The sequence below is a fragment of the Pinus tabuliformis genome, chromosome 3_2 (assembly GCF_031772625.1).
Source record: "Pinus tabuliformis cultivar Carrire ecotype Pingquan chromosome 3_2, CPIR1, whole genome shotgun sequence".
Classification (NCBI taxonomy): Eukaryota; Viridiplantae; Streptophyta; class Pinopsida; order Pinales; family Pinaceae; genus Pinus; species Pinus tabuliformis.
In genome coordinates this window covers 73,919,088-73,991,176 of record NC_142302.1, presented here as the reverse complement: position 1 = coordinate 73,991,176, position 72,089 = coordinate 73,919,088, and the positions used below count along the sequence as shown (strand labels likewise).

Here is a 72,089-nt window from a genome sequence, read left to right as displayed (position 1 = left end):
GGCATGACCAGCCATTCGTACAGCCCTTCATTAGTCTTGAAAGTTGTTTTCCACTCATCTCCTTCCCTAATCCTGATCTGATGATAACCACTCTTCAGATCAATCTTTGTAAAATAAGCTGCTCCACTAAGACAATCCATCATGTCGTCCATCCTGGGTAAGGGAAATCTATATCGAATAGTGATTTTATTAATAGCCCGCGAATCTGTACACATTCGCCATTCCCCACCCTTCTTAGGTGCAAGTACTGTTGGTACTGCACAAGGGCTCAAACTTTCTCTGATCAGTCCCTTATCCAACAACTCCTGCACTTGTTTACGAATTTCTTCATTGTCTTTCAGACTCATCCTATACGTTGCCTTGTTTGGCAATCTTGCTCCAGGTATAAAATCAATATGATGGCTAATACTCCTCTTGGGAGGCAACTTATCTGGTAGATCGTCAACTACAATGTCTTGAAATTCTTTTAACAACTCCTGAATTTCTACAGGCAGTTCTGATTTTTCTGTGTTTAGCAACATCGGTTTTGTCCTCCTTACAATCGCATAATTGACCTCATTTTCCTCAATCTGCTTCACAAACTGTTTTCCTCCAATTAATAGTGCCTTTGTTCCACTTGATTCTGTTGCATCCTCCTCTTTGATGGGTACAAGCGTATGTTTGACCCCATCTTTCACAAATTTATAACAATTTGTCTTCCCATCGTGTGTCACTCTCCGATCATACTGCCACGGTCTCCCTAGCAGTATATGGCACACATCCATTGGCATAATATCGCAGACCACCGTGTCTTGATATTTGCCAATGTGAAATTCAACCTCGCACTGTTCATCAACTAGTAGCTGGTGGCCTTTCTGTAGCCACGACACCTTGTAAGGTGTGGGGTGTTTAAGCTGCTTCAGTCCCAGCTTTTCCACCATTTCGGTGGCAACCAAATTGTCTATACTCCCGTTGTCTATAATCAATTTACAGCACTTCCCATGTGATTTGCAAATTGTTCGAAACAGCGCCTTTCGTTGGGTCTGTTCAGCCATCTCCTTGGCTGGCTTCAACAGTACCTTGTTCAAAATTAATGCTTCCCCTGTTTCTGCCACGTTTTCTATCTCTCGGGGTTGTGCTTCAGCTTCCTCAGGCTGCGCAACAAATGCTCCCCTCTGGCCAGCATGCTCAGCTTCTGGGCATTCAAAGGATCTGTGCCCCCACTTATGGCACCTGTAGCACTGGACATTAGTCCCTCTTCCGCGACCATTTCCTCTTTCCCGCTGATATGGCCGACCTCCTCTAGTGCTTTCTCCCTTCTCTGTTGTCCCTGAAGCTCTGGAACTGCTGCCTTCTTCGCTGTTTGTGGCAGTTCTCCCTCTGCCATAAGACTGTCCTCATCCTCTGCCATTCCCTCTCCCTCTCATGTTGTTTTGCTTCCTGTTAATTTTCTCTTCAGCCTTTACAGCACTCTGAAAGGCTTCTTCAATATTTCAGGGAGAGAGAACACTGATCTCGTCCAATATTTCCAACCTCAAGCCATTTACATACCTCGTTGTTTTTTCTGGAGTATCATCCGTATAACCAGCACGTAAATTTACACGGTAAAACTCTTCTGTGTACTCCTTTACAGTCATACCTTTCTGCCTTAAATTTTGCACTCGTCGATAAAGCTCAACCTGGTAGTCTTTAGGCAAAAATCTACCCTTCAGTTTTGCCACCATCCTTGGCCACTTTCTTATTGGCAACTTGTTCATTCGTCTCCTGTCCGCTTGGACACTATCCCACCATAAGGCGGCGTGCCCTTTTAATTTAGTTGCAGCAAATCTAACTCTTTTGTCCTCACTGATTTCCTCATTTTCAAAATACTTGTCTAATTCACTTACCCAATCCAGCAAGACATCTGCGGACAGACTGCCATCATAGTTAGGGATCTCCGATTTGGGTTTGCTGCTGGCTAACAGTACCGATCGCAACAGTCTTAACTCTGGGGATTCTTCCTCTGACCCATCTGTAACAGTTGTTGCCTCATCTTCACTGTCATCCCCAAGTTCCGGGTCTCTTCGCCTACCTGCCTATACTGCTTCCAAGCGAGCTGTAAGGATTCTCAATTGTTCTCTCAAACCTTCGTCTGTTATTCTGCGTGTACCTCTCCCACATCCTCGTCTTTGTACTTCCATCTTCCTCTACTTCCTCAAAATGCTACTCTGATACCACTTGATGGGGCCAGCCCACGTGGTCCCGCTGTCTAAACGCTGATGTGTTATGTACTCACAATATGTATAACAATGCAATTGATTTTGGATATAAATGTAATTTTATTTTTAATCTGCTTGGGTTACGGTATATGTACCTTGATGGTCTGTCTATTGGACAACTGTCCCTCCTCGGGATTTTGCAAAACCCGCCTTGGGTTGGGGTTTTACACCGTTCGCACTCCTTTGGTTTTCATTGTTCCTCCGGTCTTTGGCTCTCCGAGCTCCTGGTGATTCCTTGCGACTTCTGTATTTTCCGTTGTGAGTTTGTGAGTTCTGTCTGCTTGGTCGACAGAGTGATGTGCTCCTAGTTGCGGTCGTGGTCTCAATCGTTCTAAGTCTCGGCCTGTATGCTATTGTTTTCCCAGCGAAACCTTGGTAAGGTTTGCATTACGGGATTTGTTTACATGTATATTCTCTGTCACTGTGTGTATATATTCGGCCTTAATGTCTGCCTCTGTGTGTTTTGGTCAATTTCTGCCCGTATCTCACAAGGGTTTACAGCTAGTTGAGAGCTGTAAGGTTCATGGTGACATTCGCTTCAGCGTTGGTTCGTTGGCTTCCAAATTCGACAGGTGGTGGTGGCATGCTCTGTTCGTCCCTCCGTCAACTTAACCTAGTAAGCTTCTGTTCTATGCTAGACTTTTCTTTAGCTGTTTTTCTTTAGTCTAATGGCCTGGCTCCTCTTTGAGCAGGGGGTTCGTCCGAGTGAGAAAATACAGCTATGGCTTGCCTGTCAGGTAATGGCACTCGTTTATCTTAGTCAATATCTTCGTCCCAGTTCTCTGTTTTTGTTTTTCTGTGGTTGGAACCTAACCCTTCTTCTGTTTGCCTTTGTGCAGGTGGAGCCATTCATTGGTCTGGATGCCTGGACTTCCGGCTGCCCCGAACAGTATACGGGTAGAATCGTTCTGTTGTTCTAGCTTTGCTTGGCTGGGTTTCCGACTTGTAGGGTCTGTTTGTTTTTCGTTGGCCTTGTGCCACTGTCTGTTGTTGGTTCCTTAGCTATTAGGCTTTGGTGGTAGCTTCAAGAAATGAGTTTAGACTCTATGTTGGTGGCTTTTGTTTGTAGTCGTGTCAGTTCCCACGTCTGCGAACTGGGTTGGTCTTGTAATTGTTTTGAATAGAGAATGTGAATGTTTATATGGACTTTGGATGACTATATGATAACCCTGTGAATTTATGTGGAAATAAATCTTGAACCGCTCTTGTGGTTTGTTTACATACCTGTTATAATTGTATACGCCTGAACGCTATGATTGTGTGGCCTATGCTGGTCGTTGTGGCTCTTCGTTTGATTTAGTTGTCTTTTCGTTCCAGTTCAGAATCTGTAGTGGTAATTTAACAACGTTCACACCCTAAAAGAATTGCACAGCATTGAATTATACAGTATTTGAGGACGCTCGTAGGAATTGTATGTGCACTGAAAAAAGGAATATATTCTTTACTGGTAATTTCTTTTTCACAGTCGAACCCGTATTGGGCTTGTTTTCCTCCTTTTGTATCACTGTTCTCAAACAGTTGGATAACTGTTGTTAGTTTTTTTCATTGTCGGTTATAGTAGTTGTTTCATATTTGAAACTTCTTCATAACTAGCACATTTTCCTTTACATGTATTTACAACAGTAATATAACTGTTCGGAAACGAGTGATTCTAACTAATTACTACTGTTCCTAATTAGAAGTCATTACATTATTCTTAGGCATTTTAAACAGAAAAGTAAAATAAAAAAAACAAATAAAAATAAAGACAGATATGTTGTCCGTCCAGTGAGCTGTGTTCTCTGTCCTTCTCAAAAACCATGTCAACCTTCTTTCCGTCTTCGCCCTGTTAGCCAGATGCTCCTGCGTCATCTTGTAGGGAAACAAAATGGTGGCCAATGGCGAAATCAGATCACATATATGAGGAGAAAGAAGAGAGAGAGTGACAAGAAAAAGATGAGAAGCAATAGGGATAATAGGAGCAATAGAGTAAGAATTGGAAAATGTAGTAAATTTTGGCTTCCCTATTTTGGATACAACTACAATCCTTGGTAATGAATTCAAAATGAAAAATATTCCACCATTAATTCTACCAAAGTTCTATGGAATGGTAATTGAATACCTCTCTCTTTCTCTGATTGATTTAGATGCAGCCAAAACTGTCATGACAATGAAAACTATAGAACATCTAAAAATGTGTAATCTTCAACCAACACCCATACTATTGGAATTAGTTGATAGATACAAAAATTAAACTTCAGGCTATAATAGGTAACATAATTATATCCGTGGACTCTTGGGAATAGATTGTGGACTTCATGATCCTACAACCTAACTCTAATTTTGGAGGACATCCTTTAATCTTAGGGAGATCTTGGTCAATAATAGTTTATGCATTTATTAATTTTCAAACTGGAAACATGACCTTTAAAAATGGTATTGAAGTAAAACAAATCACAATTTACCGCCCTACCAAATCAATACATGAATTACAACATGTACCATGGCTCCTTAGGATAAATTTCAATATTTTTACCATAGGAAATGTTTTAGTATCAATTCTAATTTAGACAAGTCTCAACAAAAATAGTTAATTCATATTTTGCAAAAATATTCCAATGCAATTGCCTAGGATCACATTGATATGCAAGGTGCCCATCTAGATATATGCATTTGTCATATTTATATATAGAAAAGTGCTAAACTTGCTAAGCATCCTCAAAGAAGTATGAACCCAATTTTAAAAGAGATAGTGAAAGAGGAACTTTAGAAATTATTAAAAGTACATTTTATTTACCTCATCTTAGATAGTCAATGGGTTTCACTCTTGGTAATTGTTATTAAGGAGAAAGGAAAATGGCGAGTATGGGTTGATTACTAAGAATTAAACAAAGAAACCTTAAAAGACCATTATCATTTACCATTCATTGAACATGTTCTACCTACATTAGCAAGAAAGAAATATTTTTATTTCCTCGATGGGTTCAATGGTATAATCAAATCTAGATAGCTCTAGAAGATCAATACAAATCGACCTTTACATGTCCTTGAGGAACATATGCTTGCAAGGTATCACCCTTTGGACTATGTAATGCAACTTGGCACATTTCAAAGGGTGATACTAACCATTTTTTATGATTTGATACATGACTACGTAGAGGTATACAAGGATTACTTTTAAATATATGAAAATTATTTTGAGGAAGCCTTAGATAATATGAAAAAAATCCTAAGTAGATGCCAAGAAAATGTATCTTTCACTGAGTAACGAAAAATGTTTTACATTACTAACTTAAGGAATTTTTCTTGGCCACCATGTGTCTCTTGCAAGAATCAAAGTTGACCCAACCAAAATTTAACTGATCGCTAAGTTACTATTTCCTTTACCCAAATGGATGTAAGAAGTTTCTTAGGATATGCAGGATATTATTGATGCTTTATAGAAAAATTTAGTAAAATAGAGTGCCATTATTCTAATTGCTTACAAAAGATGTTGAGCTTTACTAGGATACTAATTGCCATTTTATTTTCGATACACTTAAGGAAAAAAAATATACATCTCCAATATTAATTGGACCCTATCTTTCCATATATCCATTGATGCATCTCATAAAATAGTGGGAGTAGTTTTAGGATAAAAGGAAAAAAATTGAACCTATGTTATTTATTTTTTTGGCTAAAATTTGCCTTGTGTTAAACTTAATTATACCATCATTAAGAAAGAATTTCTCACATATATTCATGTTGTTAATCAATTTTAACACTATATCACTAGCTATGAAATTTTGTTTCCATGATAACCATTCTTCTATCATGTACCTCATGAATAGGACGCTCCTTATGAGAAACAATTAAGGATGTAGTGTAATAAAATAAACGAGGAATATAGGGATATCTTATCCTTTTCTTTGAAAACTAATGAAAATGTAATAGCTTGTAGCAATTGCAAAAACATGTGTTACTCTCCATAGAATTTCATACTTTTGTTGTAAACTTTATAAATAGGTATTGATGGTTGTATTAGAAGCTATGAGAATAAGAAAAAGAATCCAAGAAATTATTCTATAACTTGTCTTTCCATATTGCAAATATAAGGAGTTTTATGCTTCTGGTAGTGTGTTTATAATTTTGTAGTACGATGAGTATTACTACAGTGTGTGTCAAATCTAGAGGGCCCCATTTTCTAGTACATGATTTATCTTCTATGAGTTTTCATTATCATTTACATAATTAGATCACCAATTCTAGTGTAATATGGACTCGTAATATAAGATTAGGATGTCCTATTTTTTGTGGTGTAAATTCATCAACTCCATAGATTGATAGTATGGTTCATCATTGTAACCTATAGGAAACATTCCTTCTTTATCATTATTGAATTAGATAAAGAAGAGCATTATTAGCAGAATAGTTCAATTGATAAGACTTGGATAAAACATTTTACTTGTGTTTCTAACATCACAACCTACTATATTTTCATTGGAGGATTGAATTTAGTTGTTAATCTTATATTGGCTTAGTATTTTAATTAAACTTTGAAAAGAATCATTACATTCATTTCCATTTTTTGATCTTTGAATTGGCATTATTACTATTAGAATAGTGTGTTGAGTTTCATATGAAAGTTTCTTCATTGGATTATAATTCTAATTGATTTAAATAGAGTATATGTTACAAATAATATTTGCACATAAATATTTTTAAACTAAATTTTTACGATCATAAGTCAAAGTGGTAAATGGTCCAAAGATAATTTTCATTGCAAATTAACCTTGAAAATTCTTTAGTTTTTATTTCCAGTTTTGTATTAAGATTACATTGTGTATCTCATAACGGTTTTGAAGTGTTAGATAAACCAAGTCCATGCATATAATGCTTGTATGACATAAGTTTACATAACTTGGTTTATAATTAAAATCCATGGAAATTATGCAAACATATGACCTAACACTAATAAACTCTCGATTACCTTTTAATGCATTTCTTATTTAGGATACTTTTTGTGAGTGATAATTTATTTTGAGGAGATTTTTGTTAGTGGGTGAAAAATCACGGATGCGGGAATCATGGCATGTGAGACATTGCATTCCATGAAGAACAATGAAAATCCAAGCATGATGATGAATTTGAATATTTACAAGGCTTATTATAAACTAAACTAGGACTCTTTCATCAATATAGTGGAATATTTTGGCTTCTCCTTAAAATGGATCAAGTGGACCATGAACATGGTTAGGTATAATTTCTCCATTTTAGTAAATATAAACCTCTCATAGATTTCTACCTCGAGGAGATTCCTGAAACAAGCTAACCCTATATCCCATTCACTTTCATTTTAATGGTGGATGGTTGATGCAGGAGCATTAGAGCTTCCAAGTCATCATGCTTTTTGGACATTCCTTTTTTTCTATGTAAAACTATATCTATTATATTAACAAGGAGATAGTAAATTTACATCATGACCGTAGTCAAGCACTCTGCTCCTGCAGGAGGCAGTTCTATCCAAAACAGGCATATTTGAAAAATGTCTAATTTTGTTTCCCACGCAGGGGAATGATCTCTGAAACATGAGACAAATCAAAAACTCAAAAAAGAACTGAGGGGAATGATCACTGAAACATGAGACAATACCAGAAACCCATAACCGAGTCGCCTTACAACCGTGCCCAGTGGAGAGGGGCATCCTACAAAAAAGAGAAGCATGGATGGCTTTTCTATTCATCAATGGGCTCTTCAGTAATTCGACACCAGCCCATATCAGGTGGTTCCTCTATCTGTGTCACATTCTGAGCTTCAGGACCCAGATCTACCATCATCGCCTCCCGCGCGCTGCCCCTTTGTTCATTTGTTTCCCGCTGAGGGGTGTTCTCCGTAGCCAGCTGAAAAGATGAAGAGGGGTCCGGGATTGCCCTCGAATTTTCTGCCTGAGTCCTTAAATCAACAACTAAACTTTCCTCCTGAAAAACCACTGTAAAATAGGCTGTGATCCTGGGCCTGTTTAGAGCACTGTCAAAGGTGAATATGGCGGAACCAGTGGCAGGGATAGGTCCGGGCCGAGAGTTAGAGGCTCGAGATCTTCCTCTTCTGCTGCGAGAAGAGAGCCCTCTCCTTGGAGGATGATTCAAGTCGCTGGAGGATGAATCCGTTGGGGCTCTTCTCGGCTGCCCCCTGCGACTACCCAATCTAGGTCTCAATCGAGGCATCCTGCAGATGACAGTGGCCCAGATCCAGGAATGTAACTGTGGGGCAATACCCTGGATGCGGCGTTGCCTACTAATTGAGCCTCCTCTGCCAAGTTTGAGCTTATCCTCTAGGTTTGCCAAATCCCTGCGCGTGTGCAATACCCAAAACCAAACACAGATATCAGTTGCCAAGAAATAAGAACGGGAGGGCCAATTTGTGATACCTGAGCGATACTCGGGGAGGAGAATAACCAGCCTCGCAAGGAAGGCCAAGACCATCAGAGCTGGGGTCCAATTCCCCTCCTTCTCCCAGAGTTTCTTTGCATGTGCTAAGGTATGCTGGCGGAGCGACAGAGCCACCGAACTATCCATCTTCCTTGGCCTTTCTCTGGCTTTAAAGTTACCAGCCTTGTCTTGGGAGTCTCCTCCCATTACTGCTCCCTTGATGGCTTGAGCCTTCCACTGCATGCTGGTGCGTGCGAGACTTAATTCCCTCACTGTGAGCCTGGCGTTCCAGCTGATCCGGTGGTATTGCGTATCCTGAATGACGTTCATGCAAATGTGCCGTGCGTCGGGTGTAATGACCATTCCACGATTCCTGTACTGGTTGGGCAAGTGGCGTTCTGCCCCGCCCATCCGTTGTCCTATCAACTTAACTCTCATTGCAATCACCCGCATCCGGGGGTGCTTTTTGGACATTCAACATGGACAAGGAATTTTTATTTTCTTATTGTAAATAATTTTAATTTCTTTATTTCTAAAAGAACTATGGATAGAGATAATATTGAGTAGATAAGATTTTAAATAATAACATATGCCTCTTAAGTCATGAGAGGTTGTAGGATACAAAATCTTGGTAGCAATTAGAAATTTCTTAGAATAGGAAAAATTTTAGAAATCTTAGAAACTATTGGAGTGCTTCTAGGATTTAGAAAAGTTATGGATAGGAAAGATTTTGTGTATAAGGAAAAAGTGAGTTTGCATTGAAAAGCATGAGTGATTTATGGATCTAGGAAAAATTATTTTGTTTGTATATGTTATTTAAAACATTGTAATCCTAATGGGAAAACTAATGGCTAAATGAATGGGAAATCGGGCCATAGAGAGAATGAACGTCTCTAAGTATATGTATGTACAAAGCTAGCTTAATGAATGAGAGTTCATGCCTAATTGTGAATCTAAAATTCTATGTGAAGTGTGATGATTATTTGATTTCAAATCAAGCATGGAAACTTGTTTTGTGATTGACATATCAATCCATTCCAATAAACTTGGTATCATTGAATTAGCACAAAATTGTGGATTATTATTTTTGTGACTGCTGAAAAAATATCATTGTTTTTTATTCTTAAGATTGCAGGTTTGTGGAAGTGAACTATTGTTTCTACTACCACACCCTCCAAAATTTCACTACATTTGAATTTTGGAACCTACTTCATTGTCGTATCAAGTGTCGCCTCATTTGTCAAGTGTCATTTTATGTTTCTCTATATGTTTTAAGTGTTCTTGAATGTTCTCAAGTGTCTTCACATTGATTAGAACATCTCTAGGTGCATTCCATGGTCATAAGATCTTTGTTGTGGTAAGACACCTTTGGGTCGCAGTCGCACACACTTCACTCGTAATACTTGGGGAATGTGTATAAAGTGGTGTTTTGATGTATATTCATTATTGATCAAGATTTTATAAGTTTTCTTAATCAGTTGGTATATGTCTCACATGGTCTTATGTCTAGAACTCATCATATTCACTTCTTCCCCTATCACTCGGACTTAGACAAATTTTGGTTTCAAAGTAAACCCATTAAGGCCAAGAGCGCATGAGCACACCTTGAAGCCTTTTTGGGAAACCCTTCATTGTTTGTAAGTGCACCCTAAGCCCTCTGAGGGCATAGAGCACAATCCTCAAGTTCGATTCCCCTTCCTTGTTCTAAATTGTGCCCTATAAAAATAGCTAAGTCTTCCTTGAGTGCACTCCTTCAACTCAAAGAAGTGCACCCTCCTTGAGCGCATAAGTGCACTCTGAAGGCATGAATCCTTATCCTTCAACCTTCAAGAGTGTTTTTTTCTCCCTTCCTAAGGCCCCTTGAGTGCATGAGCGAACCCTAAAGGCACGAAACCTAAGCCTTCAGCCTTCGGGAGTGCGTCGTACACCCTCGCTCTCTCCCTTGAGTGCACAATGCAATTGGGAAGCCAAGAGCCCTCCCCTTTGTCCTTCAAACTTGCGCCATGTGCTCTGCCTTGATTTTTTTCTTCTTTTGGGTGCATGAGAGAATTTCGAATCCCCGAAGCCTCTCCTCTTCAAACTTTCAGCCCTTTAGCCTTTCAAAGTGTGCCCTTGTGCCCTGTAGCACCTTTGACCCTTTTTTAGCGCATCGAAAAGGACTGAACATAAAATATGCATGGATCATTGTAGAGTAGGATATTTTGAGGCTCATATTTGCTCTTCATGAGTGGTTATAGATATAGGTATTTTAAAAACACCACAGCAAGCACACACGAGGAAGATCAGGCAAGGAGAATAAGCAAAGGAAGCATGGAAAGAACAAAGAACACACTTAAATATTGATGATTGAACCACCCTAAAGACTCCAAGATTGAAGACTCTTTGGAAGGTGAATGTGTGATGATCAGAAGAAAAATAAAGAATGAAGACACAACTAGTATCCATGTTACTGTCGATGAAATTCCATGTCATCAGTCATTATTAGTTCCAGTCATCAAAATAGTGACATGTCAACTCTCATCACATGATGATGTGGAATTGATGATATATTATTGTAATCATTGTAAAGGAAAAATAAGTGGAAGTCCAAGAGTCATGGAAGTACAAAAGACATGTAATATCAAAAATCATAGTAATTCCAAAAGTCATTTGGAATCCCAAAGGTTGTAGAAGTCAAAACTTCACAAGAAGTTAGAAAGTCAAAAGTCGTGAGGATGTGAAAGGTCATTCCTCAAGTTATAAATAGATCCTCATTTCTCATGTAAAGGAATTTTAACCTTGGATTCTCCCACGAGGCATTAGAGAGACAAATTTAGTACTTTTGGAGAGCAAGTAGTGGCTCTAACGCTCCACTATTGGAGCTATTGGTGTTCATTACATTTATGTATCTTGGGAATTTTGCTTAATATTTAAGCCTTCTAGGCCAGAACATTTTCACACATGGATTTTGAATGTTTCTAAGGTTATTATTTGAACATTTATGGTTCATTTTTGTTTTCATTAGTACTGGATTATTTGAACTATTTCGGTTACTCCAGTGCCCCTTGTTGGAAATGTGTTGTTATCTTTATAATGATCGTTGCATCTTTGTGAAATATTTAACTTGATGTTAGATGAGCCTTTCTCTTTCACATGTGTCTCCATAGGGTAGTATTGTTACTTCTCTCTTAGAGTCTCACTTAATTTCCCCCGTGCAATAGAAGAACCTTGATACATTGGCAATTGAACATTTGCAAGGCATACTAGCTTGCTCATTCGAAAGGAAAATTGTGCATATCTCTCATGCTGACATCTAAAGCCAACACATATCTTTAAGATAAAGGCAGTCAAGCCATATTCCAGATGGGACTCCTACACCAAAAGGTGTGAGGTCTAATCAGGACCTTATATCAAGGAGATCCCCTATATGTTGGTGGTATCAAGCACTATCAACATCCTGGAATTAGAACAAGGGATGCCAGTTTTTTATGGCTGACCACTCCACACACCCTCATCATTCTCCTTCCGATCAAGGCAAAAAAAAATTGAGCACTACTTTGATTCATGGAGCAGGAGGAGCTTCTCAGCCTGGCTCGAAACTGACTTGTGAAGTTACAACGAATATATCCAGGCAATTTGACCTATAACCCATCAGTTTGTGAATGTTATCGAATTAATCCCTAGAGCGCATAATATTCCACATTTTCTGAAGAAGAAATGGACAACTAATACTAGTACCTTAGTTTCTACATTATAATATTCAGTATTTACCACTCTTGAGGAGTTGGAAAAACCCACAGATGATATCAAACATCAAGATCAACTTCCACCTCCTAATGAAGGATACGAAGACGATACAGTTGTTCTTTCTAAAAATCTTTTTGACAAATTAGACAGTGAAGACTCCTCATATTTGGACAAGGAGGAATAACGTAGAAACGAAAACATAAGATGCCAGGATTTGGATTGGATGGCCCAAGGGCCTCTTTCTCTTCTAGACAACTTGCACAGGATTTTGAGACATCCGAAGAAGCTACTCTCAAAGTATGATTAGGATAAGAGGACGAAGGTAGAAGATCATATCGATGATTTCTACCTACATTTACAAATGATGGAGGTGAGATATGTTGATGTGGCCTACAGGTTATTCCCTTATACATTAGAAGGTAAAGTGACATCATGGTACCATAGTATTCCCATAAATTTGATCAACACCTGGAGGGGGTTTAAAAAAAAATTCATGAGAAGTTTGCTGACGAAAAAACTCCCCCCATGCTACTCAAAGAGCTCGGAAGTATGAAAATGGGGGAAAAGGAGTAAGTGAAAGATTCTAATCATAGATTAAATTTCATATTGAATAAGTTTCCCCCATACATGCAACCACATGACTCTATTAATATTGATTAGTACGCAGCTGCCTTGCTTGCCAATATTTCCCAGTTCGTAAAGAGAGTTGCAAAGGAAATGTTGGCACTAAACTGTGCAAAAGTATTCATCGTTGAGAAGGACTTGTGTGCAATTGGGGTCATTATGAATGATGAATAATCAAAAGACTCAAAAGAGACTAGTAGGAAGTCACAACGTTCTTCTAGTAAGGCTAAAGAGAAGGAATCATTTAATATCGAAAGCTTTACCAAGATGGTGAAGACGCTCACCTATGAAATTTCAAAACTAAAGAAAATGTCAAATGAGACTTCCACTAGCAATAAGCCTCCCAAGTCCTTCCCTTTTGCTGAGGAATAGTAATAACAATAGCAATCAACCCGCCAAGTATGTACAAAGTTTGAATGTTGTGATGAACATAGAAAGCATTGGCATGAATAATTATTGTTGGTTCCATCATGAATATCATTCAAAAAAAACATGCCCTCAGTGGAATCACAACATGAATGCTCTGGCTACAGATATTGTAGATACTCTATTAGCATATGTGCAAACAAAATAGGCAGAAGGATCACAAGAACTTCCAGCGGCTGAGGAAATCAAAAGTGTTGGACATGCAGTGAATACATATCATTGTATTTACAATGCAGATAAGAAGGATGTTGAAGAACCACCACAGAATGAGCCCCCTCCTCAGAAGAAAAATGGTCAATATAGTCTAAGGAGTAAAGGACACATCTCAGAATAAGAATTACAAGACAGAATTTAAAAGAGCAGTTGCTAAGAAGAATTTCACCACTAGTCAATCCTACTTAGAATACATAGAAAAAATCTAGAGACACAGCCAAGTCCAAGAATGCTTCCTCTAGTAACGAGGGTAAGTCTAGTATTCCAGAAGTGTCAAACAAAGTAAGTCCTCTAGACACTTTAGCATTGTTTGAGATTTGCTAAACAATTGATTATAATATTGTGGAAGATACGAAGAAAACTCAAGCCAAAATTTTCATCTATGAGGTCGCGAAGATTGTAGGCCGGCATGAACTCATCATCCACACTTCTTCACAACCTTCAATAGGTGGTAAAGCTTCCTTCCCTCAAAGGGTGTCAGGGAACTCTTCTGGTCCTCTTAAATCTGTAGTAAATGCTTTAGCGTTAGAAGCCAACAATCTCTTCCCACCGTTTTTGTTAACGTTTAAAATTTTTAATTATAATTGTTGAGCTCTGAAACTACATCTCTCCTACATATCTTCCTAGACTTTTTCCCCTCACCAGTACCTCATAATCTATCAGAGATCATTGCATATTGATTCTAAAAGAGCATTTAAGTGGTTTTCTAACTATGTTTTTATGTTTGCTATTTGAATTAGATTTTTCTCACTAGCTATGGAATGCAGCCACTTTCCGCAGCCATTTTTGTTGATCTCTATATCACAGGTGTCATCAAGCAAAATGAGGCACGTGGGCAGTCCAAGAATGATCTGGACATGGATCAGGTCCTATTGGTTTAGCCGGATTCATGAAGGAAAGCCGTGGTCAAACGGTGGTCAAACAAAGGAGTCCTACGGCAACAGGTCTCTGTTTTTCAACACGTGAAGGGTCTGAGGCCGTTCCTAGATCTCTGGGTTCATTTTGATAGCTATAGACTGCCCCCATGACACAAATCCAATAGCCATCTTTTGATAGATTGAATGATCTCGGCAACCATCATGCTAAACCCACGGATGCTATCTTTTTACGTGTCCTCTATTGAAGGTGTTTCATGAGAAAACTGTTATGTAATTTCCCTTATAAATAACGCGTTTGAAAACGCATGTAGAGTTAGTTTTTGATGTCATTTTGCTATTAGTTGTTGTACTGTGCCGTGAACTGGTCCTGTTGTTGTAACAAGAGGAGTCTTCCTCTGTTTTGCAATATATCAAGACTCTGTTTTATATGACTGTGTGAGCGTAATTCTAGACTGATAACGTGTTGACCAAGGCCGTGCAGAGGGCCCCTGCACGCTGAGGTTTTGTTTTCTTTATTGCTGTACAATTTTATGTATTGTTTCCTTATTTCCATTGTACAAATTTCACAATTCGTTCACTTGTGTATATTTTATAAGATAGTCATGGTGTTAACATTACAATCCTGTACATGATTTTTCAAGTATTATATATTGTTGCTAACATTGATCAGTGTGTGTTTCAGGATAGGCTAGGCCCGGGCATTTTCACACAATTTTTACGATAACTAGTGACATGAGATTAGCCTCTCTGCTAACTTTGCTTTTATTAGCCTTTCAATTTCGGTTATGCTTTGATTTCAGTTTTATTCATTTTCTTTGTCAGTGAGTTTAGATATCAAATTCCTCATATCATTGACATTATCTCCAAAGCCATAGCTTAGACTACTTGGCAAGCTATCAGACTATGAATGATGTGATTTGATTTTAGCTTTATTTTTCTGCAATTAGATATCAAATTCCTCATATCATTGATGTTATCTCCAAAGCCATAGTTTAAACTACTTGGCGAGCTATCAAACTATGAATGATGTGATTTGATTTTAGCTTTATTTTTCTGCAATTAGATATCAAATTCCTCATATCATTGACATTATCTCCAGAGCCATAGCTTAGACTACTTGGCGAGCTATCAGACTATGAATGATGTGATTTGATTTTAACTTTATTTTTCTGCAATTAGATATCAATCCCTCATATTATTGACGATCAACAAAAACGGCTACGGAAAGTTGAATCAGCTGCGAAAAGTGGTTGCATTCCGCAACTAATGAGCAAAATCTAATTCAAATAGCAAACACAAAAACATAGTTAGAAAACCACTTAAATGCTCTTTTAGAATCAATATGCAATGATCTCTGATAGCTTATGAGGTACTGGTGAGGGGAAAAAGTCTAGGAAGATATGGAGGAGAGGTGTAGTTTCAGAGCTCAACATCTCCAGAGCCATAGCTTAGACTACTTGGCGAGCTATCAGACTATAAATGAAGTGAATTGATTTTACTTTTATTAATTTGCAGTCTTTGACTTGTTTGAGTGAAATAGCTTAACTTTTATTTCTGTATTTAGATAAGTAGTAGAGATAGATATTTCATGATTAGTAGTTCATCATTTGTTTGATTCAAGTAGCTGCACATTTACATTCTTGTTCAGGTATTGATTTCATCACTAGTATGTTTTAAGACCTTCTGAAGTGTTAAGTTCTGGAAGTCATCATAAAGGACATAATTGCCTTAAAATCTATACCCAAACCTGCCTTCTAAAGTATTCTTAAAACTTAGGAATAGGATTATCATTTGCATTAGGAGACAAACCGAGATAAAACCCCCAAAAACAAGATAAAATTGATAACAAGTAAGAAAGAGGTTGTCTTGCACATATAGTGCGCCACACTTCATCAGTTTATGACTCCCGGATTGATAATTAATGTAGCAATTTAGGACATACTAAATTGACTAAACATTTTGGCGCCATTGCCGGGAAAGTGTAACTAGGTAGCCGATCTCTCAAAAAAAAAAAAAGGAGAAGGGAAAATTGATAACTTCTTGAAGTATGCTCTCCTCCTGCACCTAGCGTGATCTGGAGGATCAAAAAAGAGAGTTATTAGTTCAATAATTTCTTGATTATGCTCTCTTCTTGAACCTAGTGTGACCTCGAAGATCAAAAAGAGAATTATTAACCTGACTTAAAAAAAAAAAAAAGGATAAAAAATGACATGCATAGAGCAAGAGATTATAGGGGAAGGTTTATAGCTAGGGCCAAAAGTTCGATTTTCACAACTCCAACTACCTCAAGGCATAGACAAGATACACCTCCTTCATCTCAGACTCATGCTCCCAGCCTTAGGATTCCTGGAATTCAAGGGACAGCAGCCGAATTACGAGACTCTCCCACACTATCCATTAAATCTGATCTAGGAGAAGAACCTTTCTTCACTTCTACAGGGGAACATATTGTAATCAAAGAAGTAGAATCACCTGAAGAAGAGGAGGGAGAAACTCTTCCTCGTTCACCATTAATAGAAGAACCAAAGGACTCTGAGGACTCTGAGGAAACTATCATGACAGAGGAAGTAGTAAATGGATTTGGAGGAGGGGGTTGAGGTAGAGGAAGAGGAAACAATGGAGGAGGTAGAGGTAACAATGGGGGAAATAGGGATGGAGATAACTCATTTAGATTCCCTATAGCTGATGAGGAAGCATCTCTTCAAAACCCAATCATTCAAAAAGAAAAAGAAAAAGAGTCAACCCCCACAACTCCTATAGTTGAGCAACCTGCATCTTCATCCACGCCTCCTTTCCCTGAAAGATTACAAATTGACAAAGGGGTGGAAAAACATATCTTGTTGCCTGACTATGATTTTCTAGATGAATTGAAGAATGTCTGTACCAAGATTCCCTTGCTACAAGCCATTAGAGAGATTCCTATTCTAGCAAAAACAATAAAGGAGTTGAGTCTTAAAAGACTAGGAAGGAAACCAAGAGATACAAGAAGAATCCACCTGGTAGGAAAAATTACAGACATCATGATGGGAAAAATTACCATGCAGAAGTATGTAGATCCAGGTAGTCAAATTGTTCGGACACATATAAATGGGATAGAAATTCCAAAAACTTTGATTGACTTAGGGGTTGCTATCAACATTATGAGTAGACAGACTATGGAACAGCTTAAACTTCCTAATCTTCTTTTTACACCCACCTTACTGCAACTTGCTTATAGATCAATAATCAAACCAAATGGTGTACTAGAAGATATTTCAGTCTCCTTAGATTCTTGGGAGTATCCAGTAGATTTCATGATTTTGACTCCCAAGAGTAATCTAGGAGGACATCCACTCATCTTAGGAAGACCTTGGCTAGCCACAGCTGATGCTTTCATTAGTTGTAGATCTGGAGATATGTACATTTCTGATGGTAGTTCAACAAAGAAATTCAATCTGTATCCTCCAGCAAAGGTAATTACAGAAGTAGGAGACAATGAATGGGTCGATGATGAAGATATTATACAACCTATCTTTACTATTTCTGAAATCAATGAAGATAGTCAAATTTTAAACACATTAGAAAAATTTGAAACATCTTCAGAATATGACCACACACAATTTCAGTTAGATTATGATATTGAATATCTATCATCAAGACAAATGTCTCTTTACTCTATGGAAGAGTTTGGTAGCTTTACCATTGAGATTTTTCCAAGAAAAACATTGAATATCAACAAAAATTTGGAAAAGTCACAACAGGAAGAGCTAACCAAAATCTTGCAAAAACATTCTACTGCATTTGCATGGGAGTATACTGATATGAAAGGTATTGATCCTAATAATTGCATCCATCATATCTATATCGAGGAAAACAGTAGACCATTCAGACAACCTCAGAGAAGGATGAATCCAAATCTTAGGGAGATAGTGAAAGAAGAGCTCCAAAAACTACTCAATGTAAATTTCATTTACCCAATTTCAGATAGCCGATGGGTTTCTCCTTTGGTTATAGTACCCAAAAAGAATAGTAAATGGAGGGTATGCATTGATTACAGGGAATTGAACAAAGAAACTTTGAAGGATCACTTTCCCTTGCCCTTTATCGATCAAGTATTAAATACATTAGCAGGCAAAAAGTACTTTTCATTTCTGGATGGTTTTAGTGGTTATAATCAAATTCAGGTAGCACCTGAAGATCAGGATAAGACCATATTTACCTGTCCATGGGGAACTTTTGCTTATCGAGTGCTTCTTTTTGGATTATGTAATGCACCTACAAAATTCCAAAGGGCAGTACTAGGAATTTTTTCTGATCTAATCCATGATTGTATAGAGGTTTATGTGGATGATTTTACAGTTTATGGTGATTCGTTTGAAGAGGCATTAGAAAATTTGGAAAAAGTCCTTATGAGATGTAAAGAAACAAACCTTTCACTAAGCCATGAAATTTTTTTTATGATGTTTACTGAAGGTATTGTTTTGGGACATCATATTTCAGGGGATGGGATTAAAGTTGATAGATCAAAAGTCGAAGTCATCTCTAAGTTGCCTATTCCAAATTGTCAAAAAGATGTTAGAAGTTTTTTGGGATTCACTAGATATTATAGAAGATTTATAGAAAACTTCACTAAAATAGCATCTCCACTCTTCAAACTGCTTACAAAAGACTGTGAATTCAAATGGGATCCTGATTGCCAATCAGCATTTGAAACTTTGAAAACAAGAATATCTGAAGCACCTATCTTGAGAGGACCAAATTGGAAACTCCCTTTCCATATTTCTACAGATGCTTCAGATACAGCTCTAGGGGTTGTATTGGGACAAAAAGATTTAGTTCCTTATGCCATTTACTATACCAGTAAAAATTTAACTCCTACGGAGTTGAACTATACTGTGACTGAAAAAGAGTTCTTAGCTGTTGTTCATGCAATCAATAATTTTAGATATTATATAACAGGCTATGAAACTTTTATTCATACTCATCATTCTGCAATTAGATATCTAATGAACAAACCCATAACTAATGGCAGAGTTACAAGGTGGCTTTTACTTTTACAGAAATTCAATATTACTGTGTTAGATAGACTAGGGAAACAAAACACAGTAGCTGATTTCATATCTAGGATTCAGAATATTAAAGAGGATTCTCTTGTAGAGGACAAGTTTCCTGATGAATATTTATTTGCAGTAACTACTAAAACTCCTTGGTATGCAGATATAGCTAACTATTTGGTTACAGGGAAACTACCTCCACATTTATTTCCTGGTGAAAGAAGAAAGATTATTCAGGAGAGTTCAAAATATTCATGGATTTCTAACGAATTGTTTAAAACAGGGCCAGACTTTGTGATCAGAAGATGTGTTAGGGAAGATGAAATGCCTGATATTCTCAAAGAATTCCATGATGAACCATGCAGCGGACACTTTTCTGACAAAAGGGCAGTCTATAAAATCCTCTCTTTAGGATATTATTGGCCATCCCTCTTCAAAGATGCAAAACAATATGTCAAAAGGTGTAACAGCTGCCAAAGAGTAGGGAAACCTACCCTTTCAAATGAAATGCCATTGCAGCCACAGGTACTCATCAAACCCTTTGAAAAATGGGCTTTAGATTTTATTGGACCTATTAACCCACCATCTAAACAAAGAAAGTATATATTGGTATGTATTGATTATGTCACTAAATGGATAGAAGCCAAAGCATTATTTTTTGCCACTGAGCATGCAGTTGTTAGTTTTCTTTATGAGGATATTTTTACTCGCTTTGGTGTTCCAAGAGAAATTGTGACAGATCAAAGAGGACAATTCACATTCAAACTTGTGGAGAAGCTGATGGAAGAGTACAAGGTCAAGCACAGAAAATCTACTCCTTACCATCCGCAAGCAAATGGTCAAGTGGAGTCTACAAACAAATTTCTTGAAGGCATCATTACCAAGACTGTTCATCTACACACAAGAGATTGGGTAGAAAGGCTTCCTGAAGCCTTATGGGCCTACAAAACTACATGGAGGAATACAACAGGACATTCTCCCTATGAACTTGTTTATGGGAAAGAAGTCCTATTCCCCATTGAGTTCCAAGTCAAAACTTTCAAGATGGCAGTTCAGTTGGGAATGGATCTATCAGAAGCCCAAAAGCATAGAATGGAGCAGTCGAATGAGCTAGATGAGATTAGACAAGAAGCAATCTTAAGAACTGATCTAGTTCAATATCAAAGAGCTAAGTGGCATGACAAATACATCAAGGAGAAAAAGTTTTAAGAAGGAGATTGGGCATTGCTATTTGATTCCAAGTTTAAAGATTTCAAAGGAAAATTTCAGACTCATTGGCTTGGGCCATATGAGATTGACAAAATCTTTAGCAATGGAGGGGTAAGAATCAAAATCATTGATGAACATCAAACTCCTCTTATTGTGAATGGTCACAGATTAAAGATCTATCATAAGCCACTCTCAAAAGAGGAATTTTCCAAAATCTTTCAAGATAGTTCTGCAATAAGGCTGGTGAAGAAGAATCCTTCTTCCCCACCAGCCTAGTCTTTGTTCTTTTCTGTTTTATAAAAAAATAAAAAATAAAAAATGCGTATAAGCCTGAAAACCAATCACTGATTGGCAGTCTTATACAGAAAATACAGGGCGAAAATCAGGAACTCCTGACACCCTATATTTTCCAAAAAAAATCTTTCCTTATTTTATTCATAGTTTCATGTCATTTCACTTCATTTCACTTCACTCCATTTCATTTCATCATCTCATTTTGCCAATAAAATTCCCTTCATAACCAATTTTCATATATCATTCACTCAATCATCATTCATTTCCATCCATCTCTATTCAGTCATATGTTCACTGTGTCAGTTTCCGTAACTGAATTCAATTTCCGTAGCTAGAAACTGATTCCGCAGCCAGTTGATTGATTCCGCAGCTAACACTCTGTTATTCAGCACTGACAGTCAGATGTTAGCCAAATAATGATGAGAACCAAGTGCAGGTATGACAAGGGAAAATATTTTGAAGATACAAAGCACCTAAAGCACCAACAGGAAGCAGCTAATCAAAGGATAATGGACGAAAGTGGCAAAAATTCCAAGGTATGAGCAAGATTTATTTCAAATAGCATTTTTAAAAAGCACATTCTATATAGTTATGAAACCGCAGCTCCATTATATGTAATGATTAGCCTTTGATAGCTTCCATAACTGCTCCATGACCTTTACATGATTTATCCACGAACCTTGCATTAATTTTTAACGGCCTCATGATCCGCCTCCGAATTTAAATCATGTTTATTTGTACGTTGGCATTCCACCTGTTGAACAGGTAATTATGAGGACGTGATCTATTTGATCACGGCTCTATCCCACCGCACATTCTGCAGCCATTCTGAGAACGTACTCACGCTTATTCCACAGCCGTCTATCTCAAAAGCTAAGCTCACTCTATTACCATACTATCTTGTTTGTTATTTCCGGCCTTTTTACACTCCCACGAACTCATTCTCATTACCTGTTTTCTGCTCTTTATTTTACGATTACTGGTTTTTCTCCACAAACCTTTGCCATTCCCCCGCTAACACAGCCATTTCACCTCCGTCAATCCATTATTCACTCAGACGTATTTTAAGGCAGGAGGTAGGAATGGGTCTTTTGTTAAGAGCAGAACCGGAAGGGCCCAAATTCATGGAGGGGTATCCCCAATTGAAAAACATACTAAGGAAGGCACGGTGGCTACGGTTCATCAAAAAATTCAGAGGCTACAACAAAGAAATTACGAAGACTTTTGCGAGGTCTTTTAATGGCATGGAAGTTGAGGTTGGAGAGCTTAAATTTTCAGTCACAAAGGCATCTATCGCTACAGCAACGGAACTCCCACAGGAGGGGGAACGGTGGTTCAAAAATAAAAGCTTTGACGAGAGGGCCCGGAGGGTTATCCTACACAATCCAGGTATGGATATAACCATTTTCAAACGTGGTATCCCTGTCTCTGCTTTAGAATAAAAGTGGTCCAGTCTATTATTGATAATCCAGAAGTTTATTACATGTGAGGGACGGTTCGGGTCCATGTATATGTACAACACCTGGTTGCTAATGAATTTTCTAGAGAATCAAACTATCAATTTGCCTTACTTTTTATTGAATAGTCTGAAAAAGATGTACATAACTGTCCAAAATAATCTAGAGGACATAGAACCCCACCTGTACCATCACGGCCTCGTGAAAATCTTGATAGAAAAACAGTTAAAGGAAAAGAAGGACACCTGGGAACAGTTTTTGGTTAGAAACTTCTTTCAAGATCCACCTGAAACACCCGAGAGCAGCTGAGCAAGGAAAAGTAGGAGAAAGAAAACAGGTGTGAGAATTCAGGACACTCCTACTAACATAGTTAAAGAAACTAGTAAGGGAGAAAAGCTGCCAGAAAGTTGGAAGGAAAGAACTGAGGATAGGAAGCAAAGAAAATTAAAGGGGAAAAGAAACATTGAAGCTGTCTATCAAAACCCAGAACCTTCCTCATAAGAGGACCACCAAATACTTTCTGAAAGACTAGTTTATCTTCAGGAACAATCAGCTGCAGCAAAGAGGAAATGGAAAGAAAAACTGAGTGTGGAGAAAGAATACACTAGCTCACAAAATTTAAGGAGGAGCTCCAGACTTAAAGGAAAACTGAGGAAAGTACAAACTAAAGGGCCCCACTTCATTGATTTAGGAGGGGAAACACCGGAACAACCTCCAGCAATACCTCCTGGCCGTGGCCCACACCTTACTCCTATTCCTCAGCCAGATTTTGAGATTAGTCCTTCTCAGCCAGATTTTGAGATTAGTCCTTCTCAGCCAGATCTTGAGATCAATCCTTCTCAACCAGATTTTGGGGACAGCCCAAGGAAGACTACACCTGAGATAGATCCAACCCAGCAAGAAATGTATGATTACATTGAAATGTTGGAGAAAACTGCCACAGATCAAGACACTTCATCTGCCCAGCCTAATACGGCCCAAAAAGCTCAAATCCAATCACTAAAACAAGAAGTTTTTGAGCTAGAGGTCCTAAATAGATACATCAAAAGAGAAAATGAAACATTGAAAGAACAGGGCAGGTTAGATAAGATTATTCACGACAACACCATGTTGCATCTTGGGCTATGGAAGAAGAAAAATAGAAAATTGAAGAAAAAGAACAGGAGGTTAAGCAGAGCTCTCATCAACCTCAAATTCAAGTGCCTAATGAGGAAGCCAAGGATAATAGTGCTCCCAAGAAAGAAGAAAAGAAGGTTGGATGTGTTGGCAGAGGTCTCAGAACACATGAACTAAAAGGAGGGTGGTCAAAGTTTTGGTTGTATGGGGACATGCAACACCTTCACGGTGGAGGTATGTTGAGCTCTGAAACTACATCTCTCCTACATATCTTCCTAGACTTTTTCCCCTCACCAGTACCTCATAAGCTACCAGAAATCATTGCATATTGATTCTAAGAGAGCATTTAAGTGTTTTTCTAACTATGTTTTTGTGTTTGCTATTTGAATTAGATTTTTCTCATTAGCTACAGAATGCAACCACTTTCCGCAGCTAATTCAACTTTCTGTAGCCGTTTTTGTTGATCTCTGTATCACAGGTGTCATCAAGCAAAACGAGGCATGTGGGAAGTCCAGGAATGATCTAGACATGGATCAGGTCCTATTGGTGTAGCTGAATTCATGAAGGAAAGTCGTGGTCAAACAGTGGTCAAACAAAGGAGTCCTACGGCAACAGGTCTCTGTTTTTCAACACGTGAAGGGTATGAGGCCGTTGCTAGATCTCTGGGTTCATTTTGACAGCTGTAGACTGCCCTCACGACGCAAATCCAATAGCCATCTTTTGATAGATTGAATGATCTCGACAACCATCATGCTAAACCCAGATATGTAATTTCCCTTATAAATAACGCATTTGTAAACGCATGTAGAGTTAATTTTTGATGTCGTTTTGCTGTTAGTCGTTGTACTGTGCCGTGACTAGTCCTGCTGTTGTAATGAGAGGAGTCTTCCTCTGTTTTGCAATATATCAAAACTCTATTTTATATGACTATGTGAGTGTAATTCTAGACTGATAACGTGTTGACCAAGGCCGTGCAGAGGGCCCCTGCATGCTGAGGTTTTGTTTTCTTTATTGTTGTACAGTTTTATGTATTGTTTCCTTATTTCCATTGTACATATTTCATAATTCGTTCACCTGTGTATATTTCATAAGATAGTCATGGTGTTAACATTACAGTCCTGTACATGATTTTTCAAGTATTGTATATTGTTTCTAACACTGATCAGTGTGTGTTCAGGATAGGCTAGGCCCGGGTATTTTCACACAATTTTTACGATAACTAGTGACATGAGATTAGCCTCTCTGCTGACTTTGCTTTTATTAGCCTTTCAATTTCGGTTATGCTTTGATTTCAGTTTTATTCATTTGCTTTCTCAGTTAGTTTAGATATCAAATTCCTCATATCATTGACGTTATCTCCAGAGCCATCGCTTAGACTACTTGGCGAGCTATCGGACTATGAATGATGTGATTTAATTTTAGCTTTATTTTTCTGCAATTAGATATCAAATTCCTCATATCATTGACGTTATCTCCAGAGCCATAGCTTAGACTACTTGGCGAGCTATCAGACTATGAATGATGTGATTTGATTTTAACTTTATTTTTCTGCAATTAGATATCAATTCCTCATATTATTGACGTTATCTCCAGAGCCATAGCTTAGACTACTTGGTGAGCTATCGGACTATAAATGAAGTGAATTGATTTTACTTTTTATTAGTTTGTAATCTTTGATTTGTTTGAGTGCAATAGCTTAACTTTTATTTCTATATTTAGATAAGCAGCAAAGATGGAGATTTCATGATCAGTAGTTCATCATTTGTTTGATTCAAGTAGTTGCACATTTACATTCTTGTTTAAGCTACACATTTACATTCTTGTTCAAGTATTGATTTCATCACTAGTATGTTTTAAGACCTTCTGAAGTGTTAAGTTCTGGAAGTCATCATAAAGGACATAATTTCCTTAAAATCTATACCCAAACCTGCCTTCTAAAGTATTCTTAAAACTTAGGAATAGGATTATCATTTGCATTAGGATACAAAGCGAGATAAAACCCCCAAAAACAAGATCAAATTGATAAAAAGTAAGAAAGAGGTTGTCTTGCACATATAGTGCGCCACACTTCATCAGTTTATGACTCCCGGATTGATAATTAATGTAGCAATTTAGGACATAATAAATTGACTAAACAATAATGTCCATAACTATTTAGTAGACTTTGGTGCATTTGTGAATGTCATGTCATTATCTATAGAAAATAAAATAAATGAAAAATGGGAGAAAACCAATGCACATATTGTTTTGTTAGATAGGTCTCTTGTCCAAGCTATTGGTGAACTTAAGAATGTGCTTATCGAATTATCAAAAGATTCTTGAATTCACCAATGTATAAATATTGTAATTATGGACATACCAAAAGCCTATGGTGTACTCATTAGTAGAGAATGGTATAGTAAATTATAGGGATATTTGGCAATAAACTGGTCACATTTGTGGCTTCCATATAAGGGCATGAATAATCGTATTCAAGTAGGTAGTGGGCCATACATGAAACACACCATGAAACCACTTGAGGGCCACAATGAGCCTCTTGCTTTTGTTGATTTTATTTTTGGGAATTGCTTTCTTGAAACCAACCGCAAGTTCTATCAGGCACAGCCATCACCGGCTCCACAAGATTCATAGTTGGAACTCCTTCCTTCCTCTCTAGCTGGTGCAAATGACATATGTAATATAGATGTACATAATAATAGTAATAAAGGTATAGGAAGTAGCTTGATAGCTTGTAATGTTTGGACTATACATTTTGATGGTTTAAAGACACAAGACGATTCCAGAGAAATTTGTGTCCTTATAGACCCATGAAATAAGAAGCATATATTATCATGCTATCTAGATTTCAAGTGCACCAATAACACTGTTGAATATGAAGAGCTCATACTCAGGTTAAAAAAAGTTATTGACCTGAATGTAGAAATTCTAAAGGTAATCAGTGACTTAGAGGTGGTCACTCGTCAGGTACGAGATATTATTCATTGTGTTTCACTGCATCTTAAAAACTACCAATAGGAGGTATGGCATTTGATCAATAATTTCAAAGCTTTCAATATCATTTTTGTTCCTGGAGTTAAAAATGCTATAGTTGATTCATTAGCAAATACAGCTACTATGATGTCGCCATTGAAAACTGGTTTTTCTGTTGAAATTATATATAAGCCATGTGTGCTAGATAATGTCACTAACTTATGTGTTTTCAATGACGACCAGAAGATACTATATTTTATGGCTAATGATGATGTATTTAAAGATGTTTCCATAGAGAATGATGAGCATGAGGAGGCTCTGCAGGAGGCATCAGATGCAGTGAAAGGAAACACTATGCCTAAGGGTGTGGTGTCCCTCAAGAAATTATATGACCTAAAAAACCAATTCAAAGGGCCAACCAATATCAAGACTCAGATTTCAAAGTTAGCATCTAAGCAAGTCAATTTAGGAACCCCGAAAGATCTGAAGTATGTGAACCTTGGTACTTGATTCTCCCCATAGGAGCGGCAATAATTTATTCATTTATTCAAAAGGTATTGTGATGTTTTTGCATGGATCTACGATGATTTAAAGACTTACGACACTCGTCTTATCCAGCATGTCATCGCTATAAAAGAAGGGATGAAACCATTCCAACAGAAACTATGGAAATTTCATCCAACTCTAGAACCTCTTATACAGAAGGACTTGGGAAGTTGTTGGATGCTCAGATCATATTTAAAGTTAGACATTCCACATGGGTTTCTAATCTGGTCCCAGTTAGAAATAATTCCAGAGAAATAAGGTTACATGTAGATTTCTACAATCTTAGTCAGGCTTTTGATAAAGATAACTATCTAGTGCCATCCATGGAGTAGATACTCTAGATAGTATCTGGGTTTGAAATTTTTTCACTACTAGATAGGTTTTCAGGTTATACTCAAGTGCTGGTAGCAAAACCCGGCTGACTGAAAACAACCTTCGAGACCAAATGGGGGACATTCACTTTTAAGAGAATGTCATTTGGACTTATAAACATAGGTGTGACTTTCCAAAGAGCAATGAACATCACTTTTCGTGAGCTGATAGCTCAGAGCATTGTTGTTTATTTGGATGATGTTACTGTGTTCTCAAAGAAGAGATCAAACCACATGTGTAATCTGAAATAGACATTCAAGCTATGTTGAAATTATGGGATTTCCATTAATCCCAACAAGAGTGTCTTTGGTGTGTCTGAAGGGATTCTACTGGTGCACGTCATAGCAAAGAGCGGAATCAAGATTGATCCAGAAAGGGTCAAAGCTATAACACAAATCTTGTTGCCCATTAATAAGAAAATCATGCAGTATTTGTTAGGGAAAATCAATTTCTGTAGAAATTCCCACTATAGATCAACAGATTATGCAATATACTAAAGCAAAAGACAAGATCTACTTCTACAACAAACTTTTTGGAAGCTTAATAAATTTGATCTAGATCAATCAGAACACACATAACCGAGAAGAATAAATCATACACATGAAACACAAAAAAATAACCTGGGGAAAGCCTCAACCTAAAACCCCAATCTCTGTATTATCATAGAAGTGGAAATATGTTCAGATTACAAAAAGAATCAGCTCACAAGCTATCATGCTCTCTCTGTAATCCAACCGCTGCTCATAGACAATCAAAGGCTCTCACAACCTTCTCCTCTACCCTCCAAGCCTCCTATTTCCTTGTGCAGTTTTTCCTGAGGTCCAATGCTTCCACTTGTGTGAATTCCCACCTCACACTACTCACTTGGCTCAGAAATAACTACACAAACCTAAAGGAGATAATTCCTTCTGCATGGATGAGTTTCCTTTATAGGAAAATTCCTCCAACTAATAGTACATTGTCCCTTCCTTTGATCTCAACTGGGTCTCTGACTGAACTGACATACTTGAGTTATTTATGAGAGAATATTCAGTTATCTGGACAGCAGCAATTACATGCATGCAAGTATTAACTAACTGAACTCACAATTAATTCAACAAAATATTTGAATTAATCTAACTAGACTTGACTCAGTTAACTGAGCCAACTAATTACAACTCAATATTACAACTCATCCTTATCTCTTTAACTAATGGATAAATTCCTCAATCAATGGAGAAACTGTTGCATGTCCTCACATAGACTTCATGTTTGATTTTCTACAACTAATTAACTCATGGTGAATTAATTAATTATTTTACAAACAGCGGCTAAGATCAAATTCGAATTTTACTTCTCAATTTTAGTTTATGGACTAACTAAAATTGGAATCTATCCCGAAATTCTATTTACAGCAATGTTACTTTTAGCACTTCCATTTTTCATTCCTTGTTGATATGTCCAACACTGGTATCTGAACTGCTATTTATAGCAGTGCTATTTTTAGCACTTCTATTTTTAGCATTTCTTGTTGCCATTTTCAACAATTTCCTGAGGAAATTCATCTCTAATTATGCTCAGATAGTCAATCCCATATAGGAGATGATCAATAAAATGCAGTATATAAATGGGATAAATGGGAAAAGGATGCTTTTACTCAAATTAAGAAAGCTATCACTTATGCACCCACTCTTTTCAGTCCATATTGTGGAAAATATTTCTTTCTCTATATTTTTTCTTCGGATGTGTCAAGTGTGGTTGTGTTGACTCAAGGAGGTGGTGAAGGAAATGAGCGGCCTATCTATTTTATGAGTGCTAGTCTACAAGGGCCTGAATTAAATTCTCGTGCCATCGATAAACAGGCATATGCAGTATACAAGGTAGTTAAATATTTTAGGCCCTACATATTGAAAGCACACATAATCATATTTTTACCTCATCCAGTAGTAAGAACATTGTTTGTGCAACAAGAGCTGGGTGAGAAGAGGGTTAACTGAATGGCTTGTCTTTAAAAACATGACATAGAATTTAAACCAGTTCATACCATAAAAGGTCATGGCCTATGCAAGTTAGTCGTCGAAGAAAGAGATTCTCTCGAACAAGATTTTTTAGGGTGGGAGCAGGAGATAGAAATGTATAACATTGAATATGTTCCTCAGTCCACATCTACAATGCCTTGGTATGCCAATCTATGGCAATTTCTGGAGCATGGCACCTTGCCCTCGCACTTATCGAATAAATAGAAAAGGGAAATTCATTTAAGAGCTCCATCATATCAATTAGTCCATGGAGTGATTTTCCGGAAGCACCACAATGGTGTCTTGCTGAGGTGCCTTGAGCTACATGATACAGAGAGGGTCTTAAAAGATTTACACAATAGACTGGTAGGTGGCTACTATGCGAGAAACACCACAACACATAAGGTTATCAGCGCTGGTTATTATTGGTTCACATTATTGAAGGATGTGCACGCTTATGTCCATAAGTGCCAAGCATGTTAGAGATGTATCAGTCATGACGAAAGGCCAGCTGCCCCATTGCTACTAGCAGTAGTTGAAGAAGCTTTTCAACAGTGGTGCCTTGATTTTATTGGAGAGATTTTCCCTCATTCGTCAAAGAAACACCAGTATATTCTCACAGCAATAGACTAGTTTACTTGGTGGTCAGAAGTAGTTCCCCTCATAAAAGTAAATGACTAGGATGTCATCTACTTTTTGCAATAAAATATTATAACTAGGTTTGGTGTTCCTACATCACCTTTCTTTGATAATGTGGCATATTTTTCATTGTTAAAACTTCATGAATTCGAATTAGAAAATGGAATTGTATTGAAAGGTGCATGAATCAAATTATCACCCACAAGGAAATGGTTTGGTTGAATATAATCAAGAAAACCATATTCTTTGAACAAGGTAACTGGCATAAATCTTTGACCAATGCTCTTTGGGTAGACCGTGTAACTCCAAAGCCTTCCCTAAGAACCTCAAAATACTTCCTAATTTATGGTAAAGAGATTATCTTGCCCCGAACCTATACCTTCCAACCTTGCAACTATCCCAAGAGTCGTATGGTAAACATTTCTTACTAGTTTAGAGAAGGATAGATACGTTACTAAAACTTGAGGAAGAAAGGTGCAAGTCGAAATACCAATTTGTTGTGCATCAAAATCATGTAAAGAGTTGGATTGATAGAAAATCCACATGGGCAAAGAACTTTGATGTGGTTGACCTAGTATTGAAGTGGGTTAAACCCCACAAAGGCAAAGGTAAACATAAAAAGTTCCAGCCATTGTGGATTGGACCATCGATTATTGAAGAAAAGCTCAGTCATAATGCTTTCAAGCTGAAATATTTAGATGGGAGGATTGACCCCCTTCCCGTAAATGGCCGATACTTGAAACATTATATCTAGTAGTAGCTACAAGTAGCACTTCCTATACATATTATTTTGAGTCTCTCATTTTCTTTTATTTTATATTTTTTGCACCAGTAGTATGCTTGTTATGTAGTCATGTATTTTCATTTCCTATTGCCAGTCGTTGTACATAAATAATACCCTTGTGTAAACAGCATGGCTCAAAAGTTCTTGGTGGTGCAATCAAAGAGAAGTGTGACAACCACAACACTTGGAATTTGTTTTTCTCCTTCTTTGTTTGGGAAAATTCCATAGGTTGAGCTAAGGCTAGATGGAAAATATGATTTGTCCAATAGGAGAACCTTGAGGGAACCTATAAGACCCGTGCCTATGCTAGTATGTGAAATCCCCAACTTGGCACAAGTCTACTCGTGTGTTAACACTTTTCCAATCTAGTAGAGAAGGGGTAAGGGGAAAATATGAAGTATTAAAACCAGTATCAGAGGCCTCAAAATAATTCTCTGAAGGGGCTACCTCCTCTACTCTCAATAATATATGATTCTTCCTCCACCCATTGAAAGTAATAAGTGCCAAAGCACATTTCTTTTAAAATAAATAAATGAAGGGTGAAAGAAGAGAAAGGCTTCCTGCACAGGAAGGTGAAGCAAGCAACTTTGAGGAAGTAGGTTGAAGCCACATTTGATGGGATAGACAATAAAAATGTAGCATCTAAGTAGTCAGGGACTTATTTTTCTTATGGATATTCCTTAAGAAATTAAGGAACTTCTTCTCAACTCTTTGATCTTGTTACGGAAAAACTGGGATCTGACGCTTAATTCAATGATTCACAACAGGAAGTGAATTCCACAAATGTTTACTCTCTTCAGGTAGCCCCTATCTAGGATTATTTAATTTCTTCCTTATCTCTTGAATATATTTTATGTTTGATGAGCCTAGTTTCTTCTGAATTAAAAATAATGTCCTTTCCTCTTCGGGAGTTAGTCTTTTCAAGAAATCTATTTCTGTCTCGGGGTTGAATCCGGTGGAAAAAAGGTGTTCTGAGTCGGTCTCTTCTTTTATATAGTATTTATGTATATATTTCAACCCATGAGTCCCCCCCCTAATTTTTTTACCTTCATCTATGGGTCAAGTTCTCCTGGACTCATCTCATGGTCAAGCTCCCCTAGTCACTTGACCTTTAGCATTGACCTTTTCTAATGATTGTCTTAAAGGAGGTCACACATCCTATTGCGTGACTTTGGATAAAAATCCCCTCCCTCCCATGATCTTATCTTCTTCCCCTTTGAATTCTCCTGAGATCAAGACCCCTGTAAAGGTTATTCCTTCATCGCTTTCATCCTACAAGGATATCTTGAAAGCCACCACCATACCAATCCTGAACTCCTCAACGTTGGCCTAGTCCTCATCTAATCTCCTAGTAGTTTCTTCAACTAATGTGATGGTGAGAAAAATAAAAGCCAATAAAAAATATTTGGCCAGAGATGGTTCTTCTCGGGTTTCCATTCCAGTTCAACTCCCCTCAGTTGAAGCCTCCTCTTCTTGGGCCCTTAAAGAGAAGCAACCCTCTTGTGGTCGGTATAAATGATTTTGTTGTCCTTAAACATCATAGGAGTAGGGGGGAGCTCCAAATATTATTCCCTCAAGAAGCTAATAGAATCTCATAGGGCTTTATTAATTTTTTTACAGGAAACTATGGTGTCCATTTTTAAATCTGAGTTTTTTTCTAAAATTTGATCGAGGTGTTGTGTTTGTGCGATAGACATTGATGGCTTGTCTAGAGGGTTAGTTGTTATATGGGACCCAAACCAAGCTTCCTTGGAAGCTTTCTAATAAAATGTGAGCATTATTCTTGAAGGGACTCTAAGAGGGCTAGCTAGTGCGATTACCATGGTAAACTGTTATGGACCGTATAATGATAGGAGGATTTCCTAGGATTCTTTCTAGCAGAAAGGTATCCTAGGTTGTAACAATTTTATTCTAGTTGGAGACCTAAATCTAGCAATCTTTGCTAACGAAATTTGGGGGAGCAAGGTTAGGATAGACCCATTGGAGCATTATTTCTCTAATTTGTTTCAAGAAGTGAATTTGATTGAAATTCGCCCTTCCCCTCTTTCTCCAACTTGGAGGAATGGTAGGGTGGGTCTTGAAGGTGTAACAAAAAGACTTAATCATTTCCTTATGGTAGAAAATATAGCCTCATTCATTAGTAAATTTAGATCTTGGATAGTCCTAGATGTAATTTTGATCACATGCCTATCTTTCTCGAATTGGACCTTTGGGAGCAGAGATCTCTTTATCCCTTCAAATTTAATCATGTTTGGCTTAAGGATAAGTCCTTCAATATGCTAGTTAGGACTAGCAGGAAAAATCTTGGAGATCCAAAATATTTTTTGGATATGGAAAATATTTCTTTTAAGTTTAATGAGTTAAAGAAATTAGTAATCAAATGGGAAAAAGAGAAGAAGATAGCTTTGAATGTAGACCTTGAAATCCATTGAACAGGAGTACAAACACTTCAGTCTCTCTCTCTCTTTAAGTATTCCTTTTCGAATGAAATCAAAATCCATCTCTGTAACCTTCATCTGAGAAAAATTCAAATCATAAGGTTAAATAAGAATCTTGGACAACAAAAAGCAGGAAAAATTGGATTTCCAATGAAGATGGAAATAATAAATTCTTCCATAGATATGCTAGTTTTAGAAAAGTAAACAATGCCATATGGGATATTCAGGATGTGTTGACAATGTTGGATTCCGCCAACATATGGGGGGTCTCCCTGATGTGAATTCCCAATTAGACCTCACACCATTTTGTGTAGGAGCACCATCCAAATATAAGGTCTGACCACCACTGCAAATGATTTTAAAGGAATTCCTTGGCTACAAAACATACACTAGAGATCATGCACATAAATTTTGGGTAGTAAGTATGTAAGCTTTATGAGGCATCAAGTGTAAGGTGTAAAAGGAGCTTCCACATGAGAGAGATAAGAGACGAACTTCTAATAGGAAAGTATTAGTACTATCCTAAGAGAGACATGTGAGAGCAATTGAGAAAGAACAAATGATTAAACTGCAAATTAGTTCACAAGATAACCACGACCATATAAACACAAAACAACACCCATTCATAATATTCATAGCTAAATTAATGAAATAGTTCATTATCTTTAGTATGCATAACAGTACATATACCACAAACATCTAAAGAATAGTCTTACAACATTTACGATACATGCATGAAAGAGTGTTGGCTCCAAGAGCTTATGATAATTAATGAAAGATCCAAGTACATTGTTACATTGATGAGACACTAGCTCCAATAGTGGAACATGAAGCTACAACTTTCTTCTCCACAAGAATTATCTTCTCCCACATGCACAACTAGAGAATCCAAGGCCAAAACTCTAAAATCTCAAGCCCTTTGTTTGAGTTATGAGAGATTATTTATAACAAATGTTAATGACCTTTTAGCTTCCTCGTGACTCTTTTCCTTCCACATCCTATGGACTTATATGTGACTCTTCACATTCCACATGTGTCTCTTGGAATTATTTTAGAATGGACTTTTATTCATAAAAGACAAATTACATCGAAATGGTGGTTATATAGGACAAATATATAATAAGACAAAACATTCCTCATGTAGGAGAAAGAGACAAATCAATAGCTTGAGCATGGAGTTAATTTGTGATGTAAGAGTTCCATGCTCTTAACTCTGTAGCAATAACTTTAACTATGTATATCGCATCTTCACCTCCAATGCATCTGATAATATGGATTTGGAGTTTGATTGTATGTTATTCCACATCCAAGATAATTTCATGTGAACTTTAGTTGACCCAATTGCATATTGTAGAATAGTGTTCTTGGTGATCTCCAAGCCTTCTTGATTTGTTGCTTGCTTGATTTTTTCAATAAACTATTTTATCTCCTACATGATGACATCCTTGCTTCTTATTTCTCCAAGTGAACCCACAGAAGGAATTTTATGTTTCTATTCCAAGGACTCTAAACCACTATGTAGTCGAACATAAGTAGTTATGGTGTTGGTTGCTTGTTCACTAAGGTGGGTGTAGTTATGAGTATGAAGTCTTAATTGTGCTCTGTCCACCTTAGTAGTCAATCTATATTTCTTAAATCACTGCTTAGGAACATTATGATAATCGATTCCCCAATCATGCATCAAATCTACAACTCTTCTTGTAACCTTTATAACCTTCAAGATCTCTTTAGATTTCTTCTTAATTACAACCAGGGGTGCCATCACCTCATGTAAGAGAATCATATCACTTTATAGTTTCTTCATGGTTCATCGTCTTCAATTCTTCAATTATGGCTAACTATAGCTCCATCATGTTGATACTGGTAGAAGACAAATGTTGATTCTCTGCAGAAAGGTGATCAACTTATTGTTTTCGGCAACTAGCTATTTTTTCAATTGTGCATTTTACTCATAAGATATTATGTATTATATTTTGTTGATGTTGCAAAATCCAAATTCAATGCCATGACTTCTCAGGGATTTCTCCTAGTATTAGATGTCATCAACTTTTTTGTGGATATGGAGATAGATTAATAGGACCAGTGGGAAAGTACCTTCACCTTCAATCCTCTTCTTTAGCTGGTCAAAGGTGAGACTAAATACATCCATGATCTTGTCGTTAAGTGGAGGAAAACTTCCCATTTCACTAAATGGAAGATGGCCATGTTGAAAATAGCAACAAGAAATGATAAAAATAGAATCCAGAATATTCCAATTTTAATTTGTCCTTGAATTAAATTCGAATTTAGTCTCACCAGCTACTTGGAATTAATTAATTAATTCATTATGGCTTAATTAGTTGGAGAAATTCAAGCTAGAAGTCTTTCTGCAATCATGCAACAGTTATCCCTTAAATTAAGGAGATTGTCCCTTAATTAAGGAGATAAGATTGAGTTATATTTGAGTTGTAATTAGTTAGCTCAGTTTACTGAGTTAAATCAGTTCCAAACTATTTGAGGAACTAATTGTGAGTTATCATTCAGTTGATGCATGCATACACTCAACCAGTGTACTCCAGATAACTGAAGATTCCCTCATCAGAAACTCATGCATGTCTGTTCTGAGAAAGACCTAGTTGAGCTAAATGTCAAGGACAAGTTACTATCAGTTGCATGTGTTTTCCTATAAAGGAAACTCATCCATGCAGTAAAGGTAAGGTTCCTTGAGGATTGCGCAATTTTGACAGTGTGTTAGACAAGTGTGTGAGAGCAGTGTTACACTGGGTGAAGGAGATCATCCCAGAGGTAACTGCACAAGAAAGTAGGAGGCTTGGAGGGAAGAGGAGAAGGTTTGTGAGAAGCATTGTTTGTCTGTGAGCATCCAGGAGGATTGTACTGAGAGCTGGATAGCTGTGAGAGCTAAGGCTTTGTGTAATTCTGATGAATTTCCACCTTTTATGACAACACAGATAGTGGGTTTTTTAGCTGAGGCTTTCCCTTGAGTATTTTCTGTGTTTCATGTGTATTGATTCTTCTTCTTATGGTTATATGTGTTCAGCTCTGATTCAGCTTGATCTTTAAGCTTCTACAAGTTTGATAGTAGAAGTATAATATAGTATTTTGCTTTGGTACATTGCATTATCGAGTTAATCTACAGTCATATTTTCTACATAGATCTCAGAGGTAGATTTGTAGAGAATTTGCAAGAAATTCTACATGGTACCAGAGCTGAGATTATTGGAGCTGTGAACAGTATACGGAGAAGAGAATTCGAAGTTTGAAGTTCGGGGTTGTAGGTTCAAATTGAATCCTTATCATACTTCAAGGTTGGCCAATGGCATTCTATGGCTTGAGACTCAAGTATGCCTTGTAAGGCAGCTCTAATTACATAGCATTGAAATATCGCATGGAGGCCGTATTAGAAGACAACGGCTTGAAGGATTTTATTGATCATCCCAAAGCCATGTTCAACTAATGCACAAGAGTTGGCTGAATGGAAGAAGTGTGTGGCGAGGGCGAGATGGATCATCCTTGAAGGAGTTCGAGACCATATTGTCTCGAGTCTCCATGTGAAGGATACTCCATATTCAATGTGGAAGAAATTGAAGGACCTCTACCAGAACAGTAGCAACCAGAGGAAATTGGCGCTCAAGGATAAGTTTCGAAGAATCAAGATGGAGAACGGTGATAGTATTTCCACATATCTAAACAAGCTCACCACTTGCAAAGATGAGGTTGGAAGTGTGGGAATAACTAATGTTGATGATGATATGGTAAGCCTCCCTCTCCTTCACCTTCCAAAGAGCTCGAATAGCTACCAGGACTCTCTGAATGGAAGGGAGAAACTCCCAGATTGGGAACGACTATAGTCGGATATCATGCAGGAGGAGATCAAGAGGAGCACTCGAGATGGTTCTTCATCCAAGGATGATGATGAAGAAAATCTATCTTTAGCAAGTAAGGTAAGGAAAGGGAAGGGGAAGGCGTCCCATTCCAAATCGAATTCTTCTCCTAGAGGGAAGAAGGTTGACAAGTCTAAAGTGAGATGCTTTAATTGTCGCAATATGGGTCATTATGCGACTAATTTCCCATCGAAGAAGTCCAAGAAGGGATCCTCAGAAGGATCGGAAGGTGAGGCATTAACCTCTCAGTTCGAGATGGACTTCACCCTCATCGCATGCATGGTGTCATCGATGATGGGTTGTGGTTGGTATCTTGACAGTGGAGCCTCATTCCACATGACCACGATAAAAGTTTATTCAGTGCTTTGGAGGAGAAAGACCTCAAGATGTGCATAGAAATGGGTGACGATGGAAGGTATAGTGTTTCAGGAGTGGGAACGGTTGCTTTTCAGAGGGAGCATGGAGCTTCTATCACCTTGACAGATGTGAAGTATGTACCTGGACTGAAGAAGAACTTGGTATCGGTCACGATGTTAGTGGACAAAGGCTACGATGTTGTCTTCAGTAAAGGAAAGGCATTCCTTAGACACATCACCACGAGACAGGTGAAACAGATCGGTTTATGAGTCAAGAACATGTATGCTTTTAAGGTTAAAGATGCATGCAAAGCCTTGAGGAGCAAGGCAAATGTTAGAGACTTGGTGGTTGAGAGGGAGAGTAAATTACCTCTCAACATGCAGTCCTAGAAGAAGTCTCAGATAATTGTGGAGGAGCCACAATTGGAGAAGTGGGCAGAGGGATCACATGTAGCCATATCTCCAAGTGTGAGGTGGGGCGATGTGGAGTGATAGTCTCATGACGGCTGAAATTGGGCAGGGTCCATTGAGAGGTTTTATCTCATGGATCGTACCTTGCTATGGGAGCCAAAAGTACATAGTAGCGGGAGGAATTAGCGGGATTGATGCAGTCAGAGATCAAAGTGACAGAGGCTAGAGCAATCAGATACTGAAGAGCGCAAAGAAGGATTGACAAAAGTGAAAAAAGGCAGAGTCAGTCGATGAGTAAAGTTTTTAGTTGACAGAGGCAATAGCAGTCAGAGACTTTGATGACAGATGCATCATACTGATTCAGGTTGGATATTTTTTTTGTTTCTGGAGTTGTTGGAGCAATAACACTAGAGAGAAGTGTTGCATGCATAACATTCCAAAGGTTCACGATTGGGATGGAATTGAATTCATTTCTTGTTGAGAGGGAGTGTTGAAAATAGCAACAAGAAATGATAAAAATGGAATCCAGAATATTCCAATTTTAATTTTTCCTTGAATTAAAATTGTGAATTAAATTCGATTTAGTCTCACCAGCTACTTGGAATTAATTAATTAATTCATCATGGATTAATTAGTTGGAGAAATTCAAGTTAGGAGTATTTATGCAGTCATGCAAGAGTTATCCCTTAAATTAAGGAGATTATCCCTTAGTTAAGGAGATAAGATTGAGTTATATTTGAGTTGTAATTAGTTAGCTCAGTTTCCTGAGTTAAGTCTAGTTAAATTAGTTCCAAACTGTTTGAGGAACTAATTGTGAGTTATCAGTCAGTTGATGCATGCATGCACTCAACTAGTGTACTCCAGATAATTGAATATTCCCTCATCAGAAACTCATGCATGTCTGTTTTGAGAAAGACCCAGGTGAGCTAAATGTCAAGGACAGGTTACTATCAGTTGCATGTGTTTTCCTATAAAGGAAACTCATCCATGCAGTCAAGGTAAGGTTCCGTGAGGATTGCACAGTTTTGAAAGTGTGTTAGAGCAGTGTGTGAGAGCAGTGTTACACTGGGTGAAGGAGATCATCCCAAAGGTCATTGCGCAAGGAAATAGGAGGCTTGGAGGGCAGAGGAGGTTTAGGAGAAGCCTTGTTTACCTGTGAGCATCTGGGAGGATTGTACTAAGAGCTGGCTAGCTGTGAGAGATAAGGCTTTGTGTAATTCTGATGTATTTCCACCTAGTATGATAATATAGATAGTGGGGTTTTTTAGTTGAGGCTTTCCCCTGAGTATTTTCTGTGTTTCATGTGTATTGATTCTTCTTCTTATGGTTATATGTGTTCAGCTCTGATTCAGCTCGATCTTTAAGCTTCCGCAAGTTTGATAGTAGAAGTAGATTATAGTATTTTTTTTATATATTGCATTGTCAAGTTAATATATAGTCAGATTTTCTACATAGATCTCAGAGGTAGATTTGTAGAGAATTTGCAGGAAATTTTACAGGCCACCAGTGAGAGGAGGTTTTGATTAAGTGTTGGGTTCATCTAAAATTGGTTCAATAACATCCTCGCCCTCCAACTCTTCTTCCATTTCATGGGTCATATCTTCCTCCCCCAATATCTCTTCCTCATGTATGTTCTTCATTTCTTCTTCCTGCGGCTACTTTTGTTGTTCCTCTACTTTTTCTCTTCTCCTTTCCTCTTCTTCTTTTTGCTTCAACAAGTCATATTTCTTCTTATTTTCTTATTCTTCTTTCTATAAGCGCTCCTCCTCCTTTTGTTTTTCTTGCTACTCTACCTCAATTTCACCTTTTCACATAGGATCAACTTTGAACTTTCTACTACTGTTTGCCACTAGACCATGCTTTGGCCTCTTTATGGGTGCTATAGTGTTTACTTGGGAAGTTACTTCCTACTGAACATCCTCCATTTGTACATATGGTACCTATGGAACCTGGGAGGGACCTACCTCATCTCATAATTGATTCTTCCTCAATGCATTGTACCAATTCTTGATTTTTTCATCTTCTTGGATAGTCATAGGTACATACGGACAGGTATATTGTATCTTGGTATAATGTTTCCTGCAAACATTCTTGGAATCATATCTATGAAAAATCATTATTGTGAAATGAAGATGCCTAAGTTCTTCAATTTTAGCCTCAACCTCCTTAAGGCTCTTTAGCTCATAAAGTCCAACTTGTAAGGGAAAAGAGGGCCAAGGGGACTTATTCTTCTTATGGAAGTGTGCAAGAAAACCATTGTTTAACTGATAGGCTACCTCCTATAAGACCACCTTATTGGTCACATACCTCGACATAGGATTAGGGTTTGTCTAACACATGAAACATCTGTTGTATGTGCCCTATGGTGAAGCAAACCAGTCAGCAATCTCATAAAGTTCCTCCTTTTCTTGATATGTCATGCAAGGAGGTTCAATCTCAAAGATCATCTTATAGATAACTGCAAAGAAATTCTCAACCAATTATGTATATACTCCTCAAATATTGGCTTCTGATAACAGTCTGCAATGAAAGTAGATAGGTAACCTCCCTTGAGGGGTCTAGTTTTGTTTCATCCCTATAAACTCATAATGGGTGCAGATCCCATCTACTAGATAAGTAGAAATGTAAAAATTTGGTGATTCTTTAGCTTGTAATGTTGTCTTGGTCTATTGTATATTGAGTTGTAGTTCATGGGAGAGGATATTGGCCCTGTTGAAAACTTTATGTCCTAAGACAACCAGTTTGAGCAAGTAAATCCAATTCTCCTCGAAGTATTATGAATTCTTCCATCCATGTAGTCTGCAACACATTTCTATGAGATACTGATAAACCTTCATCAAATATTTGGCCTAATAAATTGCACTTGGTCTCTAGAAAAATTTTGCAGGCTCTTGGCACTAGGATTTGATAACTTCCTTGGTATTGATATTTTCCCAAGTTGCATAAAATTGTGTGTTCACATACTGCTTGGGAGTTACCATATTGTAATAAGAATGTATGTCATGCGGATGGTAAGTGGAAATATCATTCCCACTTTCACTACTAAGCATCAAATTCTTGCTACCCATGTGTAATAATATCCATTTGATATCTTTTACATAACACATCATTGGGAATCTGAATGCAACTCTATGTATCTTGGACCTCTTGATATTTATGTACACTTCCCTATCTTCCAAGTTCTCTGGGAATTGCTTTTGCATGAAATCATCTTTTATGTCCTTCCATGAGACCTTCAAGTATTTATCAATGAAGCATTGTGTGTCTGAAAGGATAGGGACAGTTGGCTTAGTAATTTCCACTACCTCCTCAGTACTAGCTTCTGAAGTTTCCTTTGAAGTGGCTTGTTGAGTGGTAGGAGGCATTGTATCAGCAGATGATGAGAGATAAATTTGTTTTGTGTTCGTAACACCAGCAAGTGGAAAATCACTCATGGCGAACAACAATTAGTTTCAAGAAATCCCCTAACTATCACATGCAAACTATTCAAAAGATAGTGATTAAGGGAAAATTGGGAAAGCTAGAAGCATAAACCTATCAAAGTGAGATAGGGTGGCTTGATTAGCCACTAGAAGTGTGCACTACGCCAAGGAAAAGAGAGAAGACACATGTTAGGATAAAAATGAGCAAACAAGGCCTATATGAGGCTTAAGACTGTGCCATGTGCTCTTGTGAGAGAGAGAGAGAGACTACTTGGGCATAGGGTGCAGGCATAGTGAGGAAGGATTGACACACTACTGCTTGAAAGTGCTCAGTGCACCAAGGAGAGTTAGTGAGGGTGCAGGGCATGGTTACAGTGGACAAGAATGCCCGACTATTGATTGAAAGTGTGTTGTGCACTCTTGGAAGAGAGCCTCTTCTGTTGGGCGCAATTTGTGATCATAAAGGGTTTATGTTTTTCAAAAGTGCACTCTAGCCAAAAGAAAGCTCAAAAATGTTAAGTGAAGGCCAACATCAAGTAAAAGAAGATAGTAACAAAGAAATAAAAGGGTTGAAAGTGTTTATATATTTGGTCCCAATCATGACTGGAAGGTGAAAGGTCATGGAATGTGAAGAGTAGATAGAAATGACACTTGTAAGAGGAATTTTAGATTAAAATGGCACTTAATATGTGAAAACATATTGAAACGTCGCTAAGGAAAACAAAAGCACCTCTAAACAAAACAAAAGCAAACAAAAGTGACACATTGCAAAAATTACCAAGAATCCATGCACTTGTGACTAAGATTGAATAAGAAGCTCCTTATGGTGAGAATATGCACTCAACCTAGAGTGAACAATGATTATGAGAATGAATGATGAATTAGGAAACTTATAAAAGAATTCACATGCAAAGAAAGTTAATGCATGATCGCCACTTGTCGATTGATGAGTGAGTTAGTTACATTAAGTGGATAGGGCCCCTATTTTATAGGAATGCACTTAGCATGCAAAGAAGGAAGAGAACATGCATGAGAAACAAGAGGACACATATTTTGTTGACAAGAAGTGCATTGCAGTTGAGGACAAGGAGGGTGCAATCTTTGTTAACAAGGATTGCACTCTCCTTATGGGCAAGGAGTGCACTCTCGTTGTGGACAAAGAGTGTTCTTGACTAAGAGAAGGAAGTGTGCCCCACTGAGAGATTGAAGTGTGCTCAAGCTTAGGAGGGTGCAATTTCCTCCAGCAGTGTTTGTGTAAGAACTAAGATTAGGGAGTTCACTTTATCTAGGAGAAAAAGTTGTGCTTTCATGCTTTTGTGTGACATGCATGTTGAGTGAAGTAAATTTAACACTAAGTCAAATAAAAGTTAGTGCTTTTCCTATCTTTATAAATAAGATGCAAGAACATTCAAAGATAAGAAGACAACACTTCAGAAACTTTTACCTAAGAGGAAAAGGGACACTTGAGAATGTGCAAGGATGATTGACACTTATAAAAACATGAACAAATAGCAAGATGACACAAGATAGCTTGAAACAACAGTTCATCTAGGCTCCAAAATTGACTAAGGAAAAAAAATTGGAGGGTCGTTGTTGCAACAACAACATGATGTTAATGGAAATGTTATTTCTTCCCAAGATGACCTTAAGAGGGAAGTTGGGACCCACTTCTCCTCTCATTTCAAGCAACCTACAATAAATAATTTATTAAATCAATTACAGGTCATTCAGAATTTCCCTTGTTTTTTTCTCTATGGAGGAGGCTCATCATATCAATAGACAAGTTTCTCTAGATAAGCTGGAGAATACTCTAAAATTATATGCTAAATATAAAAGCCTTGGGCCTGATGGGTGGTTAACCAAATTCTTCTCTCATTTCTTTGATTTAATTAGAGGATACGTGCTAAAAGTTGTGGAGTAATATAGAATTAAGGGCAGGTTCAATAGAGGTTTCAATGCCTCCCATTTAGCCTTCATTCCTAAATCCTCAAAAACCTTATCTTCTGACCTATTCAGGTCGATATCTCTCTGTATCCTTATATACAAAATCATATCAAAAACTATAGCCAATGGATTGAAGGATAAGTTGTTTGAGGTCATCTCATTAGAACAATTTGGTTTTCTTCCAGGAAGGCAGATTCATGAGGCAATTGGGATAGCCTAGGAATACCTACATTATATTAAAGTAAAAATATAAAGGCCCTAATTTTTAAAATGGATTTGGTAAAATATTATGTCAGTGTTAACTAGGACTTTCTCATGCTACTTCTGACTCATATAAATCTATGGTATTTAGTCACCAACTGGATCATGGTCTGTGTCACTTCAGAAAATTTTGTTGTTCTAATCAATGGTTATCCTACTGAGTTTTTCCATTGCTCAAGGGGCCTCAAACAGGGTTGTCCCTTGTCCCCCCTTATTTTTATGTCGATACTCAAAGGCCTAAGAAGAATGATCCTTAAAGAAAAAAGGGAAGGAAGGATTAAAGGAATTAAAGCGTCTTCTTCTCAACTTATTACTCACTTTCTCTTTGTTGATGATGTGCTTATTATGGGGGAAGGATCAGTGGAAGAATGGTTGGCCTTTAAAAGGATTATTACTCACTCTTTGTTGATAATGTGCTTATTATAGTAAATCTATTTTCCTCCAGCATAACTTAGAAGCCTCTATCCTGCCTTAGATAATGGAATTTTTCCCATGAAAAGTGGAAGATCTAGACTCTGGTCTTAAATATCTAGGCTTTTGGCTAAAGCCAAAATATTATAAGAAAGAGGATTGGCTATGGCTGGTCAGGAAAGTGGAATAGAAAATTAGACGTTGGTGCTATAGGTGGTTGTCCTTAGGAGGGTGCATGGTTCTTTTCAAGTCAGTTCTTGAAAGCATTCCAATTTATTGGTCAAGTCCCCTCTTTTAATCTTTCTAGAATCAAACAAAGAATGTTAAAATTTTTATGGTTGGGTAGGAAAGAAAAGGAAAAACTCCACCTTGCTAGTTGGGAGTCCTTTTTGAGGCCGAAAAACATGGGCTAATGGGAAATAAAAAATATATGTTGGTTTGGGAAAGCTTTAAATTTAAAAAACCTTTGGGGGGATTTATTTAGAAATGTTCTTTGGAGCCAGGTGATAAAATATAAGTACATCAAAAAGGCATCCTTGGTGGACTGGATTCAAAATTTTGTTTCTAAATCAACACATTCAGGATCTCTAGTGTGGAGGGGGTTGATTTCATATTTTAAATGGTTTTTTAAATGTTTGATATGGAAGGTAGAAAATGGTTTGCAAATCAAAATTCACAAAGACCCTTTCTTAGGGGGATAATCTTCATGTTTTCTCTCCCAATCTCTAGTGGATCGCCTAAATTTCAAAGGTCTTTATCTCCTCACTCAATCAAACAACACATTCCCTTCAGCCACTCCCAAGATCATTGGCTTACCTCATCAAATATTTATCTACAAGGGAATCATGTTGTTGAATGGAAACATTTATAAAAACCATTTCACAAAATGGAGTTGTCCTCTCGCAGGAAGAGGATAAGCTAGTTTAGGCCTTGAAACAATGCATCAGAGAAAGTGGAGGCTAGATCTACTTATGAGGATATTTCATCTTTGTTGTTCCCTTCTGCTCCAAAATGGAGGTCATCCAAAATTTTGAAGTGGAACCTACCACTTAAGCTTAAAAATTTTGCATGGTTGGTTCTTGAGAACAAAGTTATGACCTAGGAAAACTTGCATAAAATGGGTTTTTGTGGTCGTAACTCTTGTCATCTATGCTTTTCTAATGAGCAGAGTATTGATCACTTGTTTATCAATTGTAGGGTTTCCAAAGAAATATGGGAGAATGTCCTTACAGCGACCAGGTTTTCAATTTCTGGAAACTACAACTCTTTTGATGATTGTTTGTTCTATTGGGTCAATAGAAATAAGAAGGCTCAAACCCTTCCAATCTTCATTACTTGGGATCTTTGGAAATTGAGAAATAGGAAAATATTTGAAAATATCTCCCCCTGCATGTTGCAAACCACAACCAAAGTGGTTTCCTTTTTCAGAGAATATCCTCCAAAGGACAGACCTAAACAGATAAGAGTGGCAACCTTCCCTATCATCAACAATAATATTCCTATTGATCTTTTCGATGGTGCCTCTCAAAGGGGTCAATGTGGAGGTGGTTTCATCATCAAAATATCTTATAATCATTGTCTGAAAGGTTTCCTAGGGATTGGTCAGGGGACCAACACAAAAGCGAAACTCATTACATCATGGGCTCTTCTTTCCATTGCAAAATATTTTTAATCTATCAATACTTTTGGTTGGGGGAGACTTCAAATGCATTGTAGATTGGATGAGCAGGAAGTTTGAGTTATAAGTTTTAAATCTTTCATATTGGAAGTCCAAAGTAGTGAAGATAATTCAACAATTTCATTATTTATCTTTCTGTCATGTTAACAGGGAACAAAATATGGTGGCAGATGGAATTTCAAAGCAAGGACTTCTTCTAAAAACATGAACAATCCAACTAGAGGAATGGAGAAATAGGGACAACATTTTCTCCTATCTCTTACAAATTTTTTGAAATCCTTTTTCAGTGCCTATCTGTGGTCTTTTTCTTGAAGAAATGTGTCTTTTACTTCACTGTTTCCTCTATTTTCTATCATTTCTCTAGTTTCTAACTTCAATAGAAAATCATAAATTGTGTCATCGCAGATACTTTGTTGAAATTGGTTATTTTGGCAGTTGAGTCTCTGTTGATAACTGTTTTAATATAGTATTCAGCTATTTTGTTGGTTTGAGAGATGATAGCTATTGGAATTGGTCTATTTAGTCCATGTGCAAAATACTGACTATGTATCTTGTAGTTGTCCAAGACTTGATCAGTCAAAAGTTTTTTGTAAGGTATCTTCGATTTCAATGAATAACAAGATATAAATTTTTTTTTCTTGAAAAAATAGATTTTGGTGTTTTTGTTAATATTTATATTCACAATTTTAATTAATTTGAAGATAATTAAGTTTTTATTAAATTATGTTATAGTAAATACTATTTAACGTTTAGAAATGTTAATATAATTTTCAATGTCAAAATTCTTATGTAAGGCAATAGAAAAGGAACTAGTAGCTTGAAGTGTCTTGTAAAATTGATGCAATCTCTGCACAACATTATAGTGTTTCAAAATGATATATTGACAATGTCCAAGATCATTCAATCAACATTTATTACCATGACAAAGAACAATATAAAGACTTGGAAAACAGGCTTATGATCACCCTATGAGGACAAAAATGAGAATGTTGAAGGTACTTTTCTTGGACACAACTTTTGAAGTGCTTCCGTAGTGCTAGATAATATGAAATTTTGGGACCTTCAGTGCATAATTGAGCCCAGTCAAAGCAGTAGTTGCAAAAGGGAGGCTCAGAAAAATATACAAGTGGATACCAATACCAAAATTGAGTAAACACTGCCATACCAACAACAACAGTGATGTTGTCATGCTTAGTCCTGGATGCCACCTTAATTAAGACATTCTGACCACCTGCATCTAAAATACTAGAAGCTAAAATTGCACCCATCTTGCTCATGGCATCTTCATGCTTGTCAAGAACGATCTTCTCAAGTTGACGCCAAAAGTATGAAATAAAAATGATGACAGGGTAATAAAAAGAAAGATCTATTATGGAAAAACCTGGAGTTTGAATGCAATATAATAGCACCATCAGTCTCTATATGATATAATTCTACCTTTAAATTCAAACATTTAGAAGTTATTATTTCAATTGGAAACTTTTCATTAAAAATTAACAATAGAAATGCAACTACAATGGCAAAAATGAACATTTGTTTGCCAAATAAAATCTTACAACATTGCATAATAGCATACCTGAAGCAAACTAAGGTTCATGTGCCTCATTTGTTTACATAGAACCATAGCCATGGCTATAATAAGGGCACCTTGACGAACAAAATCTACCACATTTGATGTTAATGGTTCTAGCAACAAAACGACCTCACTTAATGTTGTGTATGTACAATAGACCCACTGCCAAGGCTGCTCCATATCTAACATGTGGATTATATGAATTAGACAGTAAAGAAACTATTCGTGGGGTTTGTTAAATTTGCAGAGCTTGATTTAGTACCAGTATAAAGGACCAAGAGAGCATACATTGACCCCTTGATATTACTCTTAAAATATTGAGCCAAATGCTCCAACAAGTTGTAGCAAAAAATTTATAACAAATCAAGTCCAATTGATTTAGTAATAAAAACATGGTACACTGTAAGATAGCACATAAACCTTCTCAGGTTTGGAGTATAAAACAAATCCAAGTGCTAGCACTGCATTTCTTCTCACATCATCACTAACATTATAAGCAACAAAGTGCAAAAGACAACAAATGGATTTGTTATTGGATGTGCCCCTGTATGGGAGGGCCAAAGCATAAATCCCACCATAGCATAGAATTAGATCCTAATCACGATTCATTTGCTCTATAAGCTTTTCAACCTCTTATTCTCTTCCATAGATAGTTAATGATATTTCAAGGGCCAGATCTTTGTCAGATGCAAGCTCCCTGGAAGTCAACGTATGACTTGGAGAAGAGACTCTGCTTTGTCAGATGGGTTTTTTCAACATGTATGCAGTCATTCCTTTCATGTGTTATACTACTACTGTTATCTTTTCTTCATGTTTTTTTATAATATTCCCTATAGGCCATGGTATATAGATTGATGGTTTGAATGTGTGTAAGAGTTCTTGCTACAAAAAGTGAAGTTACTTCATGACTACAAAGGATATGCTGACAATTATATCTGCTCTCTTCTCCCTGGAGTATCTTATTCCCATGCTAAATATACTCCAGGTCTCTGTTTTTTCCACTAGTTTTGAAGGGTATACATGCTCTTGCCTAAGCATTTTATTTCATTCGAACTTTGGGTATATTCTTGTGTAAGCAGGAGGGATTCTTTACACAATGCCTTATAGAAATTTGCAATATGTTACATCTTCTTCCTTCTTGCTCTTCACTTATGCTAAATACTTGAGCTCCTCCAAACAAGTAGTAACTTGTGGGTCAATGAATTTTAGTCCAAAGAGACTAAGAACTATTGCAAAACACCAGGTATAGATTCATAGAAACCCACTAATTAATTTTTCTAACCTTTTAATCCAGTTATTGGTATATGGGGTTTGATTCAATCCCGTGTTTTTGTTTTTCAATGAAGGTTGATTACATATTGGGGGATAATCCTCTCAAGATGTCATACATGGTTGGATATGGTTCCCACTATCCAAAACGTATTCATCACAGAGGCTCTTCTCTTCCCTGCAAGGCAAATCATCCTCAGCCCATTCCATGCAACGCAGGCTTCCAATCTCTGTACAACAATGCACCCAATCCCAACATCTTGGTGGGAGATATGTTGGGAGGCCCGACTAGTATGGATCAATTTCTTGATGACCAAAATGATTACAATGAAATTATATTATTGAGAGCTATCAGCACTCCAAGCACCAAAGACCAAGTTCCATGGAGCTTCCCATAGTTGTAGAGGTGCTCTCTCCAAAGCCATATTTTTCTATGAATGCCAACGCTCAGGCAAGATCCCTAGTAGTCAACATATGATTTGGAGAAGACACTCTGCTCTGTCAAATGGGTTTTCTCAGCATGTGTGCCGACTTAGAGAAGGGTTTTCTCAGCATGTATGCATACTTGGAGAAAAGACTCTGCTCTGTCATATGGGTTTTCCCAACATGTATGCAGTCATTCATTTCATGTGTTATACTACTACTGCCATATTTTCTTCATGTTTTTTATAGTATTCCCTATAGGTCATGGTATATAGATGCATACATGCTTAAGTTTTAAAAATTTATTTGGTTTATTGGATTTTCTTAGTGTCATTTAAAAGAAGAAAGTGTTCTATATTCATCCCATAAATCTTTAGGGGAAAGATTCCATTTCATTTTAGTAATGCTTTGGAGTTTTGGTGTTTGGAATTAATTTGCATTAGTCCCAACTGTGTTGTGTTCTATCCTTAATATTCGCAATGTGGATAAGAGTTTGTATTCTTCTTTTCCTTATAAATAGGACCCAGTTGAACTAAAACTTATTTTTTAGTAAGGATCCAAAGAGATTCAAAAACTCGAGTTGGGTGTTTATAGACAGTTGGTTTTATTTTAGTTCTCACTGTTGTAGATTTTTTTTTTCATGCATTGGACTATGAAATCTAACATTCAGAAGAGACATCTTACTTGTACTTCATTGGACTTCCCCATAGTTTTATTAACAAGTCAATTCCTGTGAAGATCATGAGATTTGCAATAAACACAATCCCAACATCTTGATGGGAGCTGTGGTGGGAGGCCCTCACAACATGGATCGATTTCCTGATGATCAGAAAGATTAAGAAAAAATTATACTATAGAGAGCTATGAGAACTCCAAGCACCCAAAGCTTGAGTTCCATGGAGCTTCCTGTAACTATAGAGATGCTCTCTCCAAATCCATACTTTTCTATGAAGACTGGTGCTCAAGAAATCTCCCTGGTAGTTAATGTATGACATGGAGAAGAGACTATGCTCTGTTAGATGGGTTTTCTCAGCATCTATGTAGTCATTCCTTTCATATGTTATACTAATACTGTTATCTTTTCTTCATGTTTTTTATATTATTCCCTATCAGGCATGGTATATAGAAGCATGGCTTGAATGTGTGCAGGATTTCCTCGAATTAATTATAATAAGTCAAGGAAAAATAAATCTTCAAATGATATTTTCACATGAAAGACTTTTCAAAGTTCAAACATAAGTAACCAACAATACCTATATTTTCATGTTGAGTAGCATGTGCATATGCAAGCATCTTATTGGCCTTTTCATCCACAATCCATTATGTAGGAGATTCTACATCCATAACAGAGTTTTCCTGCCCATCTTCTGCTCTCTTCACAGATTGCTTAATTGCACGAGCAATCTTTAATTTAGGCTTTCGTGTTTCACTTGATTTCATAGCAGTTGCTTCTGAGGCCAGTTTCTTCCTAGTGAGATAAGCATGTACAACATGAACAAAGCCAGGTTTATAGGAGAATAATAACCCATGCAAAGGCTTCCCTTCAATATTTGATTCAATAGTGTATCCATAATGAAACACATCAGTTATTTTTGCTTCAAATATATTCTCTTCAATGGGCTTGAATTGTACACAGAAGGTTTGTCTTGACTAGCAGGAATGTTAGTTGGTGGGGTTCTGGACAAGATGTTTCTTTTTGGGCATCCCGCTTAGATGTATCTCTCTCCTTCTCGGCATCATTTGAAGAGACATGTCTCTCTTGACACTTTCTTTTCAACTCCTTCCTTAAAGAAAATTTCTATGGATTTTGCTCATGTTGTCCATTTTCCATTTTCATTTATGTATCCAAATAATACATTTCATACAGGGCCTCCAAGTTTTCATTGCACCCTCCTATGAATATGAGAATGCCTTTCTTGAAATCCAAACAATCTCCAGCAATAAAGAATCTAGCATATGGTCCTTGACTTGTGGTTGCTACCTTGGTCCACACTCCCATCTCTACAGGGAAAATTTTAAGAACCGCCCCCTAAATTTACATGTATAATAAATGGGCGAATCTCCATGGTATATAGGAAAAATGGAAGGCGATTTTATCAATAATATGATATGTATATATAATTTTTTGGCGAATCTCTCACCAGGCATGGCGAATATTTTACTCAATTATAAAATCTTGTGTTTATTGAATACACAAATGAAATCATTGCATTCCTTTAAAATATCTTTTGAAATCAAAATTACCGAAATTACATATCGATAACCTAGTGGGTGTAGGATAAAATTCACCCGTGCCATTCACAGAAAGCATGAGAAAAAAACTAATACTATATATAAAACCAAGAAAAATTCAAATTCATCACTTCTAGGGACCTCGTAACCACCCTGCCAATACAGAAATATGTTCCTATTTGCAATTAGAAAAATTACCCAAATTACAATCTGTTTACTCCACTTCTAGGGACCTCGTAACCACCCTGCCAATACACAAGTATGTTCCTGTTTGCAATTAGAAAAATTACCCAAATTACAATCTGTTTACTCCAGCATATGTTGGAAAGTTATAGAAGGATGACTAGTGCAATCAATCCATTCCTTTTAGCCCTGGATTTGTTTTAGTTTAAAACAGAAGTATACAGATATACTTGTCCAATGTCTATGCTTTAACCATTCACCTTAAGATGTTTTTACAATATAATTTCCTAAGTCTATTTAATATCTTCATTATCATAAAAACCAACCTATATCCATCTTAACTCCACATCTACCGCTCTTAGGGGGGTGAAATCTATTTATCCCTCTGAGCACTTGGTAGACCCAGAATTAAGATGGATCTAAGATAGAATTTCCCCTTTAAATAGTCTATGCTCACATGAATACCATGGGTCAATACCATGGGTTATCATAAACCTGGAGCTTAAAAATTACTATTAGTAATTTATAAAAATTAATAAAATTAATAGTTGATTTTTATTTTATTTTTATTTTAACCAAGCTAAAATGTTTAACATACATTAAATTACAACATCCATTTTTACTCTTGATCGGATCAAATATTTTTTCACTCTATGCTAGTTTGCATATCACGATATTTGATACCTCTTGGGGGTTAGTAGATCCAGAGAAAAGATGGATCTATGCTGGTTTAATTCCCCCATTTAAATAGGCTACATTCCAAGTGAATACCATGGGTCAATACCATGTGCCATTTTGGTGAATACCATGGGTCAATACCATGTGCCATTTTGGTGAATACCATGGGTCAATACCATGTGCCATTTTGGTGAATACCATGGGTCAATACCATGTGCCATTTTTATTTTTATTAATACTAATATTAGGGTTAATAATGTTTTTTTGCATGGTATTAATAACAATCTAGTCCATGGTACTTGTCCCATAGTATAAATATAAGGTGACTTATGGAGTAAATATAAAAAAATGTTTTGTTTGTTTACCATACCTCTCGTTTATTTATATTTTTATTAATTTACCATACCATTCATAAATACAAGGTGACTTATGGAGTAAATATAAAAAAATGTTTTATTTGTTTACCATACCTCTCGCTTATTTATATTTTTATTAATTTACCATACCTTTTATTAATTTACCATACCTCTTTTACAAATATGGTATTTGGCCCATAGGATTCACTTAAATAAAACCTCTTTCTTGAGCCTTCATAAATAGAACGAGGGTTATGGACTAAATATAAAAACAGGTTTTATTTATTTACCATGCGTCTAGTTTATTTATATTTTTATTTATTTACCATACCTTTTGAGTAAGTATAAAAAGACGTTTTATTTATTTACCATACCTCCACTTTACTTATATTTTTATTTGTTTACACCCTTGCATGTATATAAGGTGACTTATGGAGTAAATATAAAAAAATGCTTTATTTATTTACCATACCTCTCATTTATTTATATTTTTATTAATTTACCATACCTCTTTTATAAATATGGTATTTGGGCCTTTGGCGCATAGGATTCACTTAAATAAAACCTATTCTTGAAAATGGGCGAATGGATTCACTTAAATAAAACCTATTCTTGAAAATGGGCGAATGGAAGGTTGTAACTCCTAATTTCAAGGGCTAAATTTACCTTTTTTACCCTCTCCCTTAAAATAAGGTGGGCTATTTGAGGTGATTTGTAAAAATGTACTATGATACAAAATATTCGCCCACTAAAAATTTAAAACCCCTTAATTTCGCCAAAGGGCGAACATTCGCCCCTAAAATCACCCCTACATCTCTATGTTTAGAATGTGAAGATCATCAAATAAATCACGATCATCAGTAAATCCACCAAACACAAACAAATTCTTTCCAAGGGATATTGTTGCATGGCCTGCCCAAGGTGCTAATATTTGGCCAGTTGTGTTGAGCTCTTTCCACACAAGTGTATCTGCATCAAGGACATCTACATCAAACAAATAAGAGTCTGATGCATCCTCCCCACCCAAGACTATGATTTTGTTCTTCAATGACGAGGAAGTGTGGTGTCTCTTCGAGACAGTGTTGTACCACTAGCTGTGGCCCTTGTCCAAATTAAGTTAACAATAGAAGTGCAACAACAATTGAAACAATGAACATTTTTTGCTAAATAAAAGCTTACAACATTGTATAATAGCATAGCTAAAGCTACCTACCATGAGGTTCACGTGCCTCATTTGTTTGAACATAACCATAGCCATGGCTATAAGGGCACCTTGACGAACAAAATCTACCACATTTGATGTTAAGGGTTCCAGCAACAAAATGGCCTCACTTAATGTTGTGTATGTACAATAGACCCATTGCCAAGGCTGCTCCATATAGGACATGTGGATTATACAACTCAAACAATAAAGAAACTATTCGTGGTGTCTGTTAAATTCGCAGAGTTTGATTTAACATAGCAATAAAAATAGATAGCTAAGATAATAAGATATATTATTTTGTCCAAGTTTTGCTTGGACATATGCTAATAAATCAATATTTATTTTTATATGTTAAAACAACATAAACAATGCAATCTAGAAAACAAAGTTGTATCATCTTATTTTAGTTTAATTAAGCAATTTTCCTAGCAAAATGTTTTTCTATGTGTGTTTTGTGTGTTATATAGAAAACATGAAGCCCTAATTAATCACTCAAGCACATTATTATGTTAAGAAAATTGTACATATATCTATTGTACAATACATAAAACCTGAATTGATTAATCGAGCACATTACTAAAGAAAACTTTCCATGTACTCCACCCTCAATTTTTTTTACTTACCAAAATTATGCTGCTACTACAAAATTATCTCCACATCCTACAACTTCGATTGAGATGCTCAGACTAATGCAAGCACCTCTTTTAGTAGGCTCTTCAGTAAACAATGATCTTTTCTATAATGATTAGCCGAAAGAGAAAATAATTTAGCACATGCAACTAAAGCTCGGAATAGAGAAACCCCTTTTAGCAGCTTATGAAGATGGAAATATCCTCCACCCAATTCCCCACAAAAATCTCTAAAACATTGCCCAGACCAGAGATTCCACCAGTCTCTATGCCTTTCATATGAAAATTAAAGCCCTTCCAAGAAAATAAATTGAGAAACTCAAAGTAAATCCCCTCCCGTAGGGAAACCACATTCACTCGACGAGGAACATAATCCACATGGATATTTAATGGATATATTTCACATTTCTGAATTAATGGAAGTAGAATCTCTTCCTCTACACTTAAATCCCTGGACAATCATTTTTTAGAAAATAATTTAATAAATAAATTAAGTTGTCTCTGGTCAAGATGTAACCGTAAAGGAAGCAACTTCATGACCACCCGATATTCTTTGAGAGTAATTGAAGGATTAGGCGTTACAGATTCTACCATTAGTTTCAATGCTTTTGTAGTGGAATCTCTGGGATTCTTTCTTGAATGATAGTCATGTAAAACCCTTTTCTAAGGAGCACGTTCACTGTGATCTAAAATCCCCAAGTCTTGTATTGACATGGCAAGTTTTGATGCATAAAGCCAACCAACCTCAAGGAACGCATCATACTGAGCATTCATTCCTTGCAACCCAACTTCAAATAGTGAACATGCATTTCTCATTGTTTCACCTTGAATTTTGTGGTCATACCAATCCGAGCCTACATACATATTCCAGGTGACCCCAAATTTAGTGAGTAAAATTCACCCAACTGGTTGAATGTCTTTGCCCGACCAAGAGGAATTTCCAGGGCTCCCATGAGACCCTTTCACTTTTCTTTGTATTATTTTAATGTCTGATACATGATTTTCCAAGATTCTCAAGGGGTTTCTCTCGTACCATCCACCCTTTCCATCTAGAACATCTTCATCTGTTACCATAGATATTTTACTAAGTCAAGGTGATTCTCCAACCTTCAATTATTTTCTTTCAAATCTTTATGACATGGGGATTGATTCACGAAAATATTTCATATTATCTACGTGAGCATTTGATGTAGGCTTAGAAGGTACACTTTCTTTCATTGTAGCATTATTGACGGTGCTGGAGCCGCCAACATGTCAAGGGATCTCCCTGGTAAGAAGTCCTAACTAGACCTCAGACTATTTGGTGTAGGAGTCCCAGTAGTGGATCGTACGATATCACCTTGACCACAGTTGCACGCAGAGGCAAGCAGGATGCCCTTATTGGTAGCAAGGGTGTGACATGCTCACCAAGCCAAGGAAGGTGCATGAACAGTTCTAACACACAGAAAGTGAGGTGAGTGCGCCCCTTGGAAACCTGTGGAAGCACGCGGCTTGGAAGGGAACACACGAGAAAAGATGCATCACAAACTGGAAAGAAAGTAAGCTAACAATCCAAAGTGATGGTTAAACCAACATCACATCTCAGTAAGATTCATACATACTTATATAGAAAGAGTCCATACATGCATGCGTAAGCAAACAAATACATATATCATTAGAGTAAACAAGATAGTTGAAATACAATAACAACATATGCATGAAATGTGTTGGCTCTATTATATTAAGAAGTGAAAGTTCCAATCATACAATACAACCATGACCAACCACTAGTCCCGATAGTGGAATGTTACAGTCACTGCCACCTGCTCCTCCAAAGAGATGTACTAGCTCTACACTGTGGAGAAGCCAAGGCTCATTACAATACTCTCCAAGCTTTCTCTAAGATACTCATATCGGAAGCTTGGCTGACCAAAATCCTCTATAATGAGTTATGAGGTACTATAAATAGCAAACAATGGGGTGACCCTTGACATTCCCCTTTCTAAATGTTCACCTACCCTCATGACTCTTCAACTACTCTATGACTGTTACATTCAACTATCGACACTTGGACTTCCACTTTACTAGACGTTACATACAATCTACACATGTACCCATGTGAGACAAAATAGGCTTGAGCAAGTCATGCAAGGCATCACTAAGACTCGAACAATTGTGGGAGGACCAGCTCTTCGACATCCTCATGATGGTCGACAGTGGCGAAATGATGCCAAGCTTGGTCTTCCATGATGGTGTCTGCGCACTCAATGGTGACATCCTGTTGTAAGCAATCTCTTGCCTCTGTTGCATCTAGGTACATTGATATGGCTCCTCTGTCCAACTCATCTTATAACATGTGCATCATCATCTTGAGTGCAGCTGGACCAAAAGCATACTGATGCATAGTATCTGTGTTGATATCCAAGTGTGTGCTGGTGACCATGCGCATCAACTTGTCAAAATACATGGTCAACTCCAGTCATACTTGCTTCTTGTCTTCGCCTTAGTGAGTGTGCCAAATGGGTGGGATTGCATGTGTGTGCACAATGACATCCATTCTCCTAAACACCCTTGCATGCGATCGATGACACTACCCACCCTGTATGATCTGTGCTAGCTGTTGGGCTGGGTCTATAACCTGTATGGGTGCAATTTCATCAGTCTGTGGATGTTGCGCCTCCTGCTATACCTGTTCCTACTGCAAATATGTCTCTATTTCTCTCCCTGCCTCCGCGAAATCCTCTTGGAATGTTGTCACCTCATAACCTCAATCTCCAAATCTTCTTTCATCACAAGTGGATCTTCTTGAACTTGCAACCTTGCTCCGCCTCTGCACTATCAACAACCTTCCTCTTGCATTTTTCACACGTAGGTGTGCTACCTTCTATTGATGTTGATGGTGCTTCTCACTATGATGTCACTGCCATTTCATCTTGATATCTTTTTCCGTGAACAAATTGATGTCTTCATAGATAGGCAAGTTCATAGACACTTGATCGACTGCATCCCCAATTGAGTTGTCAATGGTGTCTTTGACTCTGCTCTCATGGAAGCCATTGTACCTGTGCTCCTGAGAGGCATATGAACACTTGTGATACCTAGAGACACAGAAACACTCATGGCACTCAATCTGTCAGTTTAAAACCAAAACAAATTGGACAACCAACATGCAACATACCTGTGTGATTGTCTGTGAAGATTGTGCAATTTTCACTGAGAGGTTGGGAGACTAACTTCCAAAATTGCACAAGGCACATTCTGAGCTATCAGGAGGCTGACAGACTATTGGAATTGAGTAATGAATAGTCCATCCTAGCCTACTGAGGACTGAAACTGCGCAATGTGCAATTTCAGTTAGCAATGACATGCAAACCAACAAACTACATTGCGTAGTTTCTAGGCCAGCAAGGCACTGCCTCCCATAATTTTGCAATTCAAGCCTAGAGGTCAAAGTTGGGTCAGACTTGCACAATTTTTGGAGGGAAGGCAGAGCCTTCACTTCCAAAAATGTGCAATTCTAGCCAGGAAAGGCAATGTCCGAGCTAAGGTGGCCCAGACCCGCCGATGGGCGACTAAAAACATGAGAAGTCTGAATGCATGGTGATACTGAGTGTAAACAAGATTGAATGATAATGCATGCAAACAACAAGTGCAAGATTCAGAAAATGGGAAAACATGCATGTGTGTGAAGCGGGTCGCCGCAATGGCAACCGTTGGTGCAAAAATAGTGTCATGCATGTGACAGCAGTGAGATGCAAACGAAAACTGAAACGGTGCTTCTACAAGCTAACATACATCAAAATGACAACAAGCACTCATTGAAATCAAGCAAACAACACTTACATAAAGCGAAACACAAAAACGAAAAAAACGCAGCAAGACATGAAAAGCAGACTTACCATGAAATAACTAAGTTGAAAGTGTCGAAGGCTCCTCGATGTGATGTGTGATGGTAGAGCTACAAGATCGTTGTGAGGAATGAGCTCTACAGCATCTGGTGCATGAGTTTTGATAAGATCGGAGTTGTGACGTGCATGCCACAAATCTAGGAAAAAGCAACACTTGGTGAGAGGTTTCTAAAATGAGCTTTGCATGTAACCTCCAGCTACTAAAAATAGATCCCTAGATCTAGGGATTCCTTTTGCATGCTGACTTTTGCTATTTCAGGAAAAGAAGCCCATGCATGCAAATCAGTTTTGCTCGATCCCAGAGGGAACCAGTCAACCTAAAGGCACATGCAACAACCTACTTAACTGAGAAAGGGATTTTTGCAGTTTCTGAAAGGAACTAGACTGGCTGTCCTAGAGGGATTGTGCAATTTCTGGGAGGAGCAAGTGACTGCTGCCCAGAATTGTGCAATTTTTGCGCTGAGCTACAGTGTTAGGTCAGATTGCGCAGTTTTCCCAAGGAAGATTGTTTGACAATATTGCGTAATTTCTAAGCCCAGCAGGCTGGCCAGCAAATTTCCACAATTTATGGGCTGAGCTATAGTGCTGGGCCAGATTGCGCAGTTTTTCCAAGGAAGCATGTCTCACTCTTCTACACAATTTTGGAGCTCAACAGCCTGTCCAGCATATTTGCCCAATTTTTGGGGGGAAGGCTGGTTCCCCTCTAGAATTGCGCAATTTTCTGAGGAAGATGCTCAGCCAGCAACTAGCCCAAGTCTGAAATGGCAGCTTATGAGGGGAGTGAAGCAAAATGACATGCACAGGCCACAGGGGCTTCACTTTGGGAGCAATACCATAGCACGTGGGTTCATATTGGAGGATATTTACTGAGGAAAAAATGGCATAATATATTGGGGGATATATAGGGGATGAGGGTTTTTATATTAGTAGGTATAAAAAATGGAGTCCAAAGTTAATGAAAAAATATAAAGGGGTATAAAAAATGTTAATGAAAAAATGGATACCTACAATATCTAGTGAAAGTAGGGGTTTTTAAATTGAGAAGGTGTATTGGGTTTGTATTGGTAGGGGGTTAAATAATGTGATTTTTAGAGGTATTTTCCAATATGTAGTCAAATTAAGGGTATTGTTTAATATGCCATGAACGCACGTGATATGTCATAGGTTCATTGAGTGAAGCCCTCGTGGCACAGGTTGGCAAGCTGTTGATAAATCAATGAAGCCTATGTACTTGATAGTGCAAGACATGCTGCTAAGGATGGTTGGTAAGGAGGCTCCAAAACAAAGCAAATGAAAAATTTTGGAGGGTGGTTGTAGCCACTACAACACTTGGCGACCCACTGGTAGAACTCCATCTCTCTGAATGGACCTTGTTCGTGAAAAGAAAGTCTAACACCTCTGGAAGTATTTTTCAGTTCTCTGTTCATCTTGGTTTCCACACTTGCTTGATTGTAAGATGTAGCATCTTCCAAGCTCTTGGTCAATCGGAACACATTCTAAGCCAAGCCAACACAGTTGTTTCAATTAGGGATGAGGAGTATATTGGTGCACAAGTTGTATGGTCATCAGATTTTTAGTTTCATCTCTGGTGTTGCTCCACTGTCAGCAAGCCTGGATAGTACCCCAGCGGAGTCACGTAGGAACACAAGCATCGCTCCGCTGCCAGCAAGCGTGGTCAGTACCCCAACGGAGTTACTTGCATCACCTCTCTACACAGGAAGCCTTTCTCTTCTTTCGCCTTATTCATTTTTCATTTTTTCGAAAATTTTCACATTTTCATTTTCATAATTATGCATAGCACTTATTGATTTTAGAGGCGGAAGAGGGATCCTAACTTATTGAGAGCAGAAGAGGTTGTTCCTTCAGAGAAGTATCTTATATATATATATATATATATATATATATATATATATATATATATAGATATATATACCTCTAACATGCTTGTTAAGGTTTTCCCCCTCACCTTACTCTACTTGACCGAGCTGACAAGGATTAATGCAAAAACAACCAACTAGAGTAGGTGACACTAGTTAGCGCGCAAGAGTTTTGTTTTCACCAAGGTTCACTTTGAACAGTACATATTTTCCATTGGTGTATCATGGGTTGAAGATAACAAGTTCTTCATATAGAGGCAAGACAACAGATAACCAAGTATTGATAACTACACAAGTCCTCTTGTACTTTACCCAGCTTGTTTCAAGATTCATGCATGGTTTCATGTGAAACTAACCTACGAACAGAAACAATCAAACAAACACAAAACAAAGTAGAAGAAGAAGTAAATGCGTAAGCAAAGCGAGTAAGCAAACAAACAAACATGCAAAGAAAGAAGAAAACATCCAGGCAAGAAAACAAACCAAAAGTAAACACTACTCCTACTCCTAAGCTAACGGTGCATGGGTCTGCTCACATGAAGTGATACTTCCAATGCAGCCACGGGCACATTGGTCGACCCATATTGGTGAAGGCATGGTTCATGAACAACACAGTTGTGTGAATCAGCAAACATGAAAGACACAACAATGAAGACAAACACACTCTGGGCTTAAGTGTGTCCACAGAAAACAAGTGAGTGAAAGCACATGACTTGTACTTTGTGGACTCGCCATGGTGTTGTGCTATACTGTGTGCATATGTTAAGCATAAAAAATCTCCTCACTATGACATGCAAGAAAATGTCAGAAATATAGACCACTTACGTTGTACAAGTGTGCTTGTTGTGTAGGATTCCTTGAATGCATGAGCGATGGGATCGTGAAGTTCGAGTGGAGGAAGAGAAATATAAGTGGATTGATCTTCAGTGCGTACATATGAGTGATGAGGATCCATGGGTGTTTGAACAATTTCCTGATCGGAAGTGAAACCAACCTCAGGACAGCGAGGGCCTGACATAACCATCATCTCGAGCTGAAGTGCCTTGACAGTTTGCAGGTTTTAGACTTTGTCAACAGATAGATCATCATAGACCAGTGTCTTAGACATATTAACAACAATTGAACCAACATCGTGATCCGATAAAGAAGTAGAGAGATCACGACAACCAAGATCAGAAAATTCAGGATGTTTGTCAGCATCCTCATGATTTGATGAATTGCACAGAGGGGTAGATGAGAAGCAAGAATGTTCACCCTCTGCATTTCCAGAAAAAGCTGTTGAAAAATCAAGTGGATTTCCAAGAATGATTTATCCTCTCTATTGTCGGATGATGGACTAACATCCAGTATGTTTTATAAATGATCAACAATGGGTGCATTTGTAGATGGAGATACACATGCGAAATCAGGGATGGAAGAATCACCAAAGATGTCAGTAAAACATGGAGGAGGCTCAGACAGAATGGATTCATCCTTCGCCGAGGATTGATGCGCAAGTTCTCATTCATACTCTTTGTGAATGATAATGCAGGTTGGTTATGCAACACCAACTCTCTCAATGTCTTGATCCTTGTTCACAACAGTTGTAGAGTCTGGAACGGAAGAACATAAGACAATGCAATTTGGAGAATCCTCAGAATACAAAGGTGGAGGTTGAGGCACGAAATACATGTCACAACCCATGGGATTAGCAAGTGATATTGGGAGGATGTGACCGTTGAACGGATGTGTGTGCATGTTCTCCCACATCACTCTGCAGTGGTGGAGCTGTTTGATGAGGGGACGGCGGACAGTCACTTGTGACAGCAACCGTGTCTGTCTGTGATTGCACAGCTCCATCACCTAAGTATGCTAAGCGAGGCTTAGGCTTGAACTTCATTTTAGGATTGACAGATTTGGTAAGGCAATACTCAAATTTGTCCATGAGATACTAGAATTTCATCTGATTTTTCAAAGCTTGAAACTACAACACACAGAAGCGGTCCCAAAATTCCATAGGTGATTCATGCGGGGCCTTCCGTTGTTGTAACAGTTTTTGGTCAAGAGTTTCTGGATCAAAATGATGGAAAGTAGATTCAATGAGATCACAAAACTGCTCAAGTGAGTGCACACTGTCAGGAGGCACACTCCACCGTTGTGGGGATTCTTGAAGTGTGTATGCAAGCAGAAGGATGAACTCTTCTGCATAGAATTCGTCTACATTGTAAAGGAATGCATATAAGTCTTCTAATTACTCAAGCTAGGCTACTTCGCCTTCACCATCATACGTGAATTTGAACAAGAGATCAGAAAACTCCCTTGTGATGTTGAGAGGTTCGGCATGCAAAAAACATCGTAGAGGAATGAGTCTGATACAATCCATGATAGATGTGTGAAGATTCAAAATAGATGATGAGGATTCAAATTTTCATCTGGCCCTCCTTCTAGCGCCAAAATGTTGACGATGTTGGATCCGCCAACATGTTAGGGGATCTCCCTAGTAAGAAGTCCCAACTAGACCTCAGACTGTTTGGTGTAGGAGTCCCAACAGTAGGTCATACAATATCACCTTGACCACGGTTGTGTGTAGAGGCAAGCAGGATGTCCTTTTTGGTAGAAAGGGTGTGACACATGCAACAAGCCAAGGAAGGTGCATGAACAGTTCTAACACACACAAAGTGAGGTGACTGTGCCCCTTGGAAACTTATGGAAGCACGCGGCTTGGAAGGGAACACACGAGCAAAGATGTATCACAAACTGGAGAGAAAGTAAGCTAACAATCCAAAGTGATGGTTAAACCAACAACACATCTCAATAATATTCATACATACTTATACAGAAAGAGTCCATACATGCATGTGTAAGCAAACAGATACATATATCATTAGAGTAAACAAGATAGTTGAAATACAATAAAAACATATACATGAAATGTGTTGGCTCTGTTATATTAAGAAGTGAAAGTTCCAATCATACAGTACAACCATGACCAACCACTAGTCCCGATAGCGGAATGTTACAGATTTCTGCCTGCTCCTCCAAAGAGATGTACTAGCTTTGCACTATGGAGAAACCAAGGCTTGTTACAATACTCTCCAAACTTTCTCTAAGATACTGCTATCGGAAGCTTGGCTGATAAAAAGCCTATACAATGAGTTATGAGGTAATATAAATAGCAAAGGGTGGGGTGACCCTTGACATTCCCCTTTGTGACTATTCACCTACCCTCATGACTCTTCAACTACTCTATGATTGTTACATTCAACTATCGACACTTGGACTTCCACTTTACAAGACGTTACATACAATCTTCACATGTACCCATGTGAGACAAAATAGGCTTGAGCAAGCCATGCAAGGCATCACTAAGACTCGAAAAACTATGGGAGGACCAGCTCTTCGACATCCTCATGATGGTTGAAAATGGTGAAATGATGCAAATCTTGGTCTTCCGTGATGATGTCTGCGTGCTCAATGGCGACATCCTACCGTAAGCGAACTCTTTCCTTCATTGCATCCAGGTACATTGATACGGTTGCTCTGTCCAACTCGTCTGATAACATGCGCATCATCGTCTTGAGTGTAGCTGGACCAGCAACATACAGATGCATAATGTCTGTGTTGATCTCCAAGTGTGTGATGGTGACCATGCACATCAACTTGTCGAAATACATGGTCAGCTCCAATCGGATTTGTTTCTTATCTTTGCCTCGATGAGTGTGCCAAATGGGTGGGATAGCATGTGTATGTACAATGACATCCATGATCCTGAACAACCTTGCATTCGATCGACGACACTTCTCACCCTGTCTGATTTGTGCCAGCTGTTGGGTTGGGTCTATAACCTGTATGGGAACAGTTTCATCAGTCTGTGATGTTGCGCCTCCAGCTATACTTGTTCCTGCTACAACTTTGTCTGTGTTTCTCTCCCTGCCTCCACGCAATCCTCTTGTCACGTTGTCACCTCATAGCCTCAATCTCCAAAGTTACTTTCATCACAATTGGATCTGCTTGAACTTGCAACCTTGCTCTGCCTCTAAGTTTTCAACAACCTTCCTCCTACATTTGTCGCATGCAGGTGTGCTACCTTCTACTGCTGTTGATGGTGTTGCTCATTGTGATGCCTCTTCCATTTCATCTTGATATCCTTGTCCAAGAACAACTTGATGTCTTCATAGATAGGGAAGTTCATAGACACTTGATCGACTGCATCCCCAGTTGCGCTATCAATGGTGTCTTTGACTCTACTCTCCTGGAAGCCATTGTACCTATGTTGTTGAGAGGCAAAAGAACACCTGTGATACATAGCAATAGTCATGGAAGAAATCTGTCATTTCAAAACCAAAACAAATTGGACAACTGACATGCAACATACTTGTGTGATTGTCTGTGAAGATTGCACAATTTTCACGGGGAGGCTGGGAGACTGATTGCCAAAACTGTGCAAGGCACAGTCTATGCTGTCAGGAGGCTAATGGAATGCTGGAACTACACAATGCACAGTCCATCCTGGCCTGCTGAGGACTGAAACTACACAATGCACAATTTTAGTTTGCAGTGTCATGCAAACCAGCAAGCTACATTGCCAGTTTCTGGGGCCAGCAAGGCACTGCCTCCTATAATTGTGCAATACCAGCCTCGAGGTTAGTGCTGGGCCAGGCTAGAAAAATTTCTAGAGGGAAGGGAGAGCATTCACTTCCAGAAATGCTCAATTCTAGCTAGGAAAGGCAAGGTCTAGGCTAAGGCGGCCCAGACCCGCTGACGAGCAACTAAAAACATGAGAAGTTTGAATGCATGGTGATACTAAGTGTAAACAAGAGTGAATGATCATACATAAAAACAGCAAGTGTTGGATTCAGAAAACAGGAAAACATGCATGTGTGTGAAGTGGGTCGCCGCAACAGCGACCGTTGGTGCAAAAATAATGTCATGCATGCGACAGTAGTGAGATGCGAATGAAAACTAAAACGATGCTTCTACAAGCTAACATACATCAAAACAATAGCAAGTGCTAATTGAATCAAACAGACATCACTTACACAAAGCAAAACACAAAAAGTGACAGAAACACAGCGCAAGACATGAAAAGCAGACTTACCCTCAAACAACTAAGTTGAAAGTGCCAAAGACTCCTCGATGTGATGTGGGGTGTCAGTGCTACAAGATCAATGTGAGGAATGAGCTCTGCAGCACCTGGTTCATGAATTTTGATAAGATCAATGTTATAATGTGCATGCCACAAATCTAGGAAAAAGAGACACTTAGCAAGGGGGTTCTAAAATGAGCTTTGCATGTAACCTCCAACTGCTAAAAACAGATCCCTAGATCTAGGGATGCCTTTTGCATGCTACCTTTTGTTATTTCAGGAAGAGTAGACCATGCATGCAAATCACTTGTGCTCAGAATCGGAGGGAATGGGTCGATCTGAAGGCACATGTAACAACCTGCTTGACTGAGAAAGGGATTTGTGCAATTTCTGAGAGGAATTGGGTTGGTTGTCCCAGAGGGATTGCACAATTTCTAGGAGGAGCAGGTGATTGCTACCCAGAATTGCGCAATTTCTGGGCTGAGCTACAGTGTTGGGCCAGATTTCGCATTTTTCCCAAGGAAGATTGTTTGACAGTATTGTGCAATTTCTGAGCCCAGCAAGCTGGCCTGTAGATTTGTGCAATTTCTAGGAGTGTTGGGCCAGATTGAGCAGATTTTCCAAGGAAGCAGATTTGACTGTTATACACAATTTTGGAGCTCAATAGTCTATCTAGAAAATTTGCACAATTTCTGGGGGGAAGGTTGGTTCCCCTCCAGAATTACGCAATTTTCTGAGGGAGCTACTCAGCCAGCAACTAGCCCAAGTCCAGAATGGCAACCTATGAGGGGAGTGAAGAAAACTAACATGCACGAGCTAGCAAGATGCTAAGAAATCAATGAAGCCTATGCACTTGACTATGCAAGACATGTTGCTAAGGATGGTTGGTAGGGAGGCTCCAAAATGAAGCAAAGGAAAAATTTTGGAGGGTGGTTGTAACCACTACAACAAGCATCTACAACACAGATAGAAGTAGACACACCACCCTCATAACATTCACCCTTTTCATCCAAACCATCTCCATATATTGCCACAATTCTTTTATTGGGCAGGCTAGCTGATACTCCAACCATTAATTGTTTGCTTTCAAATATTTGTGACATGTGGAACCATTCAGGAAAATCTTTCATATCATTTGCTTGAAAAATGGATGTAGGCTGAGAAGATTCTCTTTCCATTACTGTAGGATCTACAACACAGACTGATGTAGACACAAAACCTTCTAAATCAAAGTCATCAAAAAATTCAATTTCACTAAACAAAAAATGGGACTGACTATTCAATGTAGCATCTATACCCTCCTCATTTTGAGGCTTCTCTTGAAGGTCTCCAGAACAAAAGGAAGACTCCACAATGCCTTTAATAAACCCAACTGGTGTGAATTCAGAAGGATGATGGTTGTTCAAATAATCCTTGTTTAAGGGAAATACAACACTACTACTGTAAATTTTGGATATCTTAGCAAAAACTTTTCTATTCACCTCAAGTGAACTAACCTTCTTCTAGCTATCTCGCCTTATTTGTAAATGAGCAACAAACTCTTCATAACTAGTTACAAAAAGTAGTTGAAGCTACAACCAAGTGGCTAAGAGTTGTAGTTTTTTCATGGAAAGTACCTAGGAAAATATGACCATTTGTACATTTAACTTCCCAAAGCAAGATGTCCTGGCAGTTCATTTCAACATCGAAGTTCAGTATTGTCTCTCCAGCAATCTTCACATACCCTTCTGATTGTAAGTGTTCTACATCATAAGCATGTTTATGGTTTCTTATTATCGATAAATCAGCAGAGGACAGACACAAAACCTTCTAAATCAAAGGCATATACAAATTCAAGTTCACTAAGTTCACAGTCCCTTGTGCAAGAGATTCTACATCCATAATAGAGTTTGCCTACCCATCTTCTACTCTCTTCATAGATTGCTTAATTGCACGAACAATCTTTAATTTAGGCTTTCATGTTTCACTCAATTTCATAGAACTTTCTTCTGAGGTGAGTTTCTTCCTGGTGAGATAAGCATGTACAACATGAGCAAAGCCAGGTTTATAGGAGAAAAATAACCCACGCAAAGGCTTCCCTTCAATGTGTGATTAAATAGTGTATCCATAATGAAACACATCTGTTATTTTTGCTTCAAATATCTTCTCTTCAACGGGCTTGAAAGTGTACACAGAAGGTTTGACTTGACCAGCAGGAATGTTAGTTGGAGGGGTTATGGACAAGTTGTTTCTAGGCTTTACATCAAACTTAGGTGTATCTCTCTCCTTCTTAGGATCATTTGAAGAGACATGGTGCCCTTGACGCTTTCTTTTCAACTCCTTCTTTAAAGAAAATTTCTCTGGATTTTTCTCATCTTGTCCATTTTCCATTTTCATTTATGCATCCAAATAATACATGTCATTCAGGGCCTCCAACTTTTCATTTCACCCTCCTATGAATATGAGAATGCCTCTCTTGTAATCCAAACAATCTCCAACAATAAAGAAACTAGCAGATGGTCCTTGACTTGTGGTTGTTACCTTGGTCCACATTCATGTCTCTATGTTTAGCATGTGAAGATTGTCAAATAAATTACAATCATCAGTAAGTCCAACAAACACAAACAAATTCTCTCTAAGGGATACTATTGGATGGCCCGCCCGAGGTGCTAATATCTGGCCAGTTGTGTTTAGCTATTTCCAAATAAGTGTATATGCATCAAGGACATTGACATTAAACAAATAAGAGTCTGATGCATCCTCCATAGGCAAGACTATAATTTTGTTCTTCCATGATGAGAAAGTGTGGCTATCTCTTCTAGACGGTGGTGTGCCACTCATTGCAGCCCTTGTCCAAATTAATTTAACAATAAAAGTGCAACTACAATGGCAACAATGAACACTTTTTTTTCTAAATAAAATCTTACAACATTGTATAATAGCATACCTAAAGCTACCTACCACGAGATTCACGTGCCTCATTTGTTTGCACATAACCATAGCTATGGATATAAGGGCACCTTGACGAACAAAATCTACCACATTTGATGTTAATGGTGTTAGCACCTGGATTGAACCTCGGGCCGAAGGAAGGCAATGCCAGGGTAACCACAAACCATGCTTAGCCAAGTAGCTAACCCTACTAGGCTAGTAGAGGGCTCTCTCCATAAGGATCTCAGCCAAGATGACTGGATCAAGAAAATAATATTAAGCTAGGTATAGTAGCACAAGGTTTGATTTGATTTTGAAGGGTTTTGTTGGATCAAGAGGAGCCAGACAGTTAGGGCAAGGAAATTAGGTCAAAATTGCAAGGTTTCGATGGGGCAAAGTAGGCACAAGGCTCAGCACTCTAGGGTTTGATGGGTGAGGTGATTCAAAATAGGTGAGGAGCTAGAAAGAGCATGTAAGCAACATGGATTCTTCCTAAAGTGAAGAAAACATATACTATGAATATTTTCCCATAACAGAGCATAAATATTATGGGTTCTGCCTATCAACTTGAAAACATCCACTTAAAAGCAATGAAATGATTGATGAAGTACAAAAAACATTTTAACATATGATCAAAATAGAGAAAATTGAAGTTAACATCATACCACATGGATCCCAAAGAAATATCTGCAATTTTTCATTAATCTCCTGCTAAAACTGATACAAAATGATGTATATTCAAAGCATAAGCATCTAACTGAGTCCAACCTGTAAAATGACTGAGAAAATACATAATATAAGCCAACAACCAACTGATACTAGGCATCAGGGGTCGAATCCATGAGTGGAGGAGCAGTTACAAGAAAGGATGAACTGATAGCTGGAGTGTAGGGTGGTCAATGTGACTCATCCCTCACTCTAGCAAACTGATTCATTACATGCTACATAGGCCATCTAACTAATGTATCTACCCTAGGTAAAAGTAAAAACATCATAATTACATCATCTAGATCAATTAAAAAGGTAAAACTTGAATTTCCCATAGATAAAAGTCAACCTGGAATGAAACAGTGAAAATTGTGGAAAACTGCCAAATGCGCAGTGACCCTGATAAATGCGCAACGACCCTAGTCAAACGTGCAACATCCTCTTCAAGATGACTTTTGACCGCCTTCCCTCTGTCCAAACCTAGCCTAGTATAGCTCATTGGAAATATTATAATGTCTAGTTTCCAAAATTTCCCTTGATTTTCAAAATGGGCTTCATTTACCTGTCCAAAATTGCAATCTCCCAAGATTGCTCAAACGCACAGCGACCAAGCCAGAAAAGAGGCAGAAAGGTTATTTTTTGGTAGTTTTTGACCCTTTTCGCTGACCAGTTTTGCTCCAAATTCTTAGCAAAAGTACAAGGTGCATGTCCTCATCATTCTGAATCCAAAAATTCTTACCATTTTCTCAATGGATGCTCCAAAGAAAAGCACCAAGGTGTTGCGTGTTTGACTATTTCACTGTCAAGAGCGCCCTCACAATGTCAAACAACAATGACCTATTCAGGGCTGCTTTTGGAGGCCTTCCCGGTGTCCCAATTTGCTCCAAGATATCTCGTTGGAAATCCCTTCGAGTCTAATTTCCATATATACTTTTAGTTTTCAATTTGAAGGTCACTTTCCCTGTCAAAATTCCAATCTTCCAAGACTCGTAAATGCGCAGCGACCCAGGTGCAAAAATGAAGTGTTCTTTTAGAGGTCTTACTCAACTCGAAATTGAGTGCATGATAGCTCATTGGAAATATAATTTTGTCTATTTATCATTTTACACATCAAGTAAGTCATTTGGACACTCCAGATAGAATAAAAAGTATTTTTTCAAAAGTCACTCCAGAAGTGTAACAACTCTCTTGTAACAACTGTATTTTTGACATTTCTCTAAAACCATGACACCTATGTAAAAAGTGAAGGAATTTTTCATCCTTGGCCTATGATGGAAAAAAACCTCTCTCACTTTTGCCAAATTCATCCCTATTTGGTCTGAAACATAGTTTGAAGAAAAACCGACCCTATGTGTGGCAAATGATTTGTCCCTTGGAATGACTTCTTGAAAAATGATGGAGACATGATGTCTATGAGTTTGGAATGGCCTCATACTTGTTGAAATTACCTCCCTTATTCCTCCTCTACTCATATGTCTCTGATTCCATAGCCAACCCTAGCTCAGTGGGAGAGGAAATTAGGGTTTAGTGTAGGCAAAACAGGGGATTTGGGAAATTTATAGGAATGAAGGGAAATAAAGGGGATAGGGGGCTTCTAAATTCTTAGGAAAATTTTGGGAGGTAGGGAGGGATGTTAGGAAGTATGGGAAACTATAATTTCAAGGATTTAGTGAGGGGAAGGGGTCCAAAAGGGCAAAACACGGGCCTAGTCTAGAAAAGTGTCAAAAGCATAACAATAGGCTAGGGTTTGTAGAAAAATGATGATTTTGAGGGATAGGAGTGATGGGAAGTGTTTAGGAAGGTATATTAAGGATAGGGGAAGGTGTAAGAGAATCAGGATACAAGTTTTGTTGATGATTTAACCATGGAGGTCATGAAACCAAGAAAAATGCCCTCAAAACCCTAGGAGAGGGAAATGAGAGGAATGGGCATGGGAAAAGTGTTGGAAATAATACTGAGAGGGGGGGTGAATCAGTATTATCTAGCAATTTACCAAATCTTCCTTATTTGATTCTTTTGAAATATTCTTGTATATCAGTACCATAAAACAATGAGCATGAATAAAGAAAATAGACAGTCACACCAAAGAACACAAGATGTAAGGTGGAAACCCAATGCGGGAGAAAAACCACCTGCTGCAATATGTCTCTATCTTCTTTCAAGAAATTCTTTTTACAATGATTTTGTACTGGTGCAGTCCTTTACCAGTACGCAGGCTGCAACCTGCAGAGAGCTACAACTCTCTCTCGTTTTCCAGACTCTCCTGGAAGGGAGCTACAACCCCCTACTTCTTTTCATGAAGAATCAAATGATCAACAAGTATACAACAGATACAGTCTACGACAGATATCAGATCAGTAATTACAGAAACAACCCAGAACACCTTATGAACAGAAATATACAGTCAACAGATCATCTTAAGACAGGGACGCATATTTTCTTTCTGTGGCCTGCGACTGGACGCAGTGTACCTTATGCTGTTCTGCGTGCAGACGCACTGTTCCTCTTTGCTTTTCTGCGACCGACGCACACAGAAACACTATCGCGCCGCGTCTTTCGCTTCAGAGACGCACCCAATACCACAGTCGCGCCGCGCCCTTTGCCTCAGAGACGCACCTGAGCCTTTACTGTACTGCGTCCCGGCGCACTTTCCCTTCACTGAATCTGCGTCCCTTCAGATATAGAAGATAAGAGGACTTCAGAACCAACCCAAACACTTAGATCCACAGATCTGATCATGCGCCATATAGATCGTAGTCCATTAGAAGATTCGCCCTTATAGATTTGGACTAGATCTCACCAAGAGATATTCAACCAAGATGATGCTTAATCCAAATGAACTCCTTTGCTTTATATAGGCAAGCTTCTCCCCAAGGCGTGGAACAATACCACGAGCCGACACCATAGAAACACAAAAAAACCGTCGGCTAGATACCACACAAGAAACCCCCACGTGCTTTTCTCTGCCTTGAAATGTGTGCACTGGGCGGACGCACCTCCTGAACGGCTGGCCTGCGTCCCTGGACGCGGGTTCTGTATGGTATACCTGCGGGGACGCACTTGCTGAACATATTTCCTGCGTCCTTCTTGATTTACCACCTGAATGAGTTTGCCATCAAGGACAACACCTGAATCATAATGCCAACAAACTCCCCCTTTGGACTTGATGGCAACCACATAATCTTCAGCGTCATCATTCTCCCCCTTTGACATCAAGGGCAAAGGGTATGCTCCCCCTATGCTCATGCTTCTCCAGATCTGTAACCAGAAATCCATCATGAAGGAGATAGAGACATATTGCAGCTATTTCCAAGATCTCCTTCTCCATAATGCCAACAATGCATTATGTGCTCCCCCTGAGCCTATACCATCAATAGGAAGATGAT

At 38.0% G+C, this 72,089-nt stretch overlaps 1 pseudogene; it reads right to left on the bottom strand.

Moving 5' to 3' along the window:
* Positions 1 to 50,294: 50,294 nt before the first annotated feature.
* Positions 50,295 to 53,620, bottom strand: LOC149179912 (uncharacterized; annotated as a pseudogene).
* Positions 53,621 to 72,089: the final 18,469 nt, after the last annotated feature.